Genomic DNA, 72,089 nt, shown 5'->3' with positions numbered 1-72,089 from the left:
GGACTAAGAGTAATGGGGATTACCAAACGTAATCATAGCATTAGGAAAGTCAGAAGTAAAATTGACGCATGCCTCAAGTAACATGAGGAGACAACGCCCAAAATAGATTTAAATTTGCTCGTGACAGGAGGGACTATGAGACGGGTAAGAGCCTTTACGTTTGCTCATAAATTCGACACAGTAACAAAAAACTAACATCTAGAGTCCCTGAAATATCGGTATTCAGCATTCCGGACGTAGAGGCATCTAACACTGATCTCAGCTCATTAGCCAGCAGCACTGACTCTGATGACAGTGGTCCGAGTAACCTGCAAACCCAGATTCCTACAAACTCCACTCGGTCAGAAGAGCTGGGTTTTTAGTGCAAGACCGCCGCGCGCCGCCAAACCCTGCGGCCACGCACACAGGTGAAGAAAGGCGGAAATGGAGGAACAAATGTAGGACGCAAAGGAGAAAATGCAAATGCAGGTGGCAACAACAGAGGCAGGAGGTGCAAGGCAAAGAAGTGGCAGTAATAACAACCAAGTCAGATAAGTCAGACAAGTCTGACAACACCGTCATTAATTTGTCTGACATTGATCTTACGAACACCGAGCTACAACTACTGGCTTTAGGACTCTCTTTTTGTCCCCCCAATCAGTTCAAATACGTACCGTCCGAATTGATCTTTTTAAATTCATTCGCAAATTAAAACTGATGAAGCATTTCAAACTCAACAAATCAATTGAAGTGGTATCCAGTTTAAAAACCACTGACAAACCAAGCACAAAACTTCAAGTACCGGATATCAGCACATTAAAAACCGTGTGTGAGCTGGCGGAAGACAAAGAGGTAATCCAACTGTCTACACAAGGCCAACTACAAGGAATGGGTATCAGAGATAACCTTGCATCTAACAGTCCCTTCCGTCCTAGTTCCACATTTATCCCCCTTATGCCAAAGGATGCCATTGACACTTTTAGTGACTGCTTAAAAGAGGATCTCAAGAAATTTAATTACAAAGTGTTGCAGGAACGTAAACTTCGCAAATTTACAGAGATACAGTACTTTGCACTAATGTGCAAGGTAAGAGAGAATGTCAATGTAATCATAAACACAGCAGATAAAGGTGGAAACGTAGTGCTACAGCCTAAATCTCAGTTCATGGATGAAGCTCAACGACATCTTACTGACACTTCTTGCCATAGAAAAGCCACAATGAATGATCTTAGGCAGGTAAAAGAAATGGTGCACAACGAATTGGGACAATGGAAATGTGAAGGGTTGTTGAATAAAAATGAACACTTTTTTTTAAAACTGATCACCCCATCACACCAGTTCTCTATTTTATCCCCAAGGTTCACAAGAAACAAATACCTATACCAGGGTGTCCAATTATTTCTGCGCAAAGGAGTCTACTTGAAGCTACATCTATATATGTGGACTATTTTTTTGCAAACATTTGTTGAAGAATTACCTTCTTTTATCAAGGATACTGGTCATTTTGTGTCAAAGTTACAATCAGTTACCTGGAATGACTATTGCCTATTCATTGTTATGGATATTTGTTCGCTGTATACCAGGGATTGGTGTCACTACAACGCGGTTTTTTACAACGCATTCCGTTACATCGGAATTTTTACAACGCAGGATCCATTACATCGGATGCCATTACAACGCATGGCATTACATAGCAGATGCTATTACAACGCATGGCATTACATCGTAAGTATAGGTAAGTATATCTTTTTAAAAAAAATGTAATTAAGTTAATTTAATTAATTTAATTTAATTAATTTAATTAAAATACATTTTAAAATAGTAATTAATTTAATTTAATACATTTAAATCTATTTATTTAATTTAATTTTAATAAAAATTGTAATTAATTTTAATTAATTAATATAATGACATTAATTTAATTTAAATATTTTAAAAAATTATAATTAAAATAAATTAATTAAAATATTTTATTTAATTTAATTAATTTAATTAAAAAATGTAATTAATATAATATAATTAATTTAATTTAATAAATATATTTTAATTAATTTATAAATGGTAAATATAATTTAATTAGCCCTAAGCACAAACCCAACCCTGAACCCTAAAACACCCCTGTACCCCAAAACCCAAACCCTACCCTGAAACCTAAAAACACCCCTGTACCCCAAAACCCAAACCCTACCCTGAAACCTAAAAACACCCCTGTACCCCAAAACCCAAACCCTGCCCTGAAACCTAAAAACACCCCTGTACCCCAAAACCCAAACCCTGCCCTGAAACCTAAAAACACCCCTGTACCCCAAAACCCAAACCCTACCTTGAAACCTAAAAACACCCCTGTACCCCAAAACCCAAACCCTGCCCTGAAACCTAAAAACATCCCTGTACCCCAAAACCCAAACCCTACCCTGAAACCTAAAAACACCCCTGTACCCCAAAACCCAAACCCTGCCCTGAAACCTAAAAACACCCCTGTACCCCAAAACCCAAACCCTACCCTGAAACCTAAAAACACCCCTGTACCCCAAAACCCAAACCCTACCCTGAAACCTAAAAACACCCATGTACCCCAAAACCCAAACCCTACCCTGAAACCTAAAAACACCCCTGTACCCCTAAACCCAAACCCTACCCTGAAACCTAAAAACACCCCTGTACCCCAAAACCCAAACCCTACCCTGAAACCTAAAAACACCCCTGTACCCCAAAACCCAAACCCTACCCTGAAACCTAAAAACACCCCTGTACACCTGTACTTATTTTAAAAATTACTTTAATTAATATAATAAATAATAAATTAATAATATTAAAAAACATAAATAAATATATTTAATTATAATTAATATTAATAAAATTAAAAAAAATTAAATACTTACCTATACTTACGATGTAATGCCATGCGTTGTAATAGCATCTGCTATGTAATGCCATGCGTTGTAATGGCATCCGATGTAATGGATCCTGCGTTGTAAAAGTTCCGTTGTAAAAGCCTCCCGTTGTAAAAGTTGCGATGTAACGGTGCATCACCGTATACCAGTATTCATCTTTTGGACGGGTTAAATGCAGTGAAACATTTTTTCGATAAGAGAAGTATCCATTTTCGTCAGCATAATGTTATGCTTCTGCTTATGATTGAATTATGTTTATGTAACAACTATTTCATGTTCAACAGAGAGCTTTACCAACAACTGCTTGGAGTGGCTATTGGGGCATGCTTCTCTCCCAGCTATTTGTGTCTTCACGTTGGCTGGTGGGAGGAGAGTGTCCTCAGGCACACCCATAAAGATCTCTATGAAGCCCACGTATTACATTGGTGGCGTTTCATAGACGACGTCTTTATAATTTGGAAAGGATAAATTGATTCAGCTAACAACTTTGTGAATACAGTCAATGACAATGCCCTTAATCTAGAATGTATTGCCCACATTAGAGACCAAGCTGTTCAGTGTCTGGATGTTGGGGTATATATTGACAATAAAACCATACAGACCAAACTCCATAGAAAATGTACAGCATGTAATTCTGTACTACATGCTAGTAGTTCCCACCCTAAGCATCTTATAAAAAGTATTCCGTACGGGGAGGTTTTAAGATCTAGAAGGATTTGCAGTCCAGATAAAGATCTTATCCATTGTCAAACTGATTCATTTGGCAGATTCCAAGCTCGTGGGTACAAAACTGAAGATCTAAAGGCAGCTTTGTCTAAAGTCAATACTATGTCCAGAGAGGATTACTTGAGCAGTGTCTCCAATACAACCATTCATAAGAAGAACGTAAGCCCTGATGGCCCTTCCCACAACACTGAGGGGCATATTATCAAGGGGCACTTTTCGCCGGTTTAGCGGCCGTTTTCGGCCGCTAAGCGGCGAAAACTCTATCGCCCTATTATCAAGCTTGGAGGCTTGAAATGCGTCAGCAGTTGCTATTAAAGTAACAAAGAGTGGATAAAGAATCAAAAAAAGAAATAGAATTGATTCATGATTACATTTGGATTAAATTATCAGAATACTTAATGATATCCAATTGAGCCATCGATTGAGTACATGTAGCGCTTTGGTTTGTTTCGATGTATCTATGGTTGTGTAAAGTTTTGTGTAAAGTATTATTTGTGTCATTGAAAATGTTAGTTTTGTATAGTGTTGCAATTATTGTGTAAATTGTAATATATGTAAATATGTATACAGTATTGTGGTGTTCCATGTGAAAGATTTAAAAGTCCTTTAAGAAAAAAGAGTTGTTTAAAAATAGGGTAAATAAATAACCCAATCACTGAAAGAAAATAGTGTGGTTGTTGTGAAAATAATTTATAAATAACTAGGATACCAGGTTTCCCTCCGTTTTCAAGTATATATAAGGCCCTACCTGGGTCCTGTCCATTGGACCTAGCCCCCTTTTTTTGACTACTTTTAGAAAGTGGGCATTTTCTTTCTTGGCCATCCTGTGTGCCTCTGCCTTTTGTATATTCCCTGTCTGGCTTTAGACATGGAAGCAGGGAATGTGAATTTACACTAGACAGACCCCTTTCCTGGGTGACTCATAGCCAGGCTGAATAGACCTGGCTGCATTAAGAATAGTAGGAGGAGTTCTTGCTGGTACTTGTTATAAAATGCTTTATTCGGTATGCAATGCACAACCATATAAGCAGTTACAGTGCACAAGTCAAAAACATCACAATTACAGAAATATTAAAAAGTTGGTAAATTGTTGCTGATAGTAAATTGTGGGTCAGAACAACTAACTCTAACGGACTGAATTAATTACAGATGATCCGAAACAATTTTAAAGTAAAAACAAATAGCAAAACGCTACTCCTACGTACATTTCTGAAGAAAGTAGCTGAAATAATAATGCTTAGTTCATTCTGAGTGCTGAAAAAGTGCAATATGCAAATTTCAATAAGAATTTCACTTTAAAAACCGGAAAAAGATTAGATACCGTATACGATTGTTTCCCAAAGTGCGTCAGTGAACATAGTTTACAGTACTTCACGAGTAACTTTAGCAGCATCATTTAACCAAAAAATTGTGGGTGAGATTGGCCTAAGGCTATAAGTTGGTTTCGGTGCCTCACACAAAATTTTAAAAACCTTGCCACATTTATAACTATAACGTCTGAATCTAGCCTTTGAAGAGCCAGCAGGGCTGCGCGGCAGTGTCACAGACCCATGGTTTTCAACAGTGGGGTCAGCCATTGTTTTCTGGGTTCGGCATAGAATTTACAGAATAGTGTCACATGGAGGAGAGATTAGGTTGAGGTACCGTCACAGGGACATTGGATTAGCTGCTTAGACCAATCATTTGTCGAAGGGAAAATTACAAAGCGATGAAAGATGTTTAATCTGAATCTGGTCATTAAGAAAGTATCAACAGTAGATAGTTTCATCGTTAAATAGGGCTGGATTAAATCTGTTGTTTGAATTATCATTGAATGCCGTGTGGATGGTTTATTAACTTCAATGGAGAGCCTGAGGTCCGCTAGATGGTTTAAGCATTTGTTCCTTAGTTCCTTTCTAGAAATCCCAGCCAGGTCTAAAGGATTATGATAGTAGTTTTGATGACCCAGATCATGTAAGAACTTATTTACATACTGTAACCATGAAATCTTATTACCATTTTCTAGCTTTGCACAATCTGAGACTATTGCCTGGATAAGTATTAATTTGTTAGATGTCCAAATGCGGTTCCAAAGAAGGACTGGTTGCATCCGTATAACGTCTGAGATATAAGGGATACCCAGTTCTGTGTGACAGCTGAATGTTGAGGCACTTTGTGGCACCACGAGTAAAAAATGTAGGAAACTGTTTTCAACCTTTTGAATGGATTCGTGGTTCATGTGTCCCCAGATCCCAGCCCCGTAGATGGCGGCACTAACACATTTAGCACAATAAATTTGGAGCATCTCTTTGGGGGATCTTTTTCCAAGCCTCTGTGTGAACCTAACTAGAGCCATTGTAGCTTGCATAAATTGCAGTTTTCTGAACTCTTTTGCCCGTTTCCAGGTACCCTTTTCATCTATGACCACTCCCAGGTAAGGGTAAGTTGGGGTGTGGTCGATCCTACAACTGTTTAGATGAATATCATTTCCCTTTCAGAGCTTTTTTCCAGATGTCATTATAAAGGTCTTTTTTATGTTGATTTTTAGATCTAGGTGTGACATGAATAGGTTGAAACGGTTTAGGGAGCGTTGTAGTTCGAGGCGTGTGCGTGTAATGATAACCGCGTTGTTCGCGTATAGAAGTGCGGGGATGCGGCGTTTCTGAACTAGTGGAAGGTCCTGGCTCCCTTCCAGCATGGCGGTTTCCAGGCCGTTTGTGTATAGTGTAAAATGTAAGGGAGCCAGGACACAGCCCTGCCTTACTCCACGCTCTACTTTGAAGGGTGAAGATAACTGGGCCCCCTCACCATATCTCACCTTTGCGGAAGCATTGGAATAAATTTTTCGCAAATAGTTAACCAGAGATTTGTCAACCCCCATTTCTGTGAGAATGTCCCAGAGTTTCACGTGATACACGCAGTCAAATGCTGCGGACAGGTCAACATAAGCCATGTACAGTCTGCCACCTTTCGCTTCTACATATTTGTTTCTTATCAATGTGAGGTTTAGGACTTGTTCGGTGGTGCCGAGGCCTTCCCTGAAGCCGTACTGGAGGTCACATATGATGTTGTTATCTTCCGTCCAGCACTGCAAGCGATCTAGTAGGATGCAGCCCACCACCTTTCCCAGTGAATCGAGTAAAGAAATAGGACGGTAACACGTTGGACTGTTACGATTGCCCTTTTTAAAAACTGGGACCAAGATGGACTCCGACCAAGAGTCCAGAAGTCCAACTTTTCCTGTAGCTTGTAGAACTTTCAGTAATAAAGGGGCCCATAGGTCAATTTTAAATTTATAGAGCTCCACGGGGACCCCGTCTGGACCTGGGGCCTTCCCTCCTCTACTTAGCTTCAGAGCTTGAACAACTTCAGGCAAGGTGAAATCTATTGCCTGGATGGTAGGAGGAACGCTAGGAATTACAGACCCTGTCCGAAAGTTCCCAGATTCTTCCAAAATGGGGTCAGCAGATCTAAACATCTGGGAGAAGTAGATTATCCATTCGGTTTCAGTTATGGTTACTTCTATTTTATTGTCCTCTCTTGCTCCTAAAAGGAAGGGGGAATTAATGACCTCCCAGAATGTTATCATATCATTTGTTTTACAGCTGTTATGGAGGGCAATCCAGGGTTCCTCTTTAAGTTGGTTCCTTCTCTGTCGGAGCGTTTTATTATATACTTTTCTTAGGTGGGTAACCTCAGCCCTATCTCATGGGGATTTTTTTAGGGCTACTTTAAGCGCGGAATGAGCTTTAGAGCAGGATGAATTGAACCAGGAGGACTTAGTGTTTTTATTTCCTTTGGGAAAAACGGTTAGAGCTTCTTTTACTGATTTAGTAATTATTTGAAGCTATCTATAATCTCCTGGGGAGATGAACTATCTGACAGACATGAGGTAACTGCTTTATTGGCCGCCCTAATGACTTTTTCGGTTGTTTTTTCATGATCTGTACGGTTCCACTTTATTGTGTAGCTGGTTGGCCTATTCATAGTAAGGTTCTCGTCCCGAAGTAGCGTCTCTGTTTTTTTCCGAGCTTCTGGCAGTTGCATGGTGACAGAGATGGGGAAATGATCACTAAATGCGCAATAATGCATTGTGAAGTTGGTAGGATTCAACACACTGCTAGTCATAAGAATGAAATCAATGCAACTGGACGCTCCTCTGCCGTTAAAGGTGGAACTAAAGTCAACTGCAGATGTCAGCAGCTCGTTTGCAAAAGCCAGTTGGAGTAGTGACATTGTCTCGTTCATGCACTCCCCTTTAAGCGAGTGAGCGAAATGAGTGATGTTGTTCTCTTGGGGATCTAGGTACCCACAGATATTGTTGTTATTTCTTTCGCATAAGGGTAGATTAAAATCACCGACCAACATGATTAGAGGTTTTTTTGCATGATTGGTGTTGACATAATCTAAGAGGAAATAACGAATTTCCTTCAGAGTTCCTACTAGGGTGGTGTCCTGTAAGTTGTTATAGAAATTTACAAGCAGAATGATTTATTTGCAGTTATTAGAATTATCTGGTGGTTCACCTAATTTTTTAGGGAGCTAGCTTCTACAGGAAGTATTAAATTAGAAACATAGGTCACTAACCCACCTTTGGCACGCCCTGAAGAAAGTTTTATAACCATTTAGGTGGATAGGTGTTACCGCCCAGGTCTCCTGGAAACAAAGGATGTCATAGCACCGCACAAATGCTATCCACCCATCTTGGTAGAACTTAGATCGGAGACCGACGATATTCCAGGAAATTACTCTTATAGCAGTCCCACCCGGAGTTTCGGGTACTTGCTGAGAAGGAAGGTTTGATAAGCCAATCTCTTTTAGGGGAAGACTGGTAGTTAAAGGAAGTGTAAATGATTGTGGAAGTATGGTTACATGGGAGTTTGACTGACATGCATTGGGATAATGGCAGAGTGTGGGGGAAGTTGGTTGTCAATCCACCTCCTCTATTGGTGATAGGAGTTCGAATCTATTCTGTGTTAGAATAGAGCCGTTCACTTTCGTTGTTGGATGGGAAGCCGTTCGGTAGAAGAAACCAAGTGGGACAGAGAGGATAGATGTTGAAGTTGACTTGATTTCTTCCCTGTTGGCTAAAAGTGAGCGAATGGTTCGTGGAGTGTTGAAATTGATAACTATACAATCACCCTGGATAGTTTTTTTGGGAGGGGCCTACCCATCCCACTCTCCGAACCATAAGGATTTGTTTGGAGTTCTGGGGATTAAAGTGCTTGTGTTTCCCTAACCAATCCACCACTTTATTCCGAAGCAAGGACCATGACTCGGACTCTCCTTGTTTTAAAGGTGGAACGCCCGTTAAAACCAAGACATGATGCAGGTGGCAGACTTAAGGAATCTCTATTGGGTTGAGGGCTGGTATTTGAATGATGAGGATTCACCTTATTATGCCTGGGATTTGGGTAATTCTGCTCCCTTTCAGACAGCTTCACTGTGGCGCCCCCAGAGAAGGAATTTTTAGTCGCTGGTTGCAGGTCCTTGTGGGGACCAGGCTGCACAGATTTGGTCGGGATATTTTGTCGGTCATTTGGGGGCGAACTGATGTTACTTAGGCCAGGTATCAAATGGTGAGCTTCTAGACGAGTGCTAAATGACTCGAAGTCCTCTTTCATTTGATCCATCTAGCTTTCTATCCAAGCAAACTTGCCCTCCAAAGTTAAGGATACCTGAGCGGCCATGTCTGAGATTTTTTGTTCTAGGGTGTTTTTTATCACAGTTTCTAAGTGTTTCCCTAGGTTTTGTACTATCGGGTGTAGAATGTCAGTGACCGGACTTGGCTGGGCTACAGGAGGTGAATAGATTTCATCTGTTTGCGTGCCTATTGTGCAAGAGCCGATCCCAGCTAGCACTTTTCCCCCCTTGGCCAGCCTGCCTCCCTTTTTCTTTGCGATTGGTACTCAACCTTTCTTTGCATTGGTTTGACCCCGTGTTTGGGGGCCCTTAGCCCTTAGGATTGGTGTTACAGGAGCCTTTCAGGAGGTTTTGATAATGGGGAAACCACCGGTGAAGGAGAGAAAATTAAAGACGGGGAGTTAGTCAATGATGACGAAACGTTAGAAGTATTTGGATCGGCCTCCCTAATGGGAGGGAACTGTGAGGGATCAAGTTGGAGCCTGCGCTCTGTAAGGTGGATCTTGTGATTGATTATAGATTCAGCTCTTAATAAATATGCATCTAGCGTGCCCGATGTGTTCTTTCGTTTCTCCATAATTGGGGTAACTCACTAAACAGCAATATGAGGATAAGGAGCCTCTGATAAGTCCCGGGTATCAATAGTTCTTACCAGTATTCTTGAAAGAGTCCTCTGGTATGTAGGTGCTTAGAGGCCGGGCCCTGCCCTGCCACAGTCTGCCCCGGATGGCCAGAAACGGCCCGCCCTTTGCCCGGGCTTAGCCCGGATCCGCCTGCGCACATCCCGTGTCGCGGAGGATTGCAGACAGTTAAGTCCTCCTGATGACGGTGGTGGGGGGAGGGACTGCCGGTCACACTGGCGGCCCCTGCTGGATACTGGGGCTTGAAGTTCAAAAGCCTGCCCCCACTGCTTGTTGTCTCTGCTGCCGCGATGCGTTTCCCGCGGAGCGGGAAGCGCGAGCTCCAGAAGTTCCCGGTGGTGGGGGGAGGGGCTGCCGGTCACGCTGGCGGCCCCGCTGGATGCTGGGGCTTGAAGTTCAAAAGCCTGCCCCCACTGCTTGTTGTCTCCGCTGCCGCAATGCGTTTCCCGCCGAGCGAGAAGCGCGAGCTCCAGAAGTACCCGGTGGTGGGGGGAGGGGCTACCGGTCACGCTGGCGGCCCCCGCTGGATGCTGGTGCTTGAAGTTCAAAAGCCTGCCCCCACTGTTTGTTGTCTCCGCTGCCGCGATGCGTTTCCCGCGGAGCGGGAAGCGTGAGCTCCAGAAGTACCCGGTGATGGGGGGAGGGGCTGCCGGTCACACTGGTGGCCCCCGCTGGATGCTGGGGCTTGAAGTTCAAAAGCCTGCCCCCACTGCTTGTTGTCTCCGCTGCCGCGATGCGTTGCTGGCACTTGAATGGACTGTGGCTGCCTCTCACAAAGCTGTTTCCACCTCCTGTGGTGTGCCTGGCCGGAGCCAGGCTGAACTGGTTTATGTGTGCCAGAGGAACTTTGTTTGTACCAACTTCAAAGGGAAATGTGGTATAAATATTGGGGCCATGACCCCAGAACTTGATATTACTGCTGACTAAGGAACCTGCCAGGAAGAAAAGCTGGAAGAACTGCCAGGAGGAGTGCTTCCCCTTTGCTGTTGTGCTATACTAAGTATCTCCAAGGGCTTTATGTAGAGCTTGCCTCCTGTTGGAAGTCTCAGGGAAATCAAAGACTTCAACAGCTTTTGTGTACCGGCTTCTGGGACTAGATGTTTCAGCTGTCACAGAGGGCAAAAGGTATCCTGACACTGCTAACAATGACTCTTCAGGCTCTGTGACCTGAAGACACCACAGAGGGCACGCCACACTTTGCACCACAACCATGGTCTCAACGATGCAGCTGTCCGTTACCTCCACCAAACCGCTGCTTGGTCTGTGACCTGTGGGCACTGCACTCTGCACCTCCTTGCTTCATACCACCTACGTGGTATCCCTGACACCGCCGCAACACTGTCACCGATGCCGTTGCCTGTGCCGTGACCTGTGGACCTCGCCTGTGGAGAACACAGAGCACCGTCTTGCTTCGCACTGCAGCTCAGGTCTCACGGACGAGAACGCTACAAGCTGACATCGATGCCGCTACCTGCACTGTGATTTGGGGATACCGCCCATAAGTTACACGACACACCGTCCCATACCACACCGCAGCCTTGGCCCCCCCACGCCAGCAACATTGACTGCAGTTCATCAACCAATGCCGATGCCAGCACTGCGAACTACGGGCTCCGCACACCGCATTGCCCCATCTCCCACTGCAGCCTTGAGTCTACCGAAGACAGTGCTTAAGCAACAACACCACTGCTGCCTGCACCGTGACTTGTCAGCACTGCAGCGAGCACCGCCCGCTTCGACTGCAGACCTAGTCTCACAAACCCTGCTGGACTGCCTGTACCATTACCTGAGGGCACCATATGTTGCACCGCACCGCTCAACTTCACAACGCAGCTCAAACGCCGGTACTCCTGACTTCAAACTCACGGAATTCGACCTGCAACCTGTGTGACATCAAGGGCCTGATGATTCCTGCGCCAAATTCCGGGACCGATGCCTGCCAACGCCACTTCTCCGGAGCTCACCGCAAGCTCCGATGCCATGCATCTCCAAAGCTACTATTTTACTGGTCCCCCCAAAACCGAAGCTGGCCCTTGATGCCGCAGTCGTCCAGAACTGTTGGATTTGTATGCTCACGACACTGTCAAAGCCTCGGATGGAGCTATCAACTTCAAGGAACTGTTTTTAAAGTCTCTTTTTGCTTTATTGGTATTTGGAATAACTTTTGTGGTGTCTTTTTGTAGTGTTTTCACTATATTACTGTTTGTTATGTGCATAGCTACGCCCAAGCCTATAGGATGGACTGACCATTTCCTGATAGAAATAAGGCTTTCTATTTTAGATCCCTTTAGACCAGATACTGATAATCTGGTCCTTAGACGCCCATGGCACAAACTTAGATTTGAAGATTTCCATGTCTTCCTTATGACCAATCCCCTAGGAGACATGACAAACCCTGAGGAGGCTTACGCCGCATTCTGCGAATGGATATTAAAGGGGTTAGATACCTTTATCCCCGCAAAATGGACCAAGGAGCGCACTTCCAAATCTAGTCCTCGGTACGATGAGTCTCTGAGAGTCCTTAGGAAAGCCTGCAAGAAAGCGGAACGCGCTTGGAGAAGGGACTTTAGTGAGGGAGATAAAGTAATTTATCTGTCCAAAATCAAGCTCTACCACAAAGCAATTTGCACTGCACGGGCGGCTTTTTATGCGAAGGAAATAAAACTAAGCTCCAACCCGACTAAATGTATATTTAAAATTTTTAAAGAGCTTAAGAGTAGGAAAGTGGCACTATCAAGTGTTATATCTACATAATATTGTGAGGAGCTTGCAACCTTTTTCGTTGAGAAAGTGCAAAAGATTTATCAATCTTTTCCACTTGCGGCCCCCGATACCATCTTGTTACCTGCTAGGGACGAGTCCAGTGCCACGCTTTCAGCTATTCCAGTGATCTCTGAGAAGGAATTTACTAGTCTGGGTGGGAAAATCAAATCTGGCTCCCCCTCTGATCCCATGAGGCCGCCCCAATTCATGGAATCACTTTCGCTTCTCCAGAAGCCGCTATGTCAAATACTGAACCTGTCCTTCTCCATGGCTATAGTGCCGGATGCCTGGAAAGAGGCTTGGGTGTCTCCTATTATTAAGAAGCCTACGCTAGACCCCTCAAAGCCCGAGAATTTCAGACCAATCTCACTTCTTCCGTGGGTGGCCAAGATTGCTGAAGCCCATGTTAACAACACTTTATCCCAATTCTTGAGTTCCCACAACATTCTGGATCCATCACAGAACGGTTTTAGGCAGGCCATAGCACGGAAACGGCCCTGCTGGCCACCATAGAACATCTGCGGACTGTCCTGGATGCCGGTCAAAGTGCAACGCTGATTCTGCTTGACCTCAGCGCTGCCTTTGACATGGTGTCACATGGCATCCTTCTCCATCGTCTGCAGGCAGCAGGGGTCACCGGTACCGCTTTAGAGTGGTTCAGGTCATTATTGACAGAAAGATCCTTCCGTGTGTCGGCCCCTCCGTTCCTCTCTCAATCCCATTCTATCGGACAGGGGGTCCCTTAGGGCTCAGCATTGAGCCCATCACTGTTTAACCAGTATGTTCAACCTCTGGCTGCTGTCGCTAAAAGATGAGCCCTTAGGATGGTATCCTATGCGGATGACACCCAGCTTGTCATCACCTTAGCTGAAGGACCATCAGTGGCAGCTACCAGATTTAGAGACGGGTTGACAGCAGTTGCTCAATGGATGACAGATAATTGCTTGCAACTCAACGCGAGCAAAACAGAGGTTTTGCTGGTAGGAAAGAATGCTGCCCTCTGGAATGAGCATTGGTGGCCAGCGCCCCTCGGTCCTATGCCTTTGCCTAAGTCCAAGGTAAAGAACCTTAGGGTCTGGATGGATTCCAAGATCAGCTTCCAGACCCATACGAAGAGAGTTGCTGCCACCTACATAGGTTTGTTAAGGGGTCTTAAACCTCTACTGAAATTCTTCGATCCTGCAGTCCGCCAGCTTATTGTGCAGTCTACTATACTTTCGCGCTGAGACTACGCCAGCTCTCTGCTTTTAGGGGCCAATAAAGCGGAAATTCGGCGATTACAACGAGTTCAAAACTCTGCAGCCAGAACCCTGATAGGTCTTCCCCGCCACTGCTCGGTTAGGGCTACAATTCAAGGGCTGCACTGGCTTCCGATTGACAAACGGATCCAGTTTAAAGCTCTTTGCTTATCTTTTAAGATCTTAAAATTGAGCAGTCCATCTCTCCTGTGTGACCTGTTAAGTCCGTACGTCCCTCAGCGACAGCTGCGCTCCCTGGGACAGCACATGGCGTCTGTCCCACGGTTCAAACGCTGCTGGGCTGGAGGGCGTTCATTTCGTCTCTTAGCCGCCAAGCTTTGGAACTCTTTGCCGTTACATATAAGGGGCTTGGAGGACCTGTTCGCCTTCCGAAAAGCCGTTAAAACCTTTCTTTTCTCCTCTGCATAGGTTATGGACAGGGTCGCTGCGTTCTAACCTCTCTGGATCGATGTGCTTATAGATCTGATAGCGCCGGGACGCCTCTTTGCTGGGGCAGCTGTGCGCTCTAGAAAACTATTAACATAACATAACAAATGCTTTACACATTGCCTCTGGGATAAGCCTGACTGCTTGTGTCAAGCTACCAAGGAAGGGAGCAGGGGTTACTTTAGATGTGTAATCTTCTTATCCTGACTAGAGTGGTGGATTCTGCCTGGCTTAGTTGCAAACCATAGCCAACTAGAAACCCCATTTCTAACACACACCCACAATTACTATCCCTCAATTAGCTACATCATTGTTATCCTTCTCTTCAGACTGTTTAATATAATAACTACTTCTTTGGAAAACTGAGATAAGACAGATGTTGAATTACAATGGGAACAAGATTTAAATACCTCTTTTTAATTTGTTTATGGTGCAAGATTAGGCTTAAATTACAGAAATCTTCTAGGGCAGCTAACACCATTCAAACTTAATTTTCTTTTTACAACAGACTCTTGATTACCCCAGCTGGACTGTTCCCAATGGGTGCTGGTTCAAGCTATCCTGGCTGATGAGGGCTGAAAGCCTGAAACCGGTCCTAGGATGCTTGTTTACAGTCCAGGGAGGACCTGGCCTGGCAGTTCGGGCTGGACTGTTTCCATTGGGTGCAGGGTCAAGACTGATTTGCATAGGACTGATGAGCAAAAAAACAATGGATTTAGGTCCAGATCTCTGTACTGGGGTGAATGTATGACACTGTTCTGCATTCTGTCCATCTATTGTTCTTTTTGCATACCCCAGTTACTCTACACAAGATGAACCCGACTACTCCTTCCTCTTGTTGACACTGCAATGTCACTTCCTATGACCTAAAACATATGCTATTTAATTGTCCCTCCACTTATCAATTTTGATTGGAGGTCTGTAAACAGATAAATAATATATTTCACACCCAAGTCCCTTTTAATTTTAAAAATATAGATCTAAGTAGTGTCTCAGACAATAGGTTTCTCATTCAGGTAAAGTTGATGTTTTGGATGTACTTCCTGCAGTTGCCTTTCAAGAAATAAATAAATCCTTGAAAGACTCTTCCTCCTAATCCCGGTGGTATAGTATTTGTTATAATCATAGACTTGATAGAGCGTGTCTCAATCCGTTATCTCATGCTATCAAAAGAGACATTCTTTGGTTACCGGTGATGACTTTTCTGGATTCTACTGCAAAATGTGTCAATTCACATAATCCCCAGATTGAGGTACCCGAACCTACTTAACTTTTCTCTGATGTTATACACAGTTGATATAAATACTGCTTTTCTTACTATGTTATAAATAATGTATATTGCCCTTACTTTAAGCAATGATGTTGTATTTATGACAGTTATATAGTCATCTCTTTTCTCTTTCTCTTATTCCTCTCTCTTTTCCACACTCTTTTCCATCCTTTTAGTTTATTATTATATTATTCTTCTAACTACAGTGCTATATATGATTGTATACTATTCAATTTTCAAATAAAATTCATCTTTAAAACTTTAAAACAAGATGAAAAATCAAAGTAAAGATTTCCAGGACCACAAAGGTGGATACATCAAAGGTGTCAGTAAAAACTGGTCTCAGTCATATGAAAATCATATAAGCCCTAGGCATTGGGAAAAAAATTAAATTCTTTAGCTGTGGTGTCTCCAGGAAGGCTTATTAACTGGTTCTTGTGGTTGCCTGCAGCAGCAGCAGGCCTTTACAAGACTCCCTCATTTAGTGAGAGAAAAACATCACCCTCAGCCATCTGGACTATTGGAGACCTATGTCCTGTAGACGTTAGGGCTTTCATGAACCCCCTCGCAGCGGGGGTAATTCCCCTGCTGTGCTGGGGGGCGGGGGCGCGCACAGCGCCCCCGTGCTGACGAGGCACAGTGCTTGTGTGCTCATGACGAGCTGAGTTCGTCACGGCCACACCCGTTTCTGTGGAACGTTCAGCACAGCAGGGGAATTATCCCCGCGTGTGAGCGTTCCAAGGCTCATGACGAGCTCAGCTCGTCATGAGCACACGAGCACTCTGCCTCATGACGAGCTCAGCTGGTCATGAGCATAGAAGGAGTTAAGATGCTTTAAGACCTGAGCTTTTGTGTTGGCCTGGAAATGTTGAACTCTTTATGCTTTATTTATGAAGGCCTGCGACACTTCTACACCACTGTTGCGTCACTGTTTGTGACTCTCCGACGGCATAAATAATGCGCCACGTTGTGCCGAAGGCCTGAGCTGCATTATGCCTGTGTCAGGTATAAAGTATGCAGGGTGGGTGTTCCCCCGCAATAAAGCGTCGTAGAAGTGGCACAGTGAATTCTATGAGATTTCACTGTAACACTACTGCGTCAATATCTTACCGCTGCCTTACAGCAGGCGTAAGATTGACGTAGGCGCTTTCAAATGGGGGCTGCCCCATGTGAGAGGACGCATTGCTGGAGTTGCGTCTGTTTTCAGACACACCACAGCAATGCATCACTTTTGCACCTACGGATATGTCAGAAATACTGACTAATCTGTAAATTCTTGCGACATGAAGCACCATATATTAAATATGGCACATCCATCGTGTCACAAGATAGGTGCAGTGAAAACTGTTGCATCGCTGTTTTGTCGCAGCGATGCAACAGGTTTCATAAATGAGGACCTTTGTATTTTGGGTCATGGGTGGTTTATTAGCGAAAAACAAGATATATGAAATTTGACAGAAATGTTGTTAAAACCAATAGGTTTTGCTTTTTGATAGTGAAGGACACATATTACAATGGTTATGGCACAGCCCAAGGGCTTATGCTATAATAAGTTTTATTTGTTTCAGTTATAGCAGGAAACTGTTCATAGGCCGCTCTCTAGCCCCTGATTTCCTCAAATGTGGCCCAGGGCTCCAATGCCCTTGCACTATCATTCACTCCCAGATCATCAAAGAATTTTAAAATATGGTAAACACATGCACACTATAGTCCTGACCATGGAATAGTTAAGCAGCAAACCACCGCGCACTATAAGTCACTTTCGGAAGGTCAAACCTGATGACATTTACTGAAGGAAAAAATGTCCGGTAAATTCTGATTAATGCTGACTTTTATGTGGAACCCCATTTTTGGGGAGTACTCAGAATATGGGATACTTATTATACCTGGTAAATACCACACATTGGGGCATCGATATTTATCACATCGCATACCATCCCACTCGTAAGCAAGGATCTAAAGGTGTTCACTAAAAGTTATAAGTACATTCATCTTTCTGGATACATATTATTAAAATAATGCGCTTATGCTCACCTCAAATATCAATGGACCCATGACCGAATGTGTGTGCTCTGCAGTGAAAGGGCTGGGTTTATGTACACAAAATACGGAGTATGAATGTAACAACATGCAACACATGTAACTTTGTTTTAGAAAATAGAGTACATTTAATTAGATTTTAGCATATGTCAACAATTACTGCAATTGTTTTAAAGAATCCTTTGATGTAATAAGTGACGTTGATGTACTATGGTAAAGACGTAGATAAACATGCAACTTAATATTGACTACAGGTCCTAATTTTGATATTTAAATGTTATATATACAGACATATATATATATATATATTTATATATATGTACCAATTATTTGATTGACAAAATTAAGTATTGAGAAATAGCAGCAAATACAGTGACATGCAAAGCTGGCTTATACCCTTATAGAGAGTACCATACGTGCCATAAGGTGAGGCACCTTAATTTCAAGACCCCATTAAGTATGGAGTTTGTAATTTACAGCCATAAAACTGCTGGTGGTTTACCTGACGTCTTCACTAATAAATTATTTGTTGTAATGGACCCATTTATCGCCTACTTTAATTCTACTGATTTTCCAGCACAGCAAAATATATATTTTTTTTAAATGTAGATTTTTGGATAGCTAATACCCAAGTAATTAGATGGTTAAAAAAGACACTGACAACGTAATGTGTAGATAAGCAAAGCTTTATTAAGATGTAGAGAGTACTCCAATGCTGATTTCCATGAACGATAAGCCCGTCATCCAACACATAGTAAACTGACCAATTTAGCCACCCAAATAAGATACTTCACATTATAAGCAATCTATTAGTCTGTAATATTTCTCAAGGAGATTAACTTTTACCGTAAGATGCTAAACTATGGCACATATGCTCTAAGCACTTATAATTCAAATAATGGAGATGTGAAATAACTAAACTTCAATAATCTCAATTGCGATATAGTAAATCAATTTTTAATAAATTGGATTGTTATTGCATAATGTTCACTATGCCTTTATCAAATCAGTCTCCCAACATCAAATGCAATAGGTGAAATTAGGTTCTATTAAGGTCATGATAAAATCGGCTACCCTCTTCCTTTTCCACTAGGGGGTGCTGTAAACAGATTACCCTATGCCTCTCCTGTCAACTCCCACATCTTATCATCTCACTAACATGTGATTAGGTGTACTTGGTCTATGGCTTCTCCATGTTTCAGTGACCAATTCTTCAAAGTAGATTTGAACATCTTAGCTAAAAATACTTGCAATCTACCTCTGGCCTGGGTCACATATTGGTGCCATATTCATTGGTGCCTCATTGATGTACATTGCCACATCATTCAGACTTGTTCTTGTGAATCACTCATTTGCCTAATTTTGGACAATTTCAATGGAATAAAATCTTAACTGCTTTTCTATGTATGCAGAGATGACCAGGAGCAAGTAATAATGATACTCTGGTATCTCTTTTTGGAATGTGTTCCAATAACCAGGAATATTTTGGTATAGCTGCCTGATATTTGTTCTTTTTGTTGGATGGTGCTCTTTATAACATGCATGAGCAGAGGAATTGTGAGGTCTGGGGTTTTTATAGTTTACCAGTAATTCCTCCCACCTCTCTTAGACTCCCCTGATGAAGTAGCTGTTCTTGACTGGGAGCCACTGGACATGCTTGCCATTCCTGAACTGCTAGACATAGAATATCTGGCCTGTGACTGAGAGCTGGACTGGGAAGACGCTCCTGCGGAGAATCTCGCTTGGGAGCTGGACATGGCCATGGACTGCCCACCTTCCACCAGCAGTCCATCAGAGGATGACGAGAGGGACTGCGATGCTTCCATCACCACGGCGCCTCCTGAAGATTTGGCTTGTGCTGCCCCACCTGAGAACCTGGCTGAGCTCTCCGAGGCAGAGGACTTAGACAAGGACCCCGCAAAGGAGGAGCCGCCTGAAGCAAATTTGGATTGTGACTCTTCCATTGATGCAACGCCTGAAGACTTGGACACTGACATTGATGAGCTCACTGACATCGAAGCCGCTCCGGCAGAAGATTCGTCAGCGTTGTCAATCGACAAACGCCCTCTGCAGTAAATAAATAAATGAATAAATAAATAAACACCACTCTGGTTAGATGGTTTTGTACATCACAAACTGCTGGACACACTTAAAATGATTGTCTCGTTCTTCAGCCATTCTTCATCTGTACATCTATTAGACTGATTTTTCTTTTGTATAATTTGTTCCCTTTTTTTTTCCTTGATTAAAAATGCTACAAGTACGGATGTCATTACATTGTGTGGCCACCCAAAAAGGGTTTTCCGCTTTCGAGTTGCTTTGAGTTTAAATCTTGCTTTTATTTAAAAAATATTTCACATAGAATGTAAAACATATGGTGTCTTTATCATAGTTCTATTATGAAATTATGCAATGTATCCTCCTCATTTCTAATATCTAACCCACCTATATTCAGAAACTCGAGATCAGACCTGAGATTACATTTCTTGTTGTCAGATTCCACTTTCTAAATGTCACCTTCCCCGGGATAACATGTGACCATCCCTTACTCTCGACTGTTCCACTGAGATTATATGTTATCCTCTAAGCAGTGCCTAATTTGAGCCGGGGGGTTCTGGTGTGGTCCACCGGCACATATTTTTGGGGACGTCTCTTGTTTTTTCATATCCAACATTTCCCGAGGTCAGAGAGAGAAAGAGAAACACTCAGACACCGTCACAATGGGGGAAAGCAGGAACCTCCAAATGAGATAAAGGGGTAGGGAGTGTCGGGTACTGGATGAAAGAGACATGCAGTAGATTCCTAACTACACAGCCGTGGCATCCAGAGCCCGCCGTAAGCTTCCGAGGGGTGCTATTCACTTATTCTTGTATAAATTAAGCACTACTTTTAAGGCTAGCCTCAGGGAAATGTCAAGAAATGTCCAATCAGGCCTGCCTAACCCCACGACCTGTAAACGTGGCCTTGAAAATAGCATTAGCCACGGTTGAGGACTTTTTAGAAACTTGACACACAGAACTCAAGAATAGTCCAATTTCAGGTAGTTAGGGGCATACTTATGTGCACACAGATGTGAGTCATATAGTTTCTGACATAAGGCTCTAATGTCAACTAGTGACAGAAGCAGAACACTCTGCATGCCCTAATTCACAAAGGTTGCTTGGGTGTTCCGTGAGGTGGGAATTAAATGGAATATCTGTGCTCATGCTGCCCTTGCTACCCCCATGTGTGATCTCATGCATCTGAGGCTTGAAGATGCACTCAATCATACCTTCTTACCGGGAACTAGCAATTCCATTTGTGCATAGTACACCTCGGTGTGTGCCGACATCGCAATGCTACTCGAATGTTAGACACACACTAATGCGGCTCTTTTTTTATCGAAATTGTGCCAATCAGATGCTATAGGTTCTCTCCTCGATGGACAGCCAATGTGGAGCCTTTAAGAAGCCACTGAAGGCAAAACACCAGTTTTTGAACCAATAGAATGGAAATAATTTGAAAATAGTCACTTTGTCTATTCACTGGGATATCTATTAGTTGGGGTGAGGGCACAGAGAACAAGCCATTCAGTTTTGCCATGCATTTTACTATTATATTATTTTGTGCAGGCTAGAAGAAATCATCACCCAATCAAATTGTAGGCAGCAATAATGTAACAAATCTACTTTATATCAGCTACTTTAAAAGGAAGACAAGTAATAAATCACTGTATTAATTGTGCAGCCCAAAAAAACTTTACCTATAGAAAAAAACTTTGCACACTTCTATGGGTGTTGGTGAATAGCAAAAGAAAAAGCAAAGTTTGATTTTTTGCCTCTTTATTGCTGTATTAGATGTTTACCATGTGCTTGTCTGATGTAATTTGTGATGCTAGTGCAGCTGACTATTCATTTATAAATGTTGTACAGAAGGGTTCTCCGATCTTTTTTGTAATGAGAGCTACTTCTGATCTGTGAAAATCATTGTGAGCTACTGAAGGCCAAGTAACTTGTGCATTGTTACCAGACACCACTCACCTAGCTTCATTGACTTTAAACATAATGTCCATGGATCCCGATACTATGCATTACATAAGACTACACGGTTTAATTTTAGGCTATGTCAAAAAGTCTTTACAAACAGCACGCATATTACTCCCACTAGCCTGTAGAAATGATGCCATATTTATAACAGGAAAATACAGTCATTTGTTTAAATGTGAGGAATTTAAAGTGAAGAAGCATGCTTCATAAAACAATAGGACTTAATTGACAATTTACAGTAGAGAAAAACATTAAGACAATGTTTCATCGAAACATTTTTCTTCACTTTAAATTTCTCCCATTTAAAATAAAAGGACTGTGTTTTTTTAGTTATAAACATGGCGCTGTGTCTACCAGCCACTGGGAGCAAGATGCCAGCTGTTTGTAAATGAAACACTTTAAGGGAGAACATTAAAATCAAGAGTTAACTTAACCATAACCTTAACTCTTCATTTTAATTTTCTCTCTTTTAAAAGCATTCAGAAATATAATTTTGTTCTCACACTACAATATTGAGTTGAGAACAACTTTTATTTAAGAGTTAAATACCTCAGTGCTTCTGTCTGGACCTCTGTGAAGCACATAGGTCACAGATTTGAGTGTTCATTATCAGATTCTGCTATCTGCAGCCTGATAATAATGTAAGATAAACATAGTCTTTCCTTAACTTTAACAGGAAAACACAACACTTATGTATAGTAGTTCTTAGTTAAAAATTAACTCAAGGCTGGGAGCTCTACTAAAGGTTTCTAAGTGAGAATATAAAACTATAGAAACATTAAAAGTAATATGAATGGAAAGAGTCTTAGTAGGAAGGTAAAACATTAGGTATTTGACTATAAACTTGTTTTCCCATTTAAGGCAGACAGTGTGAGGAAATCCTATAGAAGTTGGGAATACTGCCTAGTTCCACCTGTACTTACCCTTCCTCGTCCAGTAGGCGGCGGTATGTCTCAATCTCCCTCTCCAGCCGGACTTTGATATCCAGGAGCTGCTGGTAATCTGCTTTCTGGCGCTCCATGTCACCCCGCACTTGTGACAGCTGCTCTTCAGTGGTTGTGATGATGAGCTGAATCTGCATCAACTGCACACCATAGCGGTTTTCTGTCTCCGTCAAGGACTCTTCAATGGCTTTTTTCTGAAACGATGAACGGTACTCATTATCAGAGCCGACTGGCCATAGCGGGCACCGGGCAATCCCCCGGTGAGCCGCACGGGTGGGAGCCGGTTTTGGGCCCCTGGGGGCCGTTTTTGTTACAGGGCCGTATTTGTAGCATAGCTGCAAAATGGGAAACATCCTTTACAACGCAACTTTTACCACGCAGTGCCTTTACGATGCAACTTTTACAACGCAAACCATTACAACGCATTGCGCTGGGGGCGCTCTAGGATAGGGAATAGATTTAATTTAATATCCAACACCTTCCCTACTATCCACGGGGACTGGAGTTGGAATAGTAAATTAAACTATTCACTATTCAGCGCCCCAAAGCACTATGCGTTGTAAAGGTATTCGTTGTAAATACCGCGTTGTAAAGGCATGCGTGGTAAAAGTATGCGTTGTAACTTCATACATCCCTGCAAAATAGGCCCTGTAAAAAAATACGCCAAAAACCGGTTCTGGCAAAGAGCTCGGCCGCACCCCAAACCCCCGGGGGGGGGGGATTGGAGGGGGGCGTGCACTTTGCCAGGGCCGTTGCGGTTCCCAGTCCGACCCTGCTCATTATGGGTGAGGATAAGTGGGTTATCACACATAAGAGGAGAGATAGAACGAACTTCAACAGCAGCTAGGGGCTAGAGGATTTTGCAATCACAAACCCCGCGATTTGCAAAATTATTGGGCTGGCGACCATAAAATACGTTTACTAGTCAACAATAATTTCCATCTTTTAAAAAGGGTTTTGTGAGCCATACTGAAGCATACACAAGTTTTATGGGGTGTTAAGGGGCATTCACTCCAAATTACGATTCAGAGAGATATGTGCCAGCGATTTCAAACCTTAATTCTGGTCCATTTACTGACACCTCTATGAGGGGGTATCGGGATGATGAAGGGAAAATGGTCATTTTATGGCTTCGTTCTTTTTGGGAATCGTGCTGGTTGCCTGAGTGGGCTGCTCTCCTTGATATTTTTTCAGATGGGACGCTTTTATGTTTTAAAGCAGCACTGGCTTCTTTAAGAAACTCGCGCTTCTTTAACATGGAAAGATTCCAATTTTGAGGATGTAAACACAGAGATGGGGGTCTGTTGTTCCTTGCAGGCCTCCATCCCTGTTTTGTATCCAATCAAAGGGGCTCGCAATTTGCAATCTGCCTAAACAATGTTCATTAGGCAGGTTGTTCTGTGACTGAGGATTACTGGAGTGTCCCATGAAGCAGCATTAACACATGAACTCTTAATCCTATGAGTGAGCCAGATCAGTAGAACACAGTTGCCTTATACTTCAAAGTGTGTTTTTGCATTTAAATCTTTCTTACTATTTTTGCATAATGGTTTTCTGTGTGCTGAAACAGAAAACGTTGATTTAATATATAATGTATAATGATATGTGGTAGGTGATAGTTAGGCTGGTGATGGACGAGCACCACATATTTTCATGCACGGCATAGAAAACAGAGACCTTGGCTCACATTGTTCACGTTGTGATAGTTACTTTAAAAGGGCACACTATTCTGTAGACAAGCTAAAGTTGCCATCTTTCTTCCAGGGATCTCTTTTACAAAGGACATTCTGCCTCTAATCAACATATAGCTCATGGTCACTCCAAGGTAAGCCTAGGAGGATACATTGTAATTATGCTAGAAAAATGTTGTAATTTTCTGGAGCACATATTTTCCTGAAAGTTCACGTCACGGGCCAGATGTACGACTCACCAATTTACGACTTGCAAATTGCGTCGCATTTGCGACTTGCAATTTGCGACTCGCAAATTGGGATGTACAACAGTGTCTCAGACACTGGTTGCGATTCCTAATGGGGTGGCAAATTGCATGCCTCATTAATATTAATAAGGCAGGCACAATTTGCAACTCCATTAGGAATAGCTAGCACTCACAGGGATGGTGGCGTGCTGGGGTCAGCAGATTACCATGTCTGTGAAAACAGCTGCATTAAAAAAAAAAAGGAAACTTTTCAGTTTCATTTTGTAAGGGTAGGCAGTGGTCCCTGGGACCACTGCCTGCCATTAAAAAATATTTTTTGACCCATTCCCAAAGGGGAAGGGGTACCCTGGGGACCCCTACCCGTTTGCAAATGGTTTACCACCTACTTGAAGTAGGTGGCAAATTGCGAGTTTTTGTGACCACAAATGCAAAACATTCATCCACACAAATGTGAGTCGCTATTAGGAAGGGACACCCTTGGCACACCCCTTCCTAATAGCGAGTCACAAACATCATTTTGCAAATCAGTAAAATTTACCAATTCTCAAAATGAGGTTTGTACATGCCATGCCCTAAATTGCGGTCGCAAACGGGCCGATTTAGGGTCGTACATCTGGCCCCATGTGATTTGCTTAATTTATGCCCTCAAGAAAAAGTCTTGTCCATAAATTTTTGTGCACAACGTATTTGCATCTAATTTTCACTGGGAGCAGTGGCAAACTGGTCATTTTCTCGAAATATCACAAAAATTGTGCAAATGACTACACAAATCCACACACTCTTACTTGTGGACTATGCTGAGAATGGCTGTTTTCGGTCTAGCACAGATATGGATATCTGTTATTCCACTTCACAATATGGTAGAACACTAGGCAGATCCTATCACTGGGCCCGATTCACAAAAGTAATCTGAGACAAAATCCTAACTTTATGACTTTCGGTATTCACAAAATGCATTTAGGAGTACTAAAGTTAGGAATCCTAATTTCAGTACTCCTAAATGCCCTTTGTGAAGACTAAAAGTCGTAAAGTTGGGATTTTGTCTCAGATTACTTTTTTGAATCGGACCCACTGAGTTTGCCCAAATATACTGGGCCTGGTTCCCAAGGAAAGTATTAAATCAACACATTACACATGTACATCTACGTTTAAGTGTAGATTTACTACTTTCTTCAATTCACAAACATTGCCAGGATTATACATGAAAAGTTGCCCTTGGTGCAGGTTTCCATGAATATTCGTGGGAAGGACGTGTGATATATTCACACACAGGGAGAATAGAATTCCCTGTGAAATAGCACTTGTTTTCTCCAGGGCAAATACGTTTTCCCTGTGGAGAAATCCCTTCCTCTATGCCTCAAATAACTGTGGGGGGTGCTCCATTCCCCTTACAACTCTGGAAAACCCCTGGTTGAAATAAGAATCAGGGGCCTCATTTATGAGGCTGTGCGTCACTTTTACGCCGCTGGTGCGTCACTTTTTGTGACGCACCAGTGGCATAAAAAATGCGCCTTGTTGCGCCATATTTACAAAGTGACGCATCTAGGTAGATGCCTCACTTTGTAAACCCCTGCGCTACATTAAACCTGCGTCAGGTATAATGTATGCAGGGGGGCGTTCCCCCGCAAAAAGCCTCGTAGAAGTGACGCAGTGAAATCTATGAGATTTCACTGCATCACTTTTAGGACACCGTTGCGTCAAAATCTTGCGCCTGCCTCACAGCAGGCGTAAGACTGACGCATGCCCTTTCACATGGGGCTTGCCCATGTGAAAGGGCGCATTGCTGTAGTTGTGTCACTTTTGTGACACACTCCAGCAATGCGTCACTTTTGCGCTTGCAGATACGCTTGCAGATACGTCAGAAATACTGACGTATCTCTAACTCCTTGCAACATGATGCGTCATACATTAAATATGACGCATCAGGAATGTCGCAAGGAGTGCCCACTGAGAAGTGACGCATCGCTGCTTTCAGGCAGTGATGCGTCATTTCTCATAAATGAGGCCCCCGACTCTTTCCAGGAGAGATCTAAAGGGAGGCAGACCTCCTGTTCAGGACATTTTTCAAGAGCTCTGCCATTCTTACACTAAGGTATTAAGCCCAGTTTGGGCTTACATTGATTCAGTTGATCCCAACTAGTGCCAAGGTACCTCACGGTGTATGTGCGCTTTATAAATGACATAAATAAATAAGCGTGAGTACCCTCTATGGACTGACTGTGTGTTCCAACCAGCAGAGTGCCCTTACCATGGCCAGTTGGGACTGAATCTCGGTCTCTGCGCTTTGAGCTAGACGCCTTTGCTCGGATACTTCGGTGGTTGTTGTCTGCACTTCTTCGACGCCCTTGGTCATCTCCCGCTTCAACTCAAGACTCTACAAGGAGAAGCAAAGAGCAATAAGTGGTTAGCTACAGTGAAGCACAGCCTCCTTATTGCATCTAGTGTCTGTCAAAAAAAGGCTAAAGCAGCTTTTGGGATTTTAGTGCATTTGTCAACATTCACGGGTTCATTCTTTTATCTTGGCTTATCTCTCACTTGTATCTTTGGGCCTGATTACAAGTTAGGAGGTAAATGCCATCCTTTGCATAAACATCAATGGAACGGAATTACAAGTTTGGTCTTATTTAATGCATTTTATAATTATCGGATGCGTTAAATAACCCAAAATCGGGAACATTTTAGCAGGTTAAACCTGCAGAAATCAGGTGAAACATACTGAATTTACCATATCATGCAGATTTTGGTGTATACACACCAAAATCTGCATGCTATTTTCCATAAACGCATACTAGGTGTTATCTATCACAACTGGCAAATAACGTATTCTGTGGTATCTTTATTCATCAGGGGCAATAAATAACTCCTCTATATGTATTTAGGGCCTATGTGTCTCTCTTTAGTTCCTTTTAGCTTTTGTGGCCTGCCATAATTTCTTCTCCTAGTCTCTCTCCAGTCTTCCATTACAGATCTCTTCCTTTCAAACTGCATTTTTTCTTATTTGTGTTGTTTTTGTTCTTTCTATAGGGACGTAAGAACCCCATGGGTTTTAGTTAGTGGTGATTTAAGCAGTGTCAGCCAGCATAACTTGCGGGTGGTGGGGCAGCAGGGAGGAGTCATGCGGGGCGAGTCGCGAGGCGGGGGAGTCACACGGGGTGGTTGGGGTGCGTAATATAAAAATAATAAAATTACCTTGCCCTGGGTCACGCGTCTCTCCTCCTGCTCTCCTAGTCTTGGAACAAAAAACACAGCCAGGCCCCACTGACCAATCATAACTCTGCAATGCAGCATTGTGATTATTTTGAGTGCCTTGACACATCGCTCAGCCAGGGGCTGGAGGGGTGGGCATGTTCTCCATGCAGAGAACAGGGAAGGTGGCAGTGCGCCTGACTGGTTTAGGCGGCACAAGAGGGCCAACCAAACAGTCTTTGCACACTTGGGAGTGGGCAAACCAGTCCTCGTCTGCCCTATTCCGAGAGCAGAGCAGCCCCGCCCGCCCAAAGCAGCACAAAGCATAAAATGATAATAACTTAAAGTTATTATAATTTTATGTTTCGTGCTGTGCACTGCTTAAAAGCAGTGAGGTGACACCATAGTGGAGGAGCCGCCACTGGATTTAAGTGACAGTAGTTTTCTTTCTTCCCACGTTTCATTTTTCTTTTAAGTATCTGCTCTGCCAAATTGATGTACATATTTTTTTCTTCTGTCTTCATTTCTCCTTCTCAACTCTTCGTTCCTCCTTTCATTTACTACATCCTTCCCATCTTCTTTCTCTACTTCCTCATTTCCTTCCTTCTTTGCCTCATTTTTAGTTCTCTCATCACTACTTTTGTTAACTACTTCCTATCTTCCTCCCCTTATTTCTTCCAGCAAACATTGCAGTGTTTGCTTGTTCCATTCGAATGTCACTCTTTCCTTACCCTCTTCACCTTGCTCCTTCTCTTTCTCCTGTACCTTCTTCACTTCTTTTTTCTCTGCTTCATTTATTCTGTTCCCTCTTCAATTGTTTCTTTTTCTTTCCCTTTCTTTATTTACTTTGTTGGCAGTTATTCTATTCTTATTTTCCTTTTCCTCTTCATTTGCTTCTTTCCTTCTTTTCCTCCTTACCTTCTTTCAACCTACTTAATCTTTTTCATTCATTATTATACTTTCATCGCGCTGTAGTAATTAAGGGCTTTTTAAAAAGAACTGTACAGAGGTACAAAAATTGACCCAAATATAGGGTATAAAATACTCCATCCATAATTTAATGAAAGTACAAGGGGGCAGATTTAGAAATCCATTGCGACACTTTTGCGCCACTGTTGCGTCACTTTTATGGCACAGCGGCGGCGTAAACAATGCAGTCAATTTACAACGTTACGCATCTAGGGTGATGCGTCATGTTGTAAAGCCCTACATCACATTATACCTGTGTCAGGTATAATGTATGCAGGGTGGGCGTTCCCACACAGAAAAGCCTCGTAAAAGTGACACAGTGAACTCTACAAGACTTCACTGCACCACTTCTAGGATGCCACTGCAGGCGTAAGGAGTGACACAGTACAATATGTATAGGCCTCAACATGCATTGCTGGAGTTGCGTCGTGCTTGAGAGACAACTCCACCAATGTGTGACTTTTGGGCCTACAAAAGTGTAAAAATTTCGAGCGTATCTGTCAGTCCATGTGCCATAGTGCGCCATATTGTAAATACGTTGCATCCATGGTGACGCAAGGATATCACAGGCTGGTGCAGGGAAACTGACGCATCTCTACACATGCGTCAGTTTCTTGTAAATCTGCCCCAAAGACTTTTTGACCACTAGAGGAGCAAGGCTAAAAGCTAAGGGACTGATTACGAGTCTGGCGGCCCAAGGACCTCCAGGCTCACAGTGGTGGTGGTCTGTCCACTGGCTTATGACTCTCTGAGTTGTTCTGCCGGTGGACCGCTGGCTGTGCCAGCGAACCGCAGTTCCCTGGTGGTGGTGCAGCAGAGGGGGTAATGCAATATGCTGAGCGAGAAAGTCGCAATCCCGCTGAGCATATTACGAGTTCCTTGACCGCCAGCTTTTCATGGCAGTGAGCCTGTCATGAAAAGGCAGGCGGTGGGGAAATAAAGGTGCCCATTAAGGGCACCCATGCTGCCTGCTATGGGGAATCATTCAGGGGGGCACAAACTGTGGCCCCCTGTCTACTTGCACCTCCAATTCCAGCACAGCATGGACTAAAAAATCCATGCCGTGCTGGAACATTTTTGCCACTCCCATTGCAGTGCCCTTTTTCAGAACACCACCGTGGGAAAGCCAAAAAGGCCATCCGCCTGCAGGAGTTGAACTTGTATTCAGGCAAGCGCTCCTTGCGTGCCTTTGGCAGTGCTGTACCAGCAGAAAGCCGGCGCAGCAATGCCAAAGTCGTAATCAGGCCCTTAGTTATTTTAAATAATCTTGGACTTCTACATGGCGTGTAATATTCTTACAATGTTTAGTAGTGGGTACTTTGTATCTTTTATACCTGATTATATTATCTTTCCATCGCTCCCTTTTCAACCCTTTGGTCTCTTGTTCCTTGCTATGAAAATGGTCTTATTGTTCCAGATGTAGGGAGCAATCTTGAGACCATGCTTTGAAAATAAACGGGAGACATTGTTTACAATGCATGCATTACAACACTTCATTACAACACAATATTTACAATGCAGTATCCATTACAGTGCATGTCATTACAATGCATGCCATTACAACCTATTCCCCAAAGTAACGCCCCGGCGGACTTAGAATAGTAATTTGCGTTGTAATGGATTATGCGTTGTAATGGCCTGCGCTGTAAATGACATTTGTTGTAATGGATTTAGCGCTGTAAAAATGTGTTGTAATGGCACACATTGTAAATGCGTGCGTTGTAACATGTCCTATTCAAAATAAACACCAGGATGCAACTTTTATTTGGTTAAAATATCACGTCACAGCTTATCTGTAATAACTTGTTACAGTACAGTATGTAATTTTCTTATTACTGCTGAGTAGTGATGTTGTAAAAAGGTTAAATACAGTTTTTAAAGGCTTAGTGCATTATAACTATATGAAAAATTTAAACAGAACAACATGATTATAAAGTGACATGTCAGAGAAGGAAGCGCGTAAGGTCCTTATCTCGAATGTTGTGGAAGGAGATCACATTTGGAGTAGTGGGTTAGAGAAAGAAGGACATTCTGGAGCTTGGGAGAGAGAAGGGTGGAAAAGCAGAATTAAAATGGAGTAGAAGGAGTGTATCAAACACTGAGCAATCATGGCATTTGAGTCTATTAAGCAGAGAAAGTTCTGATGATGACCCAGTGAGAGCTCGATACTAATGCAGTCACCAAAAGGACCTGCTTGACCCCATATTCACGGGTTCAAACCCAACAGGCGCAGTCAGTCTTCCATCCTCCTGAAGCCGACTGCATGAGTTCTATTATATTGGGGAACAAAAAAGCATCTTTTAGACAGCCCCAAGAAAGCTCAGGGAAATCTCAGTGTGAAGTAGGAGACACAGCAGTATGGATGGTTTGAAGAGAAGTTAGAGTGTACTAAGGTTATTAAAAGGAGAGCACGGGAGGAGGGAGTACCAGGAAGCGAAGCCTGGAGATAGGCATGGAGAGAGGGAGCAGGAACGGCAATTCACCAAAAATCCAGGGGTAGCGGAAGTGAAATCAAGCACCTTTTGCCCTTCAATTTCACTCACACACATATGCTTGCACATACAAACACATTCACACTTATATACACTCACACTCTTATTAAAACACAGACTTACCCAACAGCACGGACACAACATACATTTAACAAGCATTAAAAATGCAATAGGTCTCGCCTTTCATTAAGTTAAAGCCATTTGCTTTGCTATACAATACCATTAGCAAAGCAAATGGCTTTAAATTAATTAAAGGTGAGATCTATTGCATTTTCAATGAATGTTTTTTCAGTCTTGGCAATGTGTTGGGATCGGTGACAGTAATGTCGTCTGCTTGCCCACTTTTTCTTGGTTCCTTTCTTGGTATCACCTTCTTACAATCTTTAGAAAAGCGGCACTCTTCTTGCCCGCTGGGTTTGCCCTAGTCACCTCCAAGTTATGAGCACCCACTCCTGCTCCTCCTCTTTTTACCTCACCTGATTGTGCCCGCATAAGCCTTATCTTTTTGTGAGTTGCTGGGCCTCAACTTTCCACGCTGCCAGATGCCTCTCACTGCCCCTCCCATGCCTACATGTTTGTTGTCCCTGCCCCTTCAAATTGTGTAAAGCCCTCTGCCCACACTCCTACCTACTCTCACGTGACCACCCCTCGAATACCCCGTTTTTCCGCCCAGATTTCTAGTCACGTAACAAGGTTGTCACGAACTATAGCTTAAGTTAAGAGCAATGGTCACCAACCCACTAGACAGCAAATTGTTGGGGAGTTTTATATAGCACGAACTCGACTTAAAGGTATCAGACCGCTTTACCAACTGTGTTAAAGACGGACAAACTCATTTTGTTATTGGCCCAGAATCACAGGATGTTGAGCGTCCCTGCTGAGACTCGAAGCCTGTTACTCTGCTTCGAAGTCGACTGCCGTAGCCGCTCCCCCACATCCTTGAATCCATGCATGGTAGGGGCATGAAACGCCCCCGGTAATCCTGGGTCCCGGTGCTACTGCAGCTTATGTGCAAGTGATACCTATGCCTATGCATTTGTATCAAGTTTTTGCCCCATGCCGTATTTGAACCCTCAGCAGTGAGCACTGTGGTGCCCACAATTCCAACCTGCCCCCGGGTACACCCCCTGATTGGACACTGGCATGCTGATGAAGAGAGCGGACTCGCAGGTATATGATGCTGTGCGAGCTGATCTCCGTTTCTCCCTTACTTTTCCGCATTGCAATGGTGTGTGCCCATTAATAAGGAAAACCTACCGTAGGACAAAATGCCGTAAAAAGCTAGCAGTGTCCAGTGTAATAACATAGCGGAACCGCAAAAAGCTCTGCAGTGTCCAACAGCACCAAAATAGTACAAAAGACATACGCTAGTGTGTGCGCTTCTTATTTTCTTTTTCTTTTTTGCAGATTTATATAGCGCAAACTCGAACCCGAAGGTATTGGAGCGCTTTACATGATCACTGGTTACGTTACACAAGGACACATTCAGGCACGGGGAGATTAATCAATCAATCAATCAATCAATCACAGCATTTGTATAGCGCACTACTCACCCGGAGGGTCTCAAGGCGCTTGGGGGAAGGGGGGTCTGCTATTGCTCGAACAGCCAGGTCTTGAGTTGTCTCCTGAAGGCGAGATGGTCCTGGGTCAGCCGGAGGTGGGTGGGGAGGGAGTTCCATGTCTTGGCCGCCAGATAGGAGAAGGATCTTCCTCCGGCGGTGGCTCTTCGGATGCGTGGTACGGCGGCGAGGGCGAGGCTTGTCGAACGTAGCTGGCGGGTGGGCGTGTAGAAGGTCAAGCGGTCATTGAGGTACTTGGGGCCCAGGTGGTGGAGGGACTTGTGTGCGTGGGTGAGGAGTCTGAACGTGATTCTCTTGCTGACGGGAAGCCAGTGCAGGTCCCTCAGGTGTCTGGAGATGTGGCTGCGTCGGGGGATGTCCAGGATGAGTCGGGTGGAGGCGTTCTGGATGCGTTGGAGTCTTTTCTGTAGCTTGGCTGTGGTTCCGGCATAGAGGGTGTTTCCGTAGTCCAGTCGGCTCGTGACGAGTGCCTGAGTGACCGTCTTCCTGGTTTCGGTCGGGATCCATCTGAAGATCTTACGAAGCGTGCGTAGGGTGTTGAAGCATGATGAGGAGACGGCGTTGACTTGTCTGGTCATCGAGAGGGAGGAGTCCAGGATGAAGCCCAGGTTGCGTGCGTGGTCTGTTGGCTTGGGTGCGCTGCCTAGGGCCGGAGGCCACCAGGTGTCGTCCCAGGCGGAGGGCGTTGGTCCCAGGATGAGGACTTCAGTCTTGTCTGAGTTCAGTTTCAGGCGGCTGTTCTTCATCCACTCGGCGACGTCTTTCATCCCTTCGTGTAGGCTAGTTCTGGCGTTGGCGGGGTCACTGGTGAGGGAGAGGATCAGTTGGGTGTCGTCGGCGTTAAGTGATTTGCCCAGAAACAAAGGATGATGGACGCGTCCCAAAAGTCGGCAATCTAGCCGACAGACCACATCCTCATCCTCTTCTTTAAAAATGTACTGATAAATAAAGCGCTGTGAAAAGCTCCACAGTGTCCAACGACACGTAAACAGTACAAAAAGCATTGTGTGTGCGCGCATCTTTAAAAACCTACGGAAAAACAAAGCGTTGTGAAAAGATGAGCAGTGTAAAAAACATATGCTTGTGATAGCACATTTAAAAGGGCAAACCTGCCGGAATAGAAAGCTTGGTGAAAAGCTTTATGCTGTCCGGTGAAATGATGAGGGGTGAGATAGGTAGACAGAGGTCCCCTTAAAGATAAGTCACATGGCCTTGATGAGAGCTACCCACAGGTCCCCGACAGACACACGTAAACTTTAAGGTCTATGGGAGCGGTCGGGGGGAGAGGCATTTCCAGTGGCCTGCGGATCCTGTGCTTTGAAAAGGTTTATGGGATGAGAAAAGAGATGTGTAGTACATTGTAAGTTACCTTTCTAGTCTTTGTAGAACTTTCCTGCATGATGTTCTATATTCTGTATTCTGGGTTTGTTTATACTGTGGATTCCATGCTGTGGCAGTTTACTGGTTGCTGCTGCAGTAGAGGGTCTGCTCTTGCTCTACTTCTTAACTTGAATAAAGAACTCTTTCAACTCTATTTATTTGGCCACTGGAACTCATTTACTACAACTTTTTGGCGACTTGAACTTGAACCTTGCATTTTTAATGCAAAATTTAAGAGCCAGGAGCGGACCAGATCGAGGTGAATCTTCTTCGGTATTGCTTTTGTTGAACTAAGCGTGGCACATCACTAAAGACGTCTGAGAGAATTATTACATCCGAAATCTTCAACTTCCGCCTCAATACCTGGCAAGACTACAGAATTAAGGTGACTTTTATCTTTCATTTCTGCCTCGTGTGCTGGCGAACTTTGATCACTCAGTTATAGTGTTAACTGAGTTCAACTTAGACTTTGCCACTGAAACATACTTATTCTGTCTCAGTCAAGTCAAGTCAAGTCAAGTCAGAGAATTTATATAGCGCACTACATACCCAGAGGGTCCCAAGGCGCTTAGAAAGGGGAGGAGGATTACTTGTCAAATATCCACGTTTTAAGTTGCTTTCTGAATGCTAGGTGGTTCTGGGTAAGGCGAAGGTAAGCGGGGAGTGAGTTCCATGTTTTAGCAGCCAGGTATGAGAAGGATCTGCCTCCCATGGTGGTCTTGTTGATGCGAGGTACAGTGGCGAGGGCTTGGCTGGAAGAACGTAGTTGGCGGGAGGGGGTGTAGAAGGATAGTCGTGAGTTGAGGCATTGTGGTCCGATGTCGTAGAGTGATTTGTGTGCGTGGGTTAGCAGTCGGAAAGTGATCCTCTTATTGACGGGTAGCCAGTGGAGGTCTTTAAGGTGACCAGAGATGTGTTCGTTGCGTGGGATGTCTAATATGATCCTGGCTGAGGCGTTTTGGATTCGTTGGAGTTTCTTCTGGAGTTTAGCGGTAGTGCCTGCGTAGAGGGTGTTTCCGTAGTCCAGTCGGCTCGTGACCAGGGCATGGGTGACTGTTTTCCTTGTTTCGGTGGGGATCCAGCGGAATGTTTTTCTAAGCATGCGAAGAATGTTGAAGCAGGAAGAGGATACGGCGCTGACTTGTCTATTCATGGAGAGTGAAGAATCCAGGATGACGCCTAAGTTCCGTGCGTGGTCTGTCGGGATGGGTGCTTTTCCGAGGGCTTCCGGCCACCAGGAGTCGTCCCAAGCAGAGGGGGATGTGCCTAAGATGAGGACTTCTGTTTTGTCTGAGTTCAGTTTCAGACGGCTTTGTTTCATCCAATCGGCAACTTCTTTCATTCCTTCGTGTAGGTTAGTTTTGGCGGTGCTGGGGTCATTGGTGAGAGAAAGGATAAGTTGAGTGTCATCCGCGTAAGAGATGATGTTGAGGTTGTGTTGGCGGGCGATGGCCGCGAGGGGGCTCATGTATACGTTGAAGAGGGTGGGGCTGAGTGAGGATCCTTGTGGTACGCCACATATGACTTCAGTGGCCTCGGACTTGAATGGTGGGAGGCGGACTTTCTGAGTTCTTCCGGTGAGGAACGAGGTGATCCATTCAAGTGCTTTTCCTTGGATTCCGATGTTATTGAGGCGTTGTAAAAGGGTGCTGTGGCAGACTGTGTCAAATGCTGCAGAGAGGTCGAGGAGGATGAGGGCGACTGTGTCTCCATTGTCCAGTAGAGTTCGGATGTCGTCTGTTGCTGCGATGAGGGCGGTCTCAGTGCTGTGTTTTGCTCGGAAGCCAGATTGTGAGGAGTCTAGGTATTTGTTGGCTTCGAGGAAGGCGGCTAGCTGGTTGTTGACAGCTTTCTCGATGACTTTGGCCGGGAATGGAAGGAGCGAGATGGGGCGGTAATTTTTGAGTTCGGTGGGGTCCGCTGTGGGTTTCTTCAGAAGGGCGGTGAGTTCAGCGTGTTTCCAGTCTTCCGGGAAGGTGGCGGAGTTGAGGGATCCAGTCGGATCCATTCTCTCTTCTCTGTTCACCTACCTCTCTCTTCAAGTTCCGCTCTTCCATCGAACTGCGGTGCTCTGCTCTCGTCTCTTCCTTTCTGCCGTCTGATGATGTTTTAGAATGTTGTGGGGGAGTTGGTGAATGCCTTGATGACGTCTGGCTGCTTATCGAATCAACACGTCTGAGAACGTCCTTCAGTCCTGTCTACGCGACGTAACATGAGAAACGTCAACGCAACGTCATTACGTGTTGGGAAGCCATTTTGGTTGCTCTGGTAACCAATTCACCTCCAGCAACGCTATCTTCTCCGACGATGCACACGTCTTTTGCGCATTCATTTTCAGTCGGCGATGTGTTATTTGAACATACTGCGTGGTTTGTGATTTGGTCATACAGCGTTTTCATGTCAGCGCTCTGAGGAGATTCATATCCAAGTTCACACACGCTCCTATTTTGGACACGGCAAGCATATTTTTGGTCAGGTACTTTGTTGAAACTTCACGTTTGCTTTGTCAAACTAACTGATTGAAAGCGTTCCTTTTCTTTAAACGCTTTTGGGACAGGTCACACTTCTGCCTTGTTGTTTTCTTTTCTATTTTAACATTCATTACATGTTTCTCTGTTAATTGCATTATGTCTGACCAAGTCTCTTTACAAAATTGCACAGTTGTTTTGCCACCTAGTTTTCTTCCAATTCCAGGTCAACCTAGCATATCATGGGAGGATTGGTTTCCCATGTTCGTTAATTATTTGGATGCATTAGATGCACAAGAATACTCTGCTAAATGCAAAAAGGCTCTTCTTTTGAGCTCACTGGGTAAAGAAGGTCAGCGTGTTTTTAAATTCTTACCACAGGTTCTTCAAGCTGGTGCGCAAGCTCTTTTAGATGAATACAAGGAAGCTGTTTCTCATTTAGAAGTAAGATATTCTAAGGAAGAAAACCTTGTTATGAATAGGTATAAGTTTTACACAAAAAGTCAAAGAGTGGGTGAGTCTATAGATGATTTTGTGTCCAGACTGCGTGAAATGTCTGTTAAGTGCAAGTTTGGTAATATGACCGACGAGTTGGTTAGACACCAACTCAGAGTCCAGTGTAACAATAAGAAAATTCAGGAACGTTTGTGGGTAGCAAAGAATCCGATTTTACAGACAGCTATTGAATTAGCCAAGATTGTGGAACAATCAGAGGGATGTATGAAGGAACTTGAAAAGAGGGTGGTTTCTAGCGATGTGAGTGAAGTATCCTGTTATTCTTCAATGCTATGTCCACATGAAGAGGATGACCAAGAAGATATTGCCGTTGTTAAGCACAAGAAGTTTTTTAACAAAAAAACAATTAATGTCAAAAGTCAAAACCCATCTAAACCTGTTAATACTAAGCAATGTTTAGGGTGTGGTAGTTATGGTCACACTTCTGACTCCAAATTTTGTTTGGCTGCTAAACAAGAGTGTATGAAGTGTGGCAAGTTAGGGCACTATGCAAGAGTCTGTAGAGGTAAAGTTCACTCTTCAGTGTCTTATGTGGGTGATATTCCAAGGGTCACTGATGAGGTAAATAAGATTTTGGTGGTGGGGCAGGATGACTGTCTTCATGAGGAAGAGTACAAACGGAAAAACAGACCGAAAGCGTTGTTTACTATTAATGATAAAGATGCTCATTTAATGGTGGACACTGGTTCACGCTACACCATCATTCCTAAGTGTGTTTTTGTGGAGGTGTGGGGCATGGGGCCACTTCTCCCAAAGGACATTTCTCCGGGTGGGTACCAGGGAGAACCTTTGGACATCCTTGGTTATTTTGAAGCAAACATCCACTTCTCTTCAAGACAAATTCAAGGGAAGGTCTATGTTTCAGTATCTGGTCCTGCCATTCTGGGGTGGGTTCATCAGTATGACCTTTCTATTATTGTCACTCCCCATGCTGATCCTCAAGTTATGATTGTTGAGGACATTGAGTTGTATTCTATCCTTTCTAATTTCAAAACTGTTTTTGGTGAGAGCCTAGGCTACTCTCATAAGATTATACTAAGGAAAGACTCAATTCCTGTCCTTCACAAAGTAAGACGAATTCCCATTGTCATCAGGGATGAAGTGAAACATCTTCTTGATGACATGTTAACTTCTGGTGTGATTGAACCTGTGGAGGCCTCTCCTTGGGTTTCGCCTATTGTCGTCACGAAAAAATCGGATGGCAAGCTCCGCTTCTGTGTGGACCTCAGGTCTCTTAATCAGTGTGTTGTGGCTGATACCTTTCCTTTGCCCAACATAGCTGAACTTGTTACCACACTCAACGGAGCCAAGTTTTTTTCCAAACTTGATCTTAGAAGTGCGTACCACCAGATTGATTTACATAAAGATTCAAAGAGTTTAACAGCCTTCATCACTCCCTGGGGAACTTATCAATTCACTCGACTCCCTTTTGGTCTTAATTCAGCAGCGAGTGTTTTTCAACGGATGGTTTCTAGCATCTTTGAGGGGTGCAAAATGTTGTTTACTTTCAAGATGACATTCTAATTTATGGTCAAACTGAAGTTCAACATAATTCCACACTCAAAGTTGTATTGGAGAAATTATCCATTGCTGGTCTTACCTTGCGTAAGGATAAATGTTTGTTTGGGGTGGATCAGGTGGATTATTTGGGTTATACCATTACCCCTTCTGGCATCAAACCCAAAAAAGATTTGTGTGAGGCTATCCATTCTGCTCCTCGACCTGTTGATAAGGATCAATTACGTTCCTTTATGGGACTGATCGAATACTATTCGAAGTTTGTCAAAAATGTTTCGGATAAGACTGTTTGTATTAGGTCTTTGCTTAAACGTGGAGTGAGTTTCATCTGGGGCGTCCAACAGCAAGAGTGTTTTGACAACATCAAGAAAGAGATATGTGATGTTAAAGTGTTGTCTTCTTTTGATGTCCATAACAAGTCCATAGTCACAGTGGATGCTAGCGCACATGGATTGGGGGCTATGGTCTCACAGTTAAAGGGGACATCTGAGGTTACTGTTGCTTTTGCCTCGAGGACTCTTACTGAGTCTGAGAAGAACTATTCGGTCATCGAAAGGCAGGCACCAGCCGCTTCCTGGGCAGTAGAGTATTTCCGGACGTATCTTTGGGGCATGACATTCATTATGAGGACAGATCACAAGCCTCTTATCAAAGTTCTTTCCCCGGGAGGGGCAGGTAAGGGTTCTGCCAAGCTTATGAAATTGGCAGCCAGGCTGCAAGAATTTCAGTACTCAGTAGAGTATATCCAAGGATGGAGGAATGTACAGGCGGACTGCCTTTCGAGATTGTCTTTAGACTGGCGCACATTTCATGATTCGGAAGTGTCCTTGGACATGGATGATGTGGCTGTTGCTTCGGTTGAGGACGCTGTCTTTGTTGGTGAGGGAGTTTTTTCAGCTCGTGATTGGTTGAAGGTAATGGCTATTGACCAAACTCTTCAGGAGGTAGTTAGGCTTATCAAGTTGGGTTCTAGGCATGAAAGTTCTGTTTCCGTCTCTGTTAGACCTTTCATTAAGGATTTGGATGAACTTTCAGTAGTGAACAACATCTTACTTAAGGGAGAGAAATTCATACCCCCTTTTGGTCTGAGAAACAAATTGTTGGCTTTAGCACATGAAGGTCACATGGGTCAGACTCTCACTCAACGCCGCATTAGGGATCACTTTTGGTGGCCAGGCATTGATTCACAGGTGGTGGAGTGGATTGAGATTTGTCCAATGTGCAGAGAGGGTGAAAAACGCCTGAAAACAGTTCCAAAATCTATTCCTGATGCACATATTCAGAGTCCTTGTTTACCCTGGCACACTATTTGCCTTGACTTCATTGGCCCAATGAGTGAGTTGAATGAGAGGGACAGATTCGCTATAGTTGTAGTTGATGTTTTTACGAAATGGTTGGTTGTGCATTTCACTAATGACATCACTACATCAAGTACCATCAGGTTTATAGGGAATCTTTTTAAATATGAGGGTCTACCTTCAGTCATCATCACTGACAACGGAACTCAATTTACATCTAGGGATATGCAAGTATTTTTAAAGGAATGTGGTATCTCACACCATCGTACATCCTTATATAATCCTCAGGGTAATGCGATATGTGAAAGAGCCAACAAGGTTGTGAAGGGCATTATTCAAATGGCTTCTAGTAGTGGGTGTATTGTTAGAAAGATGGTCAATGAGATGTTGTGGGCCTACCGCACTACTCCTTTGGCAGTTGGAGATCAGTTTCCTTTTCAATTAATGAGGGGACGTGATCCTGGCTTAAAGTTGTTTCCTTCATGGATGAGAGATGTTGTCACTTTGCAAACCCAACAGGGTGTTTTAAAGGAAAAACAGCCTGAAGTTATTTCTCCTCCTTTCGTACCTGATTCTTCTCCCTTCTCTGTGGGGGATTTGGTCAAAGTTAAGTTGGGAAGACTACAAAGAGGTTTGTCAAAATTCAAAGGTCCTTTTAAAATCAAAAAAGTACTTAATCATTGTTTTTTTTTTTCAGTCTTGGCACTATGTTGGGATCGGTGACAGTAATGTCGTCTGCTTGCCCACTTTTTTCTCGGCTCCTTTCTTGGTATCACCTTCTTGTAATCTTTAGAAAAGTGGCACTCTTCTTGCCCGCTGGGTTTGCCCTCGTCACCTCCAAGTCATGAGCACGAGGGGCAAATATGAGTGTATCCAGACCATTCAATCATTAGCCTCTCTTTAGAAACACTACCCCCCCTTCTTCGGGCAGGTAAGTCATGCCATTTCAAGGGAATTCCAAGGTTAGGAGACAGAGACGACCGTTGACATGACAACGTGTCAGCCCCTACACCTCACCTAATCCTGCTCTTCCTCTTTTTACCTCACCTGATTGTGCCCGCATAAGCCTTATCTGTTTGTGAGTTGCTGGGCCTCAACTTTCTGCGCTGCCAGATGTCCCTCACTGCGCGCCCCATGCCTACATGCTTGTTGTTCCTGGCCCTTCAGATTGTGGAAAGCCCTCTGCCCACACTCCTACCTACTCTCACGTGACCACCCCTCCAGTACCCGTTTGTCCACCCAGATTTCCAGTCACGTAACAAGGCTGTCACGAACTATAGCTTAAGTTAGGAGCAATGGTCCCCAACTTATTGGACAGCAAATTTTTGGGGAGTTTTACAGAGCGCGAACTCGACCCGAAGGTATCAGAGCGCTTTACCAACTGCGTTACAGACGGACACACTCATTTTGTTATTTGCCCAGAATCACAGGATGTTGAGGGTCCCTGCCGAGACTCGAAGCCTGTTACTCAGCCTCAAAGTCGACTGCTGTAGCCGTTAGGCCACATCCTTGAATCCATGCATGGTAGGGGCATGAAACCCCCCTGTACTCCTGGGTCCCGGTGCTACTTCGGCTGTTGAGCCGGTGATACCTATGCCTATGCATTTGTATCAAGTTTTTGCCCCATACCGTACTTGAACCCTCAGCAGAGAGCACTGTGGTGCCCACAATTCAGACCTGCCCCCGGGTACACCCCCTGATTGGACAATGGCAGGCTGATGAAGAGAGCAGACTCACAGGTATATGATCCTGTGCGAGCTGATCTCCGTTTGTCCCTTACTTTTCCGCATTGCAATGGTGTGTACCCGTAAAAAGGAAAACCTACCGTAGGACAAAATGCCAGAAAAAGCTAGCAGTGTCCAGTGTAATAACATCACGGAACTGTGAAAAGCTCCGCAGTGTCCAACAGCACCAAAATAGTACAAAAACATACGTTTGTGTGTGCGCTTATTAAAAACTGTACCAATGAACAAAGTGCTGTGAAAAGCTCCACAGTACCCAGCGACACGTAAACAGTACAAAAAGCATATGCTCCTGTGTGTGCGCATCTTTTAAAACCTATGGAAAAACAAAGTGCAGGGAAAAGATGAGCAGTGTGAAAAACATATGCTTGTGATAGCGCATTTAAAAGGGCAAATCTACCGGAAAAGAAAGCTTGGTGAAAAGCTTTATGCTGTCCGCTGAAATGATATTGCCGCGCACAACATTTATGGCAGCTTTAAACATACAACCCCAATAGTATACAGATGCAGCTGCCTACTGAAAAACAAAGCGTTGTTGAAGCTTATCAGTGTCCAGCGGCACGTAAACAATTTAAACAACCTGATTGCAGCAAAAAGACAGAAGTGGATGCCTGCTTGTGTTCCGGGGGAACTGCAGGTCAGCAAAAAGACAGAAGTGGATGTCTGCTTGTGCCCCGGGGGAACTGCAGGGTACATGCTGGATCGGAGCTATGAGCGAAGTGGCATTTTTTTTGCAGCCATGTTTGTCCATGCAGGCGCGTGCATAAAAGCCCTCGGCAGAATCGATTCCAAAAGGTACTCGCAATAGCGAGAGGAGCGCATGCGCTGCTTTCGCTATGCGAGACCTGATAAGCAGGTTTATGTTTTTGAATTACCTCAGCTGCCATGGAAAGTCATAGTCCAGCTAACTGTACTCCATGTTTTATTACACTAATGGTGTGTGAAATATTATTCATGATTAGTATAATAAAAAAATTGAGAGAACACAAAGAAAGTGGATTCCCAAGATTCATTCATAAGGAGGGGCTGCCACTGGGTTCCTGGCAATGATATTTCCACCTCTGGGACTAGGGGCTGCAAGGGCAGTGCCACGGGTCGCAAGGGGCAATCCAGGGGTCGAAGCTGGGACCCCTGGCGACCCCTAAATGACATCCATGAGAGGGATCTTGGAAAACAGAATCCCAGAGATGCTAGAGCTAAAGTGATGAGTCTGTGAGGTCACCCAGGACTGATTGCTGATAGGAGGCTGGAGCCAAAGTCATGAATCTGAGTGGAGAATGTATAAAAGTGTCTGGGAGTCAACACTAAGAAGTGGCCGAAGGATGGGCTCAGAGATGCCACAAGAGGCATACAGGTGGAGAACAGTAGAGGCTGAAGGAAAGAGAGATGGGACAACATTGCAGAGAGGGATATAGCGAGAAGAATGGCCATATTAAGCATTTGAGCATGTGCAATGGGAGCGACAGGAGACTGGCCCAGCAAGTGTGGGACATTCATCTTTGATGCGTCTTCCCCGCCTTTCCTTCCTCCCCTTTCCACACCCCTTTCTTTCTTCCTGAATGGTACCTTCTGGATGAACCACTGCTCGGCCTCCGTGCGGTTCTTCTCAGTGAGTATCTCGTAATCGGCCCTCATGTCTTTCAGGCGTTTGGTAAGCGCGACCCCTGGAGCGGCGTCAATCTCCACATTGACCTGGCCAGCAGCCTGGCCCTGTAGCTCCTTGACCTCCTGTAACAAGAAAAACATGTGTGAGCTATATCTGGAAGCGTAAGCAGCTCAGACAAGCTCCAAGCAGTCCGCCATAGGGGTTTAATCTGATATGCATATCTGTGGCCAACCGAAAGGTGGTCCTTCTATCCTGTCATGACAAAAGTAACATTTAGCGGGACAAGAATATTAGACCCATATTTTGTAATTGCCATATATAATCTTGTTTTCATTATTTTAGTTCAACATATTTTATTATTTCAAAGTAATAAGAGACAACAGGAATTGAGTAATATAGGGAATATCATAGGGAATACAATACAAATCTTTTACATTGAAATATCCCGGGAATATGCGTCTTGAGCATAATCACCTAAACCAAAAGTCTGGGTTAAACCCTCCCAGCTGACATCTCTGCGATATGAAGTCTGCATATTTAAACCTTGACAGGTCTGAATCAACCTCCTGTCATTATGAGGTGGGTTAGATAAGCACCACTGACAAGGCCGGACTGGCTACCGGGCAGTTGTGTGTGCTGCCGAGTTGGGGGCTAATTTCTCTGTGGTGGGGGCTTATTTCGTTGATGGGGACCTGCGTGCGCATTGAAATAAAAAAAGCAAAACGAATTTCGTTTTTCCCATGCAGGTCCCTATCAACGAAAGCAACCCCCAGCTCGGCAGCACACACAACTGCCCGGTAGCCAGTCCGGCCCTGACCACTCAGCAGGATAATAGTCGTTTCTGTTATTCACAGTGTGTGTAATACCAAAACTGTGGCAACCAATTATTATTATTATCATCATCATCTTCATAATCATCATCATCATCATCATCATCATTATCATTAACATTATTAGCATTATTGTTATTGTTATTATCATCAGCATAATCATTATTATTATTATTATTATTATTAATATTATTATTATTATTATCGTCATCATCATCATTATTATTATTACCATCATCGTTATTATTACTATTATTATTATTATTATTATTATTATCATTACTATTATGTGTTATCATCATCATCCTCACTATCATTATTATTACTATTATTGTCATCATCATTATCACTATTTATATTATTATTATAATAATCATCATCATTAACATTAATTCATTATCATCATTATCATTATTATTATTGTTATAATTATTATTGTTGTTAATATTATTATTATTGTTATTATTATTGCTACGTTGTATACTTACACTACGTTGTATGCTCACAAATAATTTCCTCTTCCCTTCCCGCCTTGTGGCTTTTGGTTTGTGCTCCTTTCACACTTCTGGGGCTGGACATTTTAGTGTGTGCAGATATATATGACAAAAGCACTTACAAATGTACATTAATATTCAATACATTTGCACTGGATATCCCTAACCACTCATTTGCAACATACCTAGAAGTACTAACCTGAGTGTAAACTTAAGCGTGTAAGTTCTACTTTTATGAGTAAGTTACGCACCCACAAAAAGCAGATGTTCACAGTTGGTAATAACTCGTATTTACTGGAGTAAGGCAGTTGTAAAGCTGTATATCTCTTATGTTGTAAATTTGGCTCATGGTATGGTCCTCGCTCGTTCTAATCTGCTCCTACGTGTAAGAGAATGTAATAGCTTGTCCTACATATAGCTTTTCATGCCACACTTCTAACATGTCTATGCGCTGTAAACAGCAGGTGCTATACTGGGAAACTCAATTTACCAGAAGCATGAAAGCTTTTGTACGCTCATCTGGATTGGGTCTGATGGACCTGCAGACAACAGCAGGCCCAGCAACAAGCACTTAATTCACTAAATCATATTTCTGGATCAAAGTCCATATACCACGGAAAATGACCATATACGTCCTCAGATAAATTGACCATGCAACCCCCCTCTTTGTTCAAGCTCTATGAGGACAGGTGTGGACATTGAAATTGTCAAGTTGAGCCTCCAGTGGATTGAGCTCACCTCCACCATTGTGGGCGCTCCAAAATCACGAAGAGAACTTGGCAGGCAGGCAGCCAGTGCTGTGCATCTACACAACTGACCTTCCAGTGCATAGTCTGGCACCCACTCTCCTCTTATTAATAGGTTGCACCATGCTTTGGCTCCCTGAGAGGGTTCACCTGACCCCTGTGTCTGTTTTAGTGACCTCAGGCAACAGGGTAACTATAAAAGGACCGTCCTTTCAGGTTGAGGCATTTTATCTAAATGGTCACCATTTGAAGGTGTATAAATGGTATGAGGATGCTGTGTTGTTTCTGAACTGTATCATTGTGGGTCAAAGGCCCACGTGTGTACAATTGAGTATTCCTGGGTGTATTTAGTGTAGGATATGGTACTATTTCTCTCTATCTCTTGCGTGAGTTTGGAAAGCTGCACACCTGTTTACTACCTTACCCTCTTGCTGCATGTGTATAAATGCACGTTGGTGCATCTAGTGATCACTCTCAACTATGCATCGTGAATTTACTTCCACTTACACAACTGTGTGTGGCACAGTAACCCGACTTCCACATCAACAATTATTGAATCAATATACCAGAGTACCATTGTAAGTTCTGCAGGATTCTAAAAAGTCATCTTCTGGTTAAGATTTGCTTCCATCGCGTATGTGAAGTTGTCATCTACATGGGATTATCTCCACATACCATGCTTTGCTGAAACCTTCTTTGATTCATGCACTCACACACACTCGCATGATTGGAAGATCTAAAGTTCTTGAGCACAACAGAAAGCCTCCCGCTTTAAGTCGACTAAATGTAGAGATGTGAAGACTTGAATCTAGTGGTTACATTTGATCTGGCTCCCACAGCTTTGCTGGGTGTCAGGAATTCCACAGATCACCACAAATTGTGTGGTCTTTACTTATACCTACCTCTTGGTGGTTTGTCTTCAGGTAGGTCAGCTCCTCGGTCATGGTTTCGATCTGGACTTCCAAATCCGCACGGGCCATGTTCTGCTCTTCTAGAATCCGGCGTAGGCTGATTATATCAGCCTGGACAGATTGATGGAAGTATAGTTCATTCTCATACCTAGGCAAGAAAGAAAGAAAGATTTATAGATTGTAAATAAGGCACCGCAGCTCCAATGCAGATTATAAACTGAGACTAAATATGGTAGTAGTGACCAGAGGAGTCTCCAAGTGTAAAGTTCTCCTCTTTGCAGTGGTTGTCTCCACATGTGAGAAGTCCCTCTTCAGATATGATGTCAACATTTGAACTCTTTCTCTGTTCAGAATTGGTCATAACTTCTGAAATGCGACTACATTTTGAGATAGTCTCCATGGTTGGATAGTGTCCTAAACAGCGCTTTAAATGGGCAGGTACTGTCCAATACTGGGTACCGGCCCTTTTTTATTTTGAGAGGGACATTACCTGCGCTTCTCAAGAGAGGCATAATTCTTTTTATTGGAGAGTACCGGCACATTTCAGAGTACCTGCACTTCTATTTTTCCATTTCAAGAACTGGTCCTAAAGTCCTTGAGGACACACCCTACCCTACGTCGGTAATAGTGGACAAGTCCACCCACAGTGCCTTCTCAGAACGGAGGGCATGGTGAGCTCGTCCATTATATCCCAGCAGGAATAGTCCCTGCAGCTCAGGGCTTTAAGTCGGCCGGATCCTGCTTGTGTTGAGCACAGGCGGTTTTTAAAAAGGGATATCGAATCTGGTCCTTATTGGGCTCTGTTTTCGTGCCCTGGAACAGACAGTCCAGTTTTTCCATGAACTGTGGCTTTCGAGTGAGCATGCGCACTAGTGTGAAAAAGATGTGCGCATGCCTGCTTTTAACTAATGGAGCAGTTGCGAGTGACGTCACACCAGGTGAGTGTTGAGGCGCGAAGGGGATCCTATAAAGAGAGACTTTTTCTATCTGGATTTCGATTTCTTTTCTGCACGCCAGAGCAGCAACAGCATTCTTGTGCCAGCCACTGTGGAAATCAAATCACTGGGACCAAACAGGACCACCACGACCATTCTCTGCCCACTGGAGTCAGAGCTCACAGCAGAGAACCAGCAGCATCCAACCACCAGTGCGACCCTGCTCTGCTCTTTCGGAGCAAGTGACCGGCCTGAACACTGCAGTGAAATCCAGCCACAGGGGAAGCGTTTCTCCTTCCAATAGGATCTGCAGAGGAACCAGCCTTCGTGATCCTGCCCAGCCCTAACAGCACCAGGAAGTTTCAACTCTGAGCAAAGATTTGGATGCTGTGCGAATTTTCTTTCTTCTTGCTAACTTCATGGTGTGTCCCAGTGTTTGTATATTCCTGTTACAGATTTAAGTGTGGCAAACAGTTACCATGTATAACTTTGGATACATCCCACAGTGCTCGTGCTGAGGTGTGGGAGATGTGTAAGTCCTTTACATAAACAGCCCATGGCATTTTGCTTTTTCCATGTGTGCTGCAAAAACGAGGAGAAATAATGCATTTCTTTCGTTTCCCCAACTTCAGACCAGGTTTTCCCTGGTTTTAATGTTGGCGCTGCCTCCTATGTAACCCACGCTTGTACATAGGGGACAAAAGGGGGTGGTGATGGACGGAGCATCTGAACCAATCAAACACTCACACCCAGTCAAAAGATCTGGGTTTGATCCACCACCGTTCTTTAGCCCACTCTGCCACCCCAGTTCAGACATGGCTATATGCTAATCAGTCTGACCCTGTGCCTCATGGGAACAGTCCAGCCCGAACTGCCAAGCCATGTCTTCCCTGGACCGGAAACAAGCTTCCGAGGACCTGTTTCTGGCATTACAGCCGTCTTCAGCCCGGCTTGCTTGAAACCAGTGGCAAAGTGAGCAAGTGACTCACGTCTGAGCATACCCTGCCACACTTATGGCGGCCAAAGCGGTACAAAAGGGGGTGGTGATGGACGGAGCATCTGAACCAATCAAACACTCACACCCAGTCAAAAGATCTGGGTTTGATCCATCACCGTTCTTTAGCCCACTCTGCCACCCCAGTTCAGACATGGCTATATGCAAATCAGTCTGACCCTGTGCCTCATGGGAACAGTCCAGCCGGAACTGCCAAGCCATGTCTTCCCTGGACCGGAAACAAGCTTCCGAGGACCGGTTTCTGGCATTACAGCCGTCTTCAGCCCGGCTTGCTTGAATCCAGTGGCAGAGTGAGCAAGGGACTCACGTCTGAGCATACCCTGCCACACTTATGGCGCCCAAAGCGGTACAAAAGGGGGTGGTCAGGGACGGAGCATCTGAACAAATCAAACACTCACACCCAGTCAAAAGATCTGGGTTTGATCCATCACCGTTCTTTAGCCCACTCAGCCACCCCAGTTCAGACATGGCTATATGCAAATTAGTCTGACCCTGTGCCTCATGGGAACAGTCCAGCCCCAATTGCCAAGCTGTGTCTTCCCTGGACCGGAAACAAGCTTCTGAGGACCGGTTCCTGGCATTACAGCCATCTTCAGCCCGGCTTGCTTGAATCCAGTGGCAAAGTGAGCAAGGGACTCACGTCTGAGCATACCCTGCCACACTTATGGCGGCCAAAGCGGTAAAAAAGGGGGTGGTGATGGACGGAGCATCTGAACCAATCAAACACTCACACCCAGTCAAAAGAACTGGGTTTGATCCATCACCGTTCTTTAGCCCACTCTGCCACCCCAGTTCAGACATGGCTATATGCAAATGAGTCTGACCCTCTGCCTCATGGGAACAGTCCAGCCCGAACTGCCAAGCCATGTCTTCCCTGGACCGGAAACAAGCTTCCGAGGACCGGTTTCTGGCATTACAGCCGTCTTCAACCTGGTTTGCTTGAATCCAGTGGCAAAGTGAGCAAGGGACTCAGGTCTAAGCATACCCTGCCACACTTATGGCAGCCAAAGCGGTACAAAAGGGGGTGGTGATGGACGGAGCATCTGAACCAATCAAACACTCACACCCAGTCAAAAGATCTGGGTTTGATCCATCACTGTTCTTTAGCCCACTCTGCCACCCCAGTTCAAACATGGCTATATGCAAATCAGTCTGACCCTGTGCCTCATGGGAACAGTCCAGCCCGAACTGCCAAGCCATGTCTTCCCTGGACCAGAAACAAGCTTCAGAGGACCGGTTTCTGGCATTACAGCCGTCTTCAGCCCAGCTTGCTTGAATCCAGTGGCAAAGTGAGCAAGGGACTCACGTCTGAGCATACCCTGCCACACTTATGGTGGCCAAAGCGGTACAAAAGGGGGTGGTCATGGACGGAGCATCTGAACCAATCAAACACTCACACCCAGTCAAAAGATCTGGGTTTGATCCACCACCGTTCTTTAGCCCACTCTGCCACCCCAGTTCAGACATGGCTATATGCTAATCAGTCTGACCCTGTGCCTCATGGGAACAGTCCAGCCCGAACTGCCAAGCCATGTCTTCCCTGGACCGGAAACAAGCTTCCGAGGACCTGTTTCTGGCATTACAGCCGTCTTCAGCCCGGCTTGCTTGAAACCAGTGGCAAAGTGAGCAAGTGACTCACGTCTGAGCATACCCTGCCACACTTATGGCGGCCAAAGCGGTACAAAAGGGGGTGGTGATGGACGGAGCATCTGAACCAATCAAACACTCACACCCAGTCAAAAGATCTGGGTTTGATCCATCACCGTTCTTTAGCCCACTCTGCCACCCCAGTTCAGACATGGCTATATGCAAATCAGTCTGACCCTGTGCCTCATGGGAACAGTCCAGCCGGAACTGCCAAGCCATGTCTTCCCTGGACCGGAAACAAGCTTCCGAGGACCGGTTTCTGGCATTACAGCCGTCTTCAGCCCGGCTTGCTTGAATCCAGTGGCAGAGTGAGCAAGGGACTCACGTCTGAGCATACCCTGCCACACTTATGGCGCCCAAAGCGGTACAAAAGGGGGTGGTCAGGGACGGAGCATCTGAACAAATCAAACACTCACACCCAGTCAAAAGATCTGGGTTTGATCCATCACCGTTCTTTAGCCCACTCAGCCACCCCAGTTCAGACATGGCTATATGCAAATTAGTCTGACCCTGTGCCTCATGGGAACAGTCCAGCCCCAATTGCCAAGCTGTGTCTTCCCTGGACCGGAAACAAGCTTCTGAGGACCGGTTCCTGGCATTACAGCCATCTTCAGCCCGGCTTGCTTGAATCCAGTGGCAAAGTGAGCAAGGGACTCACGTCTGAGCATACCCTGCCACACTTATGGCGGCCAAAGCGGTAAAAAAGGGGGTGGTGATGGACGGAGCATCTGAACCAATCAAACACTCACACCCAGTCAAAAGAACTGGGTTTGATCCATCACCGTTCTTTAGCCCACTCTGCCACCCCAGTTCAGACATGGCTATATGCAAATGAGTCTGACCCTCTGCCTCATGGGAACAGTCCAGCCCGAACTGCCAAGCCATGTCTTCCCTGGACCGGAAACAAGCTTCCGAGGACCGGTTTCTGGCATTACAGCCGTCTTCAACCTGGTTTGCTTGAATCCAGTGGCAAAGTGAGCAAGGGACTCAGGTCTAAGCATACCCTGCCACACTTATGGCAGCCAAAGCGGTACAAAAGGGGGTGGTGATGGACGGAGCATCTGAACCAATCAAACACTCACACCCAGTCAAAAGATCTGGGTTTGATCCATCACTGTTCTTTAGCCCACTCTGCCACCCCAGTTCAAACATGGCTATATGCAAATCAGTCTGACCCTGTGCCTCATGGGAACAGTCCAGCCCGAACTGCCAAGCCATGTCTTCCCTGGACCAGAAACAAGCTTCCGAGGACCGGTTTCTGGCATTACAGCCGTCTTCAGCCCAGCTTGCTTGAATCCAGTGGCAAAGTGAGCAAGGGACTCACGTCTGAGCATACCCTGCCACACTTATGGTGGCCAAAGCGGTACAAAAGGGGGTGGTCATGGACGGAGCATCTGAACAAATCAAACACTCACACCCAGTCAAAAGATCTGGGTTTGATCCATCACCGTTTTTTAGCCCACTCTGCCACCCCAGTTCAGACATGGCTATATGCAAATCAGTCTGACCCTGTGCCTCATGGGAACAGTCCAGCCCCAACTGCCAAGCCATGTCTTCCCTGGACCGGAAGCAAGCTTCCGAGGACCGGTTTCTGGCATTACAGCCATCTTCAGCCCGGTTTGCTTGAATCCAGTGGCAAAGTGAGCAAGGGACTCACGTCTGAGCATACCCTGCCACACTTATGGCGGCCAAAGCGGTACAAAAGGGGGTGGTGATGGACGGAGCATCTGAACCAATCAAACACTCACACCCAGTCAAAAGATCTGGGTTTGATCCATCACCGTTCTTTAGCCCACTCTGCCACCCCAGTTCAGACATGGCTATATGCAAATCAGTCTGACCCTGTGCCTCATGGGAACAGTCCAGCCCGAACTGCCAAGCCATGTCTTCCCTGGACCGGAAACAAGCTTCCGAGGACCGGTTTCTGGCATTACAGGCGTCTTCAGCCTGGCTTGCTTGAATCCAGTGGCAAAGTCTTCACCAACCCCTTTTGTACCGCTTTGGCCGCCATAAGTGTGGCAGGGTATGCTCAGACGTGAGTCCCTTGCTCACTTTGCCACTGGATTCAAGCAAGCTGGGCTGAAGACGGCTGTAATGCCAGAAACCGGTCCTCGGAAGCTTGTTTCCGGTCCAGGGAAGGCATGGCTTGGCAGTTCGGGCTGGACTATTCCCATGAGGCACAGGGTCGGACTGATTTGCATATAGCCATGTCTGAACTGGGGTGGCAGAGTGGGCTAAAGAACGGTGATGGATCAAACCCAGATCTTTTGACTGGGTGTGAGTGTTCGATTGGCTCAGATGCTCCATCCATCACCACCCCCTTTTGTACCGCTTTGGCCGCCATAAGTGTGGCAGGGTATGCTCAGACGTGAGTCCCTTGCTCACTTTGCCACTGGATTCAAGCAAGCCAGGCTGAAGACGGCTGTAATGCCAGAAACCGGTCCTCGGAAGCTTGTTTCCGGTCCAGGGAAGGCATGGCTTGGCAGTTCGGGCTGGACTGTTCCCATGAGGCACAGGGTCAGACTGATTTGCATATAGCCATGTCTGAACTGGGGTGGCAGAGTGGGCTAAAGAACGGTGATGGATCAAACCCAGATATTTTGACTGGGTGTGAGTGTTCGATTGGCTCAGATGCTCCGTCCATCCCCACCCCCTTTTGTACTGTACATAGGGGACAGCATAAAAAACAATGAGTGTCGTGGTGGAATGCCCACCGCAACACCCACCCCTTTCACGCTAACATTAGCATGAAAGGGGGCCTTATTTACAAGGCAGCGTTATGCCACGTTAAGTGGCTTAACTCAGCCTTGTAAATAAGGCAAATCCCATATCGCCACCACAATGTCGGTAAAAGTGACGTTGTGGTGGCGATAGGGGCTTGTACATATGCACCTATGTTTTGAATGTATAGCTTTTCCAACAGTGCACACAAGGTTCTACGCTTTATTTACGTTCAAATGGACACCTATTTTTTTTCCTGGCTGTGAGTTGGCAGCCTTTCTGTCTATCATTTTTTTTTTCACCTTGAGCTAATAGCTTTTGTGTCTCAGTGTACCACAATTCACTCAACCAAAACCCATCAACAACAGAATGTGTTACAGAACATGGTCAACTACCTATGTCATGGATGCAACCCATTGCTGTGCTTCAAGGATAGTAAAAAAAGAAAAAACGTAAAATGTTACATTACATACATTTTCTAGCCTTGGCAACCAGACATTACAATATATGACGTCTTCCATCAGAACAGCAAGCTTTAGGCCTCGGGTGAACAACGCAGAGATAATCCATTTGTCAGCAAGTACAGGCACTAATAATACTCTGAGAACATACCTAGAATCTTAGTGTTAAAGGTTTGCTAGGCTTGCACCTTGGGGAGAGACCACCCGTCTACTGGGAATATTTAAATTTGTTGCTCCATCAAGGAACTAGACGATAGTCACCACTCATCAATTCTTGTGTACATACTCAACGCATATGAAGGGTTTATGATCCTCGTTGTATTCCACATGCTAAAATTCCACTGGCAGTGTCATTTAGTCAACGTGTATGCTTCACTGCATCAGCAAATGAAAGCATTGAAATATTATTGTGACTTCAAGAACTGGCTCTTCAAATGATCCTCACCCAGCGGGACCAGTAGCCCCACCCAAGCGCCTTAAGACCCTCACAGGTGAGTAGCCGCGCTTTAGAAGCCTGTGATTTATTGATTGAACAAAAAAAGTAAGCATTTTGAAAGAAATCACAAAAGTATACCAGGATTAAAGGATCATATAAAAAACTCTACAAGAAGTAGATAATCAAAAGTCAGAAATGCCAACACACTTTGCAAAAACCCAGCTGGACCATCTCCTTTTTTGGTCTCCACTACCAAAGTATCTTTATTCAGGGTCCTGCTCGCTGCACTTCAATAACCACCTTATTCACACACATTAGAAGCAAACATGTACCCCAGGCATTAGACTTTCTTTTATTATCCTTTGCTGAGTAATACCTCGTGATTTTCTTAAGCACACAATGCTAGTTCCTATGGTTTAGGCCACGCTCAAAATTGGGTTTGCCACGCCCCTTTTAGAGACCCTCTTTCCCCAGTTTTTTCATCCCACTCAAAGCCCTCTGTGACTCGTGTCCAATGGGAGGGATGAGCCCTGAATTCTATATACTAGAGGGAACTGTGGGCCATTTGGAATACACCCCAATAGGACAAGTAAACTTGGTGGCAGGTATGTAAATAATTTCCTGGATAACTAAATATAAAACGTCGACAACAGCAATTCATTACTAAAACCTGAAAGATCCCTTTCCAGCAATACCATTATCTCAATGGGTCATTGTTTTAGAGACATTTTTGTTGCTCTAGTAAAGCCTTTCCTCTCTCTTTGAACCAAAGGCAAAAAATTAAAACCCCATGTAAGAGAATGGATAGAGAACCACAGTTTCAAAAGAGGTGAAAATGCTATTTTATTTTCGATATGCATGTTTAGAGCAGCAGCTGCTGTTCATGCCATCCTTCTGGTTAACAGTTGGAACACTGCGGTCTAAACCGCGAGTGTTCCGACTCCGCAAGCTAAACCATGCTTGCCTTAACCATGCACATGCCTTAACCACACAAAAAAAGCCTGATTAAGGCAATGCGCCGTCTAGCTGTTTGCTGCATTGGACGAAAGCAGGAAGACCTCGCAGGAAGAGATCCACGGTGAGGTAAGTGGGGCTGGGCTGTAGTTCTGGGGGGGTCGGGAAGTTTTGTGGGCTAGGGGTGGGTCGGGTTAGTTTTGTTGGCTGGGAGGTGGGTCTGGGTAGTTTGGTGGGCTGGGGGTTGGGGTAGTTTGGTGGGCTGGGGGTGGGTCAGGGTAGTTTTGTGGGCCGGGGATAGGTTGAGGTTGTTTTGTAGGCTGGGGTGAGACGGGGTAGTTTTGTGATCAGAGGGTGTGTCTGGGGTAGTTTTCTGGGCTGGGGTGGGTCAGGTAGTTTTGTAGGCTGGGGGTTGGGGTAGTTTTGTGGGCTGGGGGTCTGTCAGGAGTAGTTTTCTGGGTTGGGGGTTTTGGGGCTGGTTTTTAGGGATGGGGTTTGGAGTAGTTTTAAGGGCTGGGGGAGGATCAAGTAGTGTTTTATTGGGGTTTAGGGTATTAGGCCTCAGGGCAAGGGGGAATGGGTAGTCGGGTAATTTTTAGGGCTTAGGGTTGGCCAGGGTAGTTGTTAGGGCTGGGCTGGGTCAGGTTAAGGGGCAGGGTTTTAGGCCTCAGGGCAGGGGGAGGGGAATGGGTAGTCAGGGTAGTTTTTTGGGCTAAAGGAGGGCAGGGAAGTTTTGAGGGCTGGAGGGAGGGTGGGGTAGTTTCTTAAAATAGGGGTTTGCCTAAGCGCAGTGGAAGGGGTTGGGGTAGTTGAAGGGACAGCGCAAGGGGGTAGGAGGGGGTCGAGGTAGTGTTTAAGGTTTAGGGACAATGTGGGGGTTGGGAAGGGTTAGGGGTATTTGGACCTCAGGGCGGGGAGAGGGTTTGGGGGAGTTTGTAGCTTCAGGCGGGGGATGGGGGTCACAAACTTAGCCACGCATTCCCCTTTACCATTCATACCTTTACCACAAAATTACGTGGTAAAGGCATGCATGGTAAAGGAATGCGTGGTTAAGACACATTTGTGGTTTAGGCGGCATGGTAGAGGCACACGTGATTTATCCAGTCGTGCCACTATTGTACAACCGATCCTTCTTCATGAAACACATTTAGAACCAAACCTGACATTGATTTGCAATAATAAAGAACAATAATATTAATAAGGACACGTGTATTCTTGGGAAAGAGTTATTGAGTAAAATGTTGTTGCATGGTTTTCATGAAAACATTTACATTCTTGAGAAAGGGTAGTGTGGAGCGAAACAAACACACATTGGTGGCCTTATGACAAAAAATCTGGGAGTACAATTGAATAAATAAGAATTGGAAAAGTGAAGCATAGAATATGTGTTCTCGGACACCTTAATAGAAATATTTTTAAAACCTTTGAGAGGGGCTGCAGTGAGCCCTCCTGCTGCCGCCTTCCACCCTACCCTACTCACTTTATTCTGAAGTCGTCTGCGGCCAGCCTGGCATTATCGATCTGCAGAACCAGCTTGGCGTTGTCAATGGAGGGTGACTGTATCTGGAAGACAGGCACAGCAGATCACTTTATTAGTGAACGTGATACCATCAGGTAGACAGGCACTTGTTATCACAGACAGGCACAGCATACCATTTTATTCAGTGAACTCGACATCATCAGGGAAACAGGCACAGCATATCACAGACAGGCACAGCATATCACTGTATTAGTGAAAGCAACACCATCAGGAAGACAGGCTTAGCGAACGCGACACCATCAGGTAGACAGGCACAGCATATCACAGACAGGCACAGCATATCACTTTATTAGTGAACGTGACACCATCAGGAAGACAGGCACAGCATGTCAATTTATTAGTGATCATGACACCATCAGGTAGACAGGCACAGCATATCACTTTATTAGTAAATGTGACACCATCAGGAAGACAGACACAGCTTCTCACTTTATTAGTGAACGTGACACCTCAGGTAGACAGTCACAGCATATCACTTTATTAGTGAATGCAACACCATCAGGAAGACAGGCACAGCATGTCACTTTATTAGTGAAGGCGACTCCATCAGGTAGACAGGCACAGCATATCACTTTATTAGTGAATGCAACACCATCAGGTAGACAGGCACAGCATATCACAGACAGGCACAGGATATCACTGTATTAGTGAACACTCCACCATCAGGAAGACAGGCACAGCATATCACTTTATTAGTGAATGCGACACCACCAGGTAGACAGGCACAGCATATCACAGACAGGCACATTATATACCTGTATTAGTGAACCCGAAACCATCAGGAAGGCAGGCACAGCAAATCACTTTATTAGTAAACTCAACATCATCAGCTCATTTCTAGGTCTGAAATTGTGGGCTCAATTCAGAAATGTAATCTTTTTTTTTTTTTTTTATAAATTATTTTTATTGCAGAGAAAGAAAAAGGCCAGCATGGTATGCAAGTCTCATTTGTCCCAGATGCGGGAGAGTCAAAACGTAGAAAAAACACAATGTCAGACAGCCACTCAGCCCACATCCCGGAGGTTGGGCGGCGTTCGTAAGGTGCGTGCTGGAGGCAAACCAGCGTGGCCGTTAATAACAAACCAGCTCATATTGAATATCTGCTTTTTGAGGTTGAACTTAGTCCCTTTTTAACCCTCAACTCCCCCTTCCCCCTCAACTGTTCAACTGAACTGCCGCAAGTGCGACACTCCTCTGCCGTGCCACTTATCACACCTTGGGTTGCTGTCGTGGGTCATTCCCCGCTTTCATCGACACCTTTATGCACAACCCTTCCCACTCCATCCCATCCCTCCCCCCCCCCCGCAACCACAATCTTTCACAAAGCTAGTTCACAACCTGTTCCCACAGTCCCGCGGTACCTCGTATCTTGTAGTCACATTGATCACAGGTCTTTGTCCATCACATTTCAGAAATGTAATCTTAAACCTGAAGTCTAAGTTTAGATTTGAAGTCCAAGGGCCCAATTCAGAAAGGTTAACTTAGACTTCAGATCTAAGTTTACCTTTGTGAATTGGGCTCGCTGTGTTGCTCAAATTGACTCTCAGCTCTCACCTTCCAAGCACATAAAAAAATTCTTGGAGAACCATTGTGGCAAACAGCATATTCATGGCACATATAATTTATTAGGCCTGCACCTTCTCCTTTATTTATCATTTAATCAGTAGTGGCTCCTCGAGGGAGTGCTGCGGGGCGGTGAGGCAGGCGGGCAGGGGCAGAGTGCGGGGTAGTAAACTCCGGAATTGGGCTGAACGGAGTTGAGTAAAGAAATAAAAAAATAAAACGAATTACATTGTGCGCGATTTGGCGTACTTTGTTTTATTTATTTATTTCTTTACTCAACTCCGTTCGGCCCAATTCTGGAATTTACTGGATGTATGTCATCACAACGCATGCTTTTACTGCGCATGCCTTTACAACGCAGGTTTTACAACGCAAGTCGTTACAACGACTTGCGTTGGGCGGCGCTGGATAGTGGAATAGTTTAATTTACTATTCCAACTCCAGTCCCCGTGGATAGTAGGGAAGGTTTTGGATAGTAAATTAAACTATTCCCTATCCTACAGCGCCCTCCAGCGCAAGTCGTTGTAATGACTTGCGTTGTAAATCCTGCGTTGTAATGGTAGTGCGTCGTAAAAGTTGCGTTGTGATGGATGTTTCCCAAGTTTACTACCCCCAACTTGCTTCTCCCCTGCCCCGCCGCCTGCAGCACTCCCTCGAGGAGCCACATCTTCATTTTATAAGTCATTCATCTCAAAAGAAATTCATATAAAGAATGTATTTTTTCCGATTTAAGTAAGAAAGACTCAGCAGGGCTCGTTTGAAAATACTATCAAGCACCACCAGCCGCCTCTACATTATGCTAAAATCGTCTCAGCCCACAGAAAGGCTGCAACTTGCAGACATCCTGTTGCTTGCCGGTGTACGAAGCCCTTTGACATTAAATAATAGAGACATGAAATGCAGGTGTGTGTGCATGTGGTGCGTGGGGTTGAGGGAAATGTGTTTATAGCCTTAGTTCCCACACACTGCAGGGCATTATTAGTTGGGAGTTGCCTGTTCCAGGAAGATGTGCCCTGGGCCTCAACTTTGATACATGCCTGAAAGCAGTTGGTATCCTCCTCAGCAGAAGGAACAAAGATTAATTACATTTCAAATTAATAAAACGTAGGGGCATCTTATCAAGATAGGCGATAAAATGATCGCCGCTTTAGCGGGAGAAAACTGCTGCTAAAATGACGATAATGGGCTTGATAATATGCTCTATGGAATTCCAATTGAAACCCATGTTAGATGTGAAGGACATCTAACCTGAGCTACAATTGGAATACAATAGAGTATATTATCAAGTCCATTGTCGCCGTTTTAGCGGCAGTTTTCTGACGCTAAAGCAGCGATAATTTTATTGCCTGTCTTGATAATATGCCCTGTAGTTTTTTTAATTTTTTTATAAGGAGCCGAGTTGTGTGAATTTGAGAGGCAGATAGTGCCTCTGCCTCATTGTGAAGTAGAGTCACAAGCAAGAACAACCATTTTGCCTTTCAGCTTCTATTTGTTCTTGGAATGTGGATGCGCGCCTGGAGGCTTCATGGCGCTACTAGCAGTTGATCTGACAGAGTCTCCCTGTGTCTAAAGGTTTATTCCTGTATTAGACTTACTTTGGTGATGTTGTATCTGAATGTGGCTAGAAGCAATGCTTTAAATGTCTAGAAGAGGGTATCTTTTGGATTAAATGTTGCACGTGCCCTATTGATTATTGCAATTGTGCACATCCTCCCACTTGTCCAAAAGGATACATGTAGGCATGCTAAAAATGTGATCTTATTTACCGTCTTTGACAAGAGCATCCTTGTTGTAAACCTACAACCTTTGTTAATATTTGTCAAGGAAAGTGCATGAACACACATCGATATGGTCCATTTTTAATTTGATTTCGATCATCAGCCTATCCATTCAGGAAGGACCCTGGCCCTCGCGTCATCATGCCTTACCCTGAAAATTCCAGCTACTTGTGGATTGTAATGCCGGTGGGTTGATTTAGCCGTAAATTGGGTCAAGCCCACCTACCAAATCACCTGTGAAATGTATCAAGCCAATTTATACCTTTGTTTTTTCTTTTTTAACATCAAATAATCATTTCCCTAAGAAATCCTGAACATAGAAACAGAATCGCGGTACAAAAAGTGAGTCGGTTTGGGTCAGAAAATTAATTTTTGTATGTTAGATGCACCATGTATGTTGATTAGAAGACAGGCTAAATACAACAACATCGACTGTCTATAGAACTTTCTATATGCATATTTACATTCTGACAGTAGGGGATAATCGCAGAGTACAGAAAGATTGAACTGACAAATAATGCGATAAGAAGGTAGAGCGGGTGAAACATTTCTCCTTAATCCTGGGGTTACCCTTCCCTTTGTGTAGGACTAGGTCGTTTTACCACTCACTCCTAGCCCCAAAGCTATTAGCGCGCTTTGCTGAACATTTTTCCTGCAATAACCTGAGATGCCACCGGAGTGCACCTTTCTTTTACTAACATGTTCTGGGGTCAGGGAAGCCCTGTTCAAAACGTCTGTCCAGCATTAGGACACCTTGCCAGTCATGATGCAAGGTCAGGTGGAGCTTAATTCCTATACGTTGATTTACACACGTATATTTGTCTCTGTAATGTGTGTGTGAGATGCAAAGTGCTCTGACACCCTACACTGGTATGTGTGGCGCTATATAACAAATTAAATGCATCTAAGATAGACGGGTGATGGAGAGTTGAGGGGCATTGTTAAAAGGTGGTGGTGAGTGAATCTGGGGTGGAGGTGCTCACCACCTCCACCATGGATGGGGAGGCGCCAACAAACATTGTTGCGGCACCAGCGCAAAAGTCACCCTGCGCGCTGGAGTGACATGAGTCGTCTTCATTAGGTTCAGGCAAAGCCCAACTGCTTCATTTTGCATTTCCTGAAGCTTTTGGATTTATTTGCTACTGGTTTGTAACTAGCCTTTGTATGAGTAGATCAGATTGGATAATACTCAACTTCAGGAATGATTGTTACCTGATGAGTGATGGAGCGATCTGAGGAAAGCTTCACCTTATAACATAACATAACATAACATGTTTACTTATCTTCCTGCCTAGAGAATGTGCACAAGGCAGGGCACACACAAGTTATCGATTCAGCGGATTCTGTTGGTTTGCCTACTGTTGCACCCAAGGAGCCTACCCAATAGTTTGAACTGTTTTGTTACTGAATTCCAGGTAGCATTTATTTCCAATTTACACCCTGATTTGGCAAAGACTGTTTGGCATCAGAATATTTTTTACATTTCAGTCTCCATTAAGTTTGTGGGTATTCATCACCTCAAAGATTCCTAGCCTTAGTGCTGCACTGAAAGGGCGTTGTAATAAAAAAAAACATGCAAAATTAAGTTTGACATCATAAAGTATCCAAACATTTTTCAGACATTGAAGAATAAAAAATAAACCATTCTGTTGCGTGTTTTGTTTGGGGATGATTTCGCCATTTTTGTTAAATGTTGAAGTTAGGATGCCCTTTTCTTACCTTGCTCCTGAGTTCAGCAATTGTCTCAAAGTACTTGTTTTGGTCAGGATCAGGGCCGGCAGTGCCAGAGTTGATCTGCTTTTCATACCACTCTCGAATTTTGACTTCTAGGTCCGCGTTTGCTGCTTCCAGAGCGCGCACCTTCTCCAGGTAGGTAGATAAGCGGTCGTTAAGGTTTTGCATGGTCTGCTTTTCATTGCCAGGGAAAAGACCTTCAGGGGCCCCATAATCACCAGGGAAACCAGGGCCCATCCCACTAACGTAACCACCTCCACCACTCCCAGGCCCCTGAAATCCTGGACCATAGGCGTCTCCTGGACCAACACCAACACTACCTCCCATGCCACCTCCAAAGCCTGATCCCAGCCCACTCCTTAAACCTCCTGCAAAGCCACTACGAAAACATGCTCCTTGGCCGCCACCAAAATCTCCCCCCTGGTTAACGCCAAAACCTCCTCCCTGGCCAATGGAAAATCCAGACCCCTGGCTGGCCCCAAAACTGCTCATGTTCCTTCCAGACCCCATACCTGCCAAGCTACCGCCTGCACTCATAGCATAGTTGCTGCCAATGCTTTGGGCGTAGTTGCCCCCTGCACCTCCACCCATGCTGTAGCCACCACCAGAGCCCTGGCGAAAGCTCATGGATGAGCCCCCACTCATGCTGCCCCCAAACCCAGCCCCGCTGCTTTCATATTTTTGGGACGATAGCCTGCTATATCCACCTTCCCGCTGGACAGACATGCTTCTGGTTGCCATTTTGTAATGGCAGGAGGTTCTGCCTTTGCAAAGATCAGTGGCAGGAGTAGGTCTTTATATAAACAACCATTTGGGTGTTGCAGCTCTGCCCAAGGCACCCTCGACCCCACCCCATGCCCCCTCGAGTATCCGCCTTTTTCTCATGTTGGAAAGCACTCTTTTTTTGCCAGATCAGCTTTAAATGCAGAATTGAATGCGCTCATTTCTAGGGGAATATGTCCCCAGGAATGTTTGCTTTATTCAAATGAGAAAAGGGTGGGGTGCAAGAAAGTCTATAATAATTTGTCAAAAGCAAATATGACTGTAGGAGACAGTTCCACCTCTGTAGATGTTGGGATGACTTATAGATAGAAGACTAGCACACATAGGTTCACCATTCTTAGGAGTATATTCACTAATATTTTACTTGGGCGACTCCATAGCGCTAACTGATGTTATGCGCTGTGTAGCAGTACAACTGGGATTGTAATGTCGATCAACTGAGTGAGCAAAAAGAATTTGGAGGTGCAAGTTAAAGGAAGCGCAGTGTACTGTTCCGCAAAGTTCAAAACAGTTGATAATCCATGAAATATGTGTGTGGCTGGACAGAAACGTAGACCTCATCCCATACATATAGTTACTAAAGTCACGCACAGTAATGCTCATGCGCAGTGCAAAAACATTAGTGCTGAATTAAACCACTGGCAAAAATTGGCAAAAGTGAGGCTGGTAATTATGCGTTATTTATCAACGCTTAATATGCGGAATTTCATTTGTAAAAATGATTTGGGTTATGCTGGTTGTATGCGAGTGTATCAGTGATGGAAAATATTACTTGCTTTCCTATAGATAATGCAATTCGCTCTGGCACAATGCTAGTTGCTGTTTAGCATTTTGTGGGCACCCTCTATCAGAGGTGGACAGACCTTTTATTCTCTCGGGCATTTCCCTAGTCGTCTGGAGCCCTCAGAGGCTAGTTTTGAAAGCTCTTGGGGGCATATAAGCAAGGCCAGGCGATAATTATTGCTAAGCGCACTCAGCGCTAGGATAATTATAGCCGGCTAACGCTGGTTCCTATCGCGGAGATAGCGTGCTATCAGCAACGCATATCTCCAAAGTGATAGAAATCCAAGGGTTAGCTGGAAAACAGTGTGATTATCGCACTGCGACTGGCAATTGCTTGCTGATAGGGCAGGGTGTTGTTAGCCATGTAATCCACCTCCCATTGGATTACATGGCTAAATCAGATTACAAGCATGCGTAAGGAAAGTAGCAATAACCTTGGTTAGCGCTACTTTTCTTATCACTCTCCCTGTTAGCATGCAGCTTTAAAATTGGAGAAAGGTCGGTTAGCGACATTTCTCCAGTTATTTCGGGGAGGAACGCCCACTTTGCATCCCATTAGAGATGCAAAGCTGGGCGTTGTAACTGGGGCAAGGTCAGCAAAACACGCAATAGCGTGTCTTTGCTGATAAGGCGATTAAATTATCACCTCATTTCGCCCGAAAACGGATGCAAAAGCAGCGATAATTTTATAGCGTCGCCTTGTTGATATGCCCTAGGTGCCTTTGTCACTTTCTCCAGCTGCCCGAAGTTAACACCAGAACCTGGGCTGCTATGGGATGTCACAAGGGCATATTATCAAGCCCGTTATGGCAGTTTTAGCGGCAGTTTCCTCCCGCTAAAGCGGTGATAATTTTATCGCACTTCTTGATAATATGAGCTGAGCTCGTCATGAGCATCGAAGAGGTTAAGTGCACTGAATCCAGGGAGAAGCCCATGCACTCGGCCTCCACAAAGAAATTTACAAAAAACAATAGAGCATTACAACATCCATGTGGGGTTGACCCTCCCCAGGGGATATCTTGGTTTCTAGTTGTGAACTGTTCCTTTTGTTCTCTGTCCAGTTGCCCCAGGAGACCAGGCTGTTTCTCAGGCTTCAATGGGCTGATTTTGCTGTTCTTGATTTTATTGTGATCCTTGGGGCCAGCTTTAACTTCCAGAAGCATTTTCTTCAGGCCTACTGGCCATCAAAGGCACTTTTCATTGAGACCTGAGTTTAAGGCTCCCCAGCCATCCTGTCCATTATTGGGCTCCTAGTGCTCTCTCTCGTTTGCATATGGGGAGGTGTCTTCCAAAGTCCCTCTATAGCCATTGAGCAAAACATTGCCCCTGTCACTCTGTCCAGGCCCCACAGCCTCTTGGCTACTTACAGGGTAACTGTGTTTCAGTGGAGTTAAGAGCCAGTTCATAGAAGTCCCAGGGAAAAATCCAGGATCCCCAGAAGGTCCATTCCACCAATTCCTCAGGTGAAATCAGGGGGCCAGCACCACTGGCCTTGGATAGACCCATTCCAGTCCTGTGGGTCAGCTGGAGTCAAAGTCTCTAAGTCCATCCTTGAAAGGGCATCGGGTGGCTTCTCCTTCCAACTTAGCATTCTTTCACCATTGTCACTCCCTGAAGAATGCTTTCTCGAATTGTGGACCTATGACCTTGGAGGAACCCTGATGGGATGTACTTGACCTGCCTATTGTACCCAGGACAAAAAGAAATGGGGTCTCAGGGTAATGACGAAAGGGACAAAAACAGCTGTGAGAGGCCTTTTCTGGGTAGTACACAAATTAGCACTCCTCAAACCTTTCAGTCACACATACAAAGCCTTAGACAACATTGGCCCCACATACCTCAGCAACTGCACAAACTTCCAAAAAACTACCAGACACCTCCACTCTACCGAATCCTAGTTGTGCACACCCACGAAATGCACAGAATCAGATCCAGTAGTTGTGCCTTCTCCTACCTGACTCCTGAAGCATGGAAATACCTTCCCCTGCATATCAGAGCCTACTCCTCAGTTCTTGCATTTCGCTAGTAACAACTGAAGACCAGGCTCTTCGCCTAGCCTGACCCTGGTTGTCTATACAGCTCTTGCTTCAGCACCTGGATACTCTTTTGGGTGAGTTGTGCCCTATACAAATACACATCACAAAGCATAGCAAGAACCAGCTGACTAGTGGCATCAGGAAAAGGACCTGGACTGAACTTGACTGTTGGCTTCTTCCTGACACAGTGAGAGTATGTAAGTGTCCTACCCTGAGTTCCTTGGAGCCATAAAAGTGTACTCTGTGGTTGTTTGTCACCAGAAGACAGTTTAGAAACTTTAAAAAACGTTTCCTCCTGAAAAAAGTATCCGACCTGCAGTTCCACAACGTTGGAATGAATTTCAGTTCCATCCCAATTAAGGCACCCAGCACCTCCGAGATAATTATTAAGTCCTATTGTGCTAAACAACTTTATACATTTACTTTTGGTTTAAGCCTGCGTGCTTTGTGACATTAACAGTGATTAAGCACTAATTCATTTTATTTAACTTGTGTGACATCTAGCAGGCGGTGACCTCATCCTTTGAGGTGGACACTTGTATGTCCCAAATAATAATCCACTTTTCCACTTTCCTATTGTATAGATTTTCTATGGCTAACTCACCATCTACCTTGGAAAAAATGATATATACAATCCCCTCACTGTAGCCCCCGACCATGGCGGCAGACACAGTGTTCACCTGTTTCCTAGCTTGTGAAACAAAAGAGAGGCACACTCCAGATTAGTTTACATGTGAAGGCCTATTCCATTATTCCGTGTTACATGCAGAAAAAAACAATTCTCAATGCGTTTCGCCGAAAAGGTCACCTTGGTCACGGGTGGGTGGCTTTCTCATAGTGAATGGTTAAAAAGTGTACTACGTCATCACGCTAACATATAAAACATAAATGAAGGACTAACTGATGGGAAACTACATAGAGTGGACTGTACTACAATGCATGATTTATAGTCTGCAGGTTTAGTATACACAAATTATACATGAACACAATTCTATGGCAGGACTGGAGGCTTCGGATTATGCCATTCTTCCTTCGCTTTTATTTTCCACACAGCAGTTTAAACAACAATACAAACTACATTTCCCATGAACACTTGGGAAAGAAAGAGTTCAAACATGAGTTCTTCCACTATGTCCGCACTCCAGGCAGCTCATATAATGCCTCAACGCTGGTTCATCTTCCTCTTTCTTCGCTGCTCAGCAGCAAGTTAAGTCGTTTTTCTGCTTTTCTTGGGGGTTTTGTTGCGCTGTTGTCTTTGGCGATTTGGTGCTTGTGCAGGTCTTTCCTTGCAGATCCCCTTGATTGTCACGGGCCGCGTGTGCGCGCCCGATGCGATTTTGGCCCGATTTTTGTGTGAGGTGCGGTGTGGTCCTCCCGCCGCCAGGGGGCAGTCTTCTAGCTCTATGGTGCGCGCGAGTGGGTGCCCTGGTAGAGGGAAATTCAGGTGCACTTACCACAGGCTGTTAGCTGCCCGTTTGCCACACGGTGTGACACCCTAAGGGGTAGGTTTGCCCAATTCTTTTGCACAACGCCCTGGTGGGTCTGTAATTTGGTACCTGGACACCCTGCGGAGTCGTAATTCTGGTGCCCTATTGTGGTGCTGTGGGAACACTGTCCCGGGTGGCTGCCCCGTATATAGTTGGGCTGGAGTGTTCCCCCTAGGGCTTTGCCCGTGTACTGTGTGCCTTAGCACCACCCATATTGAACTGGGCCCCCTCCCAGCTTGAAATTGAGCCTGTTGGCCACCCCTAAGTACTGCTATCAGACGCTCTTGTTCCCCTGCAGAGCCTAAATTAACCCATGATGCAGGACGAGAGTGGGAAGTACCATGAGGAGGATCCTCTTAATTACGTCCCTTTGGACGATGATTTTTATCAGGCAGTCGACGATTCTATCTAAAGGGCGGTAGATCAGGCCATGGCTCCCCTTGAGCAGCGCCTCACAGCGAAGATGGAGGAGGCCTTTACCAAGCTAGCAGCCCTTGTGCCACAGGTCCCTCTCCCGACTCCCCCTTCCTCGTCCCCCCTGCTAAGAAGCCCTGTATTGAGGGGGTGGACGCTGATGCGTTTGAGCGTTTAAAAAAAGCGCTTTCGGCGACGGAGCCGTTCCACCCCACCCCGAGTTGCCCCTAGTTGAGGCTTGCCCTCCCTCTCCCGGAACGGTCTCTCATGCTACTGGAGATGATGGGGAGTCCCCAGATTCTGACGAGGAGGCTTGTTCTTCTAGGTCCTGGCTTCCAGCTCGGTCCCAGACCTCGGCGGGGGCTTCCGATATGCTGGATCCGGATCAAATTGTCCATCCTCGGTCTTCAGACTGGGTTCCCGGGGACAAGGTGGCCCAGTATGACGCGAGTCGCCTGCGTAAGCCTGTTGATAAGGATGCTCGCAGCCGCCTGAGGGCGGAGTGCCCGCGTCCCTTCTTGGAGGGCAAGGTGGCTTTGACCCCGGACATTGATCCCAAAATGGTGACATTTTTGGCTAAGTTTATCAGGGACACAAAACAGGGCATCGACCGATCGTGGCGCAGTTGCCAAGATAAACTGCTAGATGCTGTGGGGCCGGAGACCAAAATCTTGGATATGGCCGAAGAGGCCAAGGTGTCCGGTGATCTTATTTCCCCGGAGGTTCTCTCTAACTGGGCGCAGAGGGCAATTGTGTTCCTAGTGAACGCCAACTGCGCGTTGTCCACGGAGAGAAGGAGGTCGACTCGTCGGAGGCTGGCGCAGTGGCGCAAGGGGACCTCTTTGGGGACCCTTTCGTCAAAGAATTAGGCAAGTTTGTGGCAACATTAAAAAAGTCTTTACCCCTCAGGTTTTCGACTAGGCCGGATGTGGCAGGGGCCACTCGTTCGGCCGTGGAGGTAGCTCAGATCGTGGGCAAGGCTCCGGACGTGGGCAATTCCAGGACAATGCCCGCTCTAACAACTTTTATCCCACGAGAGGACAGAGGTTCCGTGGCCGTGGAGACCAGAGTGGCCGGCAGCAGCGTGCCGGAAGAGGTGAGTGTACTGCCCTCAGCGAGCCTGCGGGTTGGGGGCGCTTGGGGCAGTTTTTCCCAGCCTGGGTTTCCCTCACAAACGACGCTTGGGTGCTGCAGACGGTGCAGGGTTTCCAGTTGGAGTTCCATGGCCGTCCTTGTCAGCATCAGCGCCCCGTCCCATTTCCTTTTCAAAGCAAGATGCAGACTTGGTGCACGAAGAGGTTTTCGCCCTCCTTCAAAAAGGGGCGATTTGCTGTGCTTGCGAGCACCCGGGAGGTTTCCTCAGCAACCTCTTCTTGATCGAAAAGGTCGGTGGCGGCCATCGGCCTGTTATCAATTTAAAGGAGTTCAACGAGTGGTTGGCATATCGCCATTTCAAAATGGAAGGTATACATCTCCTTCGGGACGTTTTGTGGCCTTCGGATTGGATGGTCAGGCTCGACCTGAAGGACGCATACCTTACGATTCCTGTCTTTCCCCCCATCGATGTTTCCTACAGTTCCGATGGGACGGGCAGGTCTACGAATTCACCACACTCCCTTTCGGTCTATCCTCCGCTCCGTGGTGCTTCACAAAGGTCCTTCGACCAGTGGTGGAGTTTCTGCGGGCGCGAGGGGCCAGGATGATTGTTTACTTAGATGACATGCTGTTTCTGGATCAGTGTCCCATGTGGCTTTCGTCTCAGTTGTAGACTGCGATCAACCTTCTCCAGGGGTTGGGATTCGTCATCAACGAGGGGAAGTCCCTCCTCGTTCCCGTCCAGTGTGCGACCTTTTTGGGGTACAGCATAGACTCCGTGGGCTCCACTCTCAGTCTCCAAGCCAGGAAGATGGCGAAGATGAGGCACGAGCTGCGCCAGACTTTGGCAAAGCCCCAGATTTCTCTGAGGCAGTTGGCACGGAGAGTCGGCCTCCTTTCATCATCGATTCAGGCGATTTTTCCAGGGCCCTTGCATTACCGGGCCATACAACATCTGAAGGCTTACCATCTCAGGCAGGGCCTGATGTATTCTCAGTCAATTCCACTATCGGAAGAAGTGCTAGACGGGATGCGGTGGTGGCTTACCCACATGGAGGCCTGGAATGGCCGGGCGATTTTCGGTTCGGCACCGGATGTGGCAATCGAATCCGACGCCAGCCGTTCCAGAAGGGGGTCCCGTTGCGGAGAATTCTCCACGAAGTGGAGCCTGGTCTGCTCAGGAGCAGTCGTCATACATCAACTGCTTAGAGTTACTGGCAGGGTCCTTTGCCATCCAGTGCTGGACAAAGGACAGGGTACAGTCCTGTGTCCTTCTCATGATGGACAATATCTCGGCTGTCAGGTACATCAACCACCTGGGGGGCACCAGGTCCCGGATGCTGGCGAACCTGGCCAAGGAATTTTGGTATTTTTGCCTGGACCACCAGGTTTCGGTTACGGTGGAATACCTGCCGGGTCAGGAGAACACGGTGGCTGACTGGCACTCCCGACACCTCCTGGATTCCAGCGTTTGGAAACTGGATCCGCAAGTGTTTTCTCTCCTGTCGGGGTCTTGGGGTCCCTTTTCAGTGGACCTCTTTGCGTCACGTCTGGACCATCAACTTCAGAGGTTCTTCAGTTGGCGCCCGGACCCTCTAGCGGAGGCAACAGATGCTTTCCTGCAGGACTGGCCCAAGGAGCAGGGGTATGCATTTCCCCCGTTCTCCATAATAACGTGTCGGCGCTGTTGCGGCGTCAGGCGGCGGACGTAGTCCTGATCACGCCATGGTGGGGATCTCAAGTCTGGTTTCCGGTTCTTCTGGAACTTTCTTGGGTTTTTCCAATCCTACTCCCCCACTCTCCTCGCATTCTGCTCAATCCCGATCAGGTTCCCCACCGGTTGGTCCAGGAAGGGTCCCTGAGGCTGATGGCATGGAGGATCTCCGGCGTCGCTGTACGCTCCCGGGCCTTTCGGGAAAGGCTGAAGATTTACTCTCCAAAGCATGGGCGGATAGCATGACCAGGAAATATAAATCAGCCTGGCATCGATGGCGTCGTTGGTGTGTGCGACGGGCTGTCGATCCCGTGGTGGCAGATGTAGTGCACATCCTTAATTTTCTGGCAAGTTTGGCAGAAGATGGGCTGGCGTATAGGTCAATCAATACCTTTCGCTCCTCAATCTCGGCTGGTCATGTCATGGTTCAGGGGTCCCCAGTGGGGAACACCCTTTGGTATGCCGTCTCCTGAGAGGGATTCGTCTTTCGCTCCCTCCGGAGCCGCGCTACTCAGTTCTTTGGGACTTGAACAGGGTATTGAACCTTTTTCTTTCTTGGCAACCAAACAGGTACCTTTCTCGCAAAGAGGTATCCTCCAAATTGGCTATGTTGTTATGCCTGGTGTCTTGTAGGCGAGTCTCTGACGTCGAGCTTTGGATATTTCGGCCAGGGTGTTTCCGCCAGATGGTGTTTCCTTTACAGTGAGTAGACGGATGAAATCACACACGAGGGTTATTTCTTATCCGGCTTTTCCGGATTCCCCTAAGCTCTGTGTAGTGCAATGCCTCCGTGCTTATGAAGAGATGATTGATGACTCCCGCCCTCCGGGCGAACGACAGCTGCTTATTGCGTTACGCAAGTCGTTCAAGGCAGTTTCTTCACCAACCATTGCCAGATGGGTGCGTTGGGTTATGCAGGAGGTGGGGATTAATACCAAGCAGTTTGGTGCCCATTCTGCCAGAGGGGCCATGGCCTCTAAAGCATTTGCCCTAGGGGCACGTCTAGAGGATCTCATGCGAGCGGCCGATTGGTCCTCAGATTCCACCTTCAAAAAGTTCTATTTCAAGCCAATGTTGGAAGTGGCGAGGATAGTTGTCGACAAGCTTTGAACTAGCATAATCTGAAGCCTCCGGTCCTGCCATAGAATGAAAATTTGCCTAGCCTTGGTGCTAGTAAGTTTCAATTCTATTAAGGACTCGGAGGCGAGGATTATCCCTCCCAATGACTTCAGAGAAGTGGACCCTCCCCGTATGGTTGTAAGTAACCTATTTTCTCTGAACTGTTTCAGCTGATTTACTGTTGTTGCATTGCGAAAGTTTTTTCTTGAGTTATTGCTGTTGAAGTTCGGAGGTTCAGTTATTGACACTGACTCTTTTGCAGGAAATGATGGTCCAAAACAGGATGCATGAAAACTGTTCCACGTATGCTTCGCGCGAAGAAAGAGGAAGAGGAACCCGCGCTGAGGCAATATATGAGCTGCCAGGAGTGCGGACATAGTGGAAGGACTCATATTTGAACTCTTTCTTTCCCAAGTGTTCATGGATGGGAAATGTAGTTTGTATTGTTGTTTTCGCTGCTGTGTTGAAAATAAAAGCGAAGGAACAATGGCATAATCCTTGCCTCCGAGTCCTTAATAGAATTGAAACTTACTAGCACCAAGGCTAAGCAAATTTTCATTGATAATCTTTGTAAGCATACAGCAGTGGTTCACATTACATGAAGTACACCATGTCACAATTATGTTGATAGTTATAATCCATGTCTTGTAATTTATACCATATAGAGCAGCTATTTTAATGCTCGAAAAACGGAGTTGGAAAAGAAGGTAAACGATAATTGTAAAGAATGTCAGTTCATATTTAAACAACAGTGCTGGTGCTGGTAAAAAACAAATGTTATAAGTCTCAATCCTTAGGCAAGTCTCAAGTAACCATAGTGTCTAATACCTCCCATTGTTTTTGTTTTAAAAAAAAATATTTTCTTACTTTATTAGATACATTGATGCATAGTACAATAATACGAACACAGTTACATTTTTTCATCCATGCAGTCCATTCCCAGGAGACAGTCCCTGTTACCCGATGAGACTTGCATATTTCTACTCTACATCTGTTGATAGTCCATCGCATGCCCTCAGACAGCATCTACCTCTGTGTAATCTGCAGATTATCGTAGTTCCCATGGTTATAGTCCCCTGTTTTTTACCCAATTTCCCCAGACTTTGTCCCATTTGCCAGGACATCCCCGCATTTGGTAAATTACTTTCTCTGCCGCACAGCACCAATCTAGGTCTTGTTCCCAATCTTTCACTGTTGGTGGCTGAGCCTGTCCCCATGATTTGGCAATGTTTCTTTTGGTTGCTACATCTGCTAGCATCAACCATAATTTATTATATTTTGCCCAGTTTATTTCTCCCATAACACACAATAAATGCCATCTGGCTTCTAATGGGACTGCCATTCCCGTTACCTTTGACATTATGGTCATGATTGCCCTCCAGAATCTCAGAAGCCTGGGGCAGCTCCATAGTGTATGGAAGAATGTGCCTTCCTCCGCAAATCCCCTGGCACACATATCTGAATCACCTTTCCCCATTCGATAGAGTCTCAATCTGGTTGTGTAGGACCTATGTATATTTCTAATTTGTATCAATCGAAATTGTGCTCTTATAGCTACCTCCTTAGGGCTCTGTATGACCTCCAGCCAATCATCCTCTTCTAAGATGCCG

General features: G+C 45.2%; 1 protein-coding gene across 1 annotated transcript; it reads right to left on the bottom strand.

Moving 5' to 3' along the window:
- Positions 1-18,290: 18,290 nt before the first annotated feature.
- LOC144756007 (keratin, type I cytoskeletal 16-like) lies at positions 18,291-61,804 on the bottom strand. Its single transcript, XM_078645482.1, has 7 exons — positions 61,034-61,804; positions 55,914-55,996; positions 46,256-46,412; positions 43,244-43,405; positions 26,777-26,902; positions 22,569-22,783; positions 18,291-19,687 (listed from the first exon to the last, which is right to left on the bottom strand). Exons 1-7 carry the CDS (start codon positions 61,787-61,789, stop codon positions 19,201-19,203), a joined length of 1,986 nt encoding a protein of 661 aa, XP_078501608.1. The 5' UTR covers positions 61,790-61,804; the 3' UTR covers positions 18,291-19,200.
- Between the last annotated feature and the right edge of the window lie 10,285 nt (positions 61,805-72,089).

The sequence above is a fragment of the Lissotriton helveticus genome, chromosome 5_1 (genome assembly GCF_964261635.1).
Source record: "Lissotriton helveticus chromosome 5_1, aLisHel1.1, whole genome shotgun sequence".
Taxonomy (NCBI): domain Eukaryota; kingdom Metazoa; phylum Chordata; class Amphibia; order Caudata; family Salamandridae; genus Lissotriton; species Lissotriton helveticus.
Note: the sequence above shows the minus strand (reverse complement) of the source record. Positions and strands in the feature narration are given on the sequence as shown.

Excerpts from the sequence above, each read along its gene's own strand:
- LOC144756007 (XM_078645482.1), bottom strand. The coding sequence starts at position 61,789 with ATGGCAACCAGAAGCATGTCTGTCCAGCGGGAAGGTGGATATAGCAGG. Across the intron at positions 55,997-61,033 it reads TTGCTGAACTCAGGAGCAAG|ATACAGTCACCCTCCATTGA; the intron begins GTAAGAAAAGGG and ends CCTGTCTTCCAG. Across the intron at positions 22,784-26,776 it reads TTCAGTCCCAACTGGCCATG|AAAAAAGCCATTGAAGAGTC; the intron begins GTAAGGGCACTC and ends TCATCGTTTCAG.